The sequence below is a fragment of the Chelonia mydas genome, chromosome 7 (assembly GCF_015237465.2).
Source record: "Chelonia mydas isolate rCheMyd1 chromosome 7, rCheMyd1.pri.v2, whole genome shotgun sequence".
Classification (NCBI taxonomy): Eukaryota; Metazoa; Chordata; order Testudines; family Cheloniidae; genus Chelonia; species Chelonia mydas.
This window is the reverse complement of record NC_057853.1, coordinates 82771850-82829434: the sequence shown is the minus strand read 5'-3', so window position 1 is coordinate 82829434 and position 57585 is coordinate 82771850. Positions and strand designations below refer to the sequence as shown.

Below are 57585 nucleotides of genomic sequence, written 5' to 3'. Positions count from 1 at the left end.
GTACTGGTTTTTGTTTTTGAATTATCCTAAACTTGACTTTGACCAACATTTGTTTCTAATTGTAGCCTGGACGATTTGATGCTTGACTGATGTAACTCCAATTGCTTTGTTGTGAGACCTAATGTTTCCCTCAGTAATTACTATTTATTATATATCACAGTAATGGCCAGAGGTGCTAGCTAAAATTATGGCCCCATCATGATAGACACTATATAAACACAGAATAAGAGACAACCTTTGCCCCAAAGAGTTATACAATCTATAGAGATGAGACATCTAAAGGGATGGAGAATCAGACACAGAGAAATAAAGTGACTGGCCCAAGGTCAGTGGCAGAGCCAGGAATAGAACTGGGGCTCCTGATTCCCAGTCTAGTACCCTTTCCACTATACACTGTTGTGGTTTTTTTTAAAATCCATCCTTATAGATTGAACAACTACACATCTTACTGCTTGCCACTTCTCCTTCCCTTTTTTCTCCTATCTTGCCAGATTTATTTTCTCGTTAGAGTGAGCAGGTTACCTCTGATATGGGTTCTTGATGTCACCTTCATGATATTCTTCAGCAATCTCAAGCCCTACATACAATCTCAAAAGAATTGTAGAAGGATCAAGTGTTACTGAAATTTCCAGTTTCAAAATCTTTCTTCTAAACCTTTCTTCTTATAAAAGCATTCTAAAAAGGGAGAGGAGTATTGTGATCCAGGAACCTGTTGGTGCCAGCTGGCAGAGGGAGTGCAGGATTTTAGAGGGATCCCCTGGGTCAGATATACGCATCATAGTTCACCAAAGGGTGACATGTGAGGTCTCTGACAGCCAAGAGCCCACTGGTTGTCATAATCAGAGTGAAATGTATGTTTGGGTAATATTTAAGGAATTATATATCTAAACTAAAAATTACATTAAGGCCTGAGGATTGGCAGCCCCATCTCAACTCTCTATCTTCCTGTTAACTCTTCAGGGATGTGGAAACAGACAGGAAAGGGCTAAAAGGTGTGGCGCACATGCATATTCTACCAGGCTCAAGAGCTGGGCACAAAAGAAGGAAGTAAGCTGTGGAAGCCTGGCTCGGGACTGACTAGGTAATATAAAGAAAGAGAGAAGGCTGGTCTCCTGCTTGAATCCTAAAAGCAAACCACTTTTATTTGAAAGAGGGTGGATAAAGTCTGAAGAGGGTACTATAGCTATCCACATCATAAAACCCTGGTGAAGGTAAGGGTATTTCTTTGTCAGACTATTCTATCGCACACAACTGAAGGCTAATTTGTTTTCATTTGGGTGTAGACCGCTCACACCTCTGGCGTGTCTGGTGTCCGCCCAGATACTTGCTCTGTTACAACACTCTTCACCTGCCACTAATGTATTTTGTTTTAATCCACCCACTCCAGAACATTCCTAACCTCCGAATTCTGAACAGAGGATGGGGTTTTTGTGCTGCAAGATCATCCCTAACAAACCATTCCATGGTGCCATACAGAGTGGGGTCAGGATGGAGGAACTTTTTTTATTTGATTTAAAAAAAAATGATTTAATGAGTATTTATAAAGGTTTCTGAAGTTCATTCCTTCTAGAATTAAATGTGGCTGGTTCACAGCTGTGCCATTACTAACGCAGTACACTCTTATGTCACTATCTACATGCCAAGCTTCAGGCTGGTGTAATCCTGTGGCGGCTGCTGCTGCCATGAAATGATCAGCTGAAAGAGGTAATGAAGACGATTGAGTGAAAAACCCACTCTAGGCACTGGCTGCAATGGACTACTGACATAGCCTTACACAAGATTGAGTTCTGAGAATGACTTCAGGATTCCGAATTCTAGTGCTGGTTCTTTTTTTCCTGAGAGAGAAGCAGTAAGGAGAGAGGCTTGAGGAGTTTAGGGAATAAGGAGGATGTGAAAAGAGATGTACATAGAGCGATGTTGTAGCATGTTCAGAGTAAGGCTGCAGAGGATAAGAATGGAAGCCATTGAAGGGATTCAGACTGCCCAGAGTTAGCTCAAATGATGATATGATTGTTAGCAGCACTATTATAGTGACATACTAAGGGAACAAGAGGTGAGAGGCAGGGAGCTTGGAGAAGAGGAGGTCACATTAATCGAGCTGTGGGAAAGAATCTAGACCTAGAACAAGAGCTTTAGCAATGACGCTAATAGGGAAAGGGTGGATTTAGCTTAAAATAAAGTATTGACAGGATTGTGCAAGAGGCTGGATAAAGAGAAGAGTCGATACTGACACTAACATGAATGTGGGAGATAGAAAGGAGGTGTTGAGAAGGGTGGGGAGGAGGGACATTATGGGCCCCCTCCTGAGCTGGGCAGAGAAGCATGGTACAGGTCAGGCATGGTGTATGCACAGTGGCCTTAAGCAACCCTTGTGCTCCCTGTGTATCTATACCAGGCCAGTGCCCTTTCTGATGTCGCTTTAGTGCATTAGTCTAAGTGGGCTGTTGTAAACTGGGCCAGCTGCCTGTAGCCCCCAGAAGCTGTGCCGGCCGCTGGGGCTTGCTGGAGCAGAGCACCCCTGAGGAAAGGTCACTCAGTTGTCACCTAAAAACTTGAACATTTTCAACCAGCTGCAACCCCTGGTAACCTCCAGTCCCCGGCACATCTTCTCCGCACTGGCTGCAGGAAGAAAGGGTAGCCCCCGGGCTGCTGTGCTCGGCGAGGAGCCCTTGTGCAGCGAGAACCCTTGGGCGCTGCATAAAGCAGCACTGGGGCTGGTTGCAGGGGAAAAGTGACGCCAACCCACCATCCCCTCAAAGGAAAGCCAGGCTGAGGAGCTGTGGGCTCTGCCCTGTCTTGGGGCGAAGGGCTAAGGGGGGAGCCCCGCAGGGCTGCCTGGGTGTCGTCGGATCAACTCTGCCCCAGCAGGGGGCGCTGCGGCCGCCTCCCTGGTGGCGGGCGGGGCCCTGTTCTCTGAGCGATAAGGCAGCGGAGGCCGGGCGAATGGGGCCATTTTCGGGCCGGCAGCGCAGGCGCAGCGAGCGGCGCTGCTCCCAATCTCAGCCCGGCCTGCGCGCCAGGGCCAGCCGCCGCCGCCGCCGCCGCCGAGCCGCAGCGCAGCGCAGCGCCCGGGTGGGCTGAGCGTGGGGCGGGCCCGGGGAGGAGGCGAATCCCGTCGCGTTCCGAGGGGTCCCTGCGCGGAGCAGCGGCGAAGATGGTGAGCGCCGGCCCTTTCCCCCTGGTAGCTGGCGGCGAGGATCGGCGTGAGCCGGCCCGGGGCCGCGGCCGCTCGGGCTGTCACCTGGTCCGGGTCCAGCTGGGCTTTAGAGGGGGTTTCGGGGGCAGCCCCGGCCCGGTGGGTCGTAAGTGTCCGTGTGTCTCTTGCGGCGGTGTGAGCAGCGCCCCCGGGAGAGGGGGCTCTCGGGGGGAGCTGGTGGCGACCGTGGGTTAGCCTGGCTTCTGAAAGGTGGTAGCGTCTTTCGTTGCTCGGGCACACTAGGAGGTTATGCCGTGAGGTTGTACCAGCCGAGATCTTGTCCAGACATAGAGGTTGTACTGGTTTAGTGGAAATCCGGCTTTCGTGAAATCGGTGCGAGTTTCTGTGTCTATGCACGCTCTTAACGTTGTTTTAAAACCGGATGTATTGGTGTAGCTTACACCTGAAATAAACTGGGCTGAAGCCAATATAAGTGTCTGCCCATGAAAGCTGAATGAGTAGAAATTCACAACTCTTGTTAAACCAGTGCAACTTTGTGTGTAGTTGTGGCCTTAGAAGAGTAATACAGACTCCTCCTTATTTATATTGGACAAAGGCAGTCCTGTCCGGCTGCTACAGAGTGATTTCACCTTCTGATGAGGGGTGATTACAATCGACCATTCTTGTACATTTCACACAAGGCACAGATAATCTGTGGAACTCTTTCGCAGAGAATATTGTGAAGGCCAAGACGATAACAGGGTTCAAAAAAAGAACTAGATAAATACATGGACAATAGGTCCATACATGGCTATTAGCCAGGATGGGCAGGGATGGTGTCCGTAGCCCAGAAGTGGGGAATGGGCCATGGGATGGATCACTTGACAATTACCTGTTCTGTTCATTCCTTCTGGGGAACCGGTCATTGGTCGCTGTCACACAGGAAACTGGGCTACATGGACCTTTGGTCTGACCCAGTATGACCATTCTTATGTTCTTAGATCCAGAAATGGGAAGTTAATGAAACTTCTGGGGCTTGTTAAATGTGTGAATAATTAAGTCATACTTTGTGAAACTACTACCTCCAAAGCACTTCTAGTGGTGGGTGAGGTCAGTAAGGCAAGAGCCCCTATCAGAGAGAATACATCCTGTGTTCAAGTTAATTGGGCTGGGACCCCTGCCATCTTCCTCTCTCTCCAAGGGATTTGCTTCCACGGTGTTTTCCCCCTTAAGTGTGTATGCCTGTCTAGACAATTAACACAGAGAAGACTGATCTTTTTCATCCATTGTTCCCCTTCTGTCCCCCACACCAGTACATATCAGTGAAACTGATCTCTTTGAAGATTGGTTCCTCTTTATTTCAGGCACACCTGCACCCTCTTCATATTCTAGTTTTATTTATTAAGTGTTGTGGGATAGTAAGCTGTCATTTGTCTGTCATGTGTTGCTCATTTCTATGGCTTGTTATGTGTGTTGTGAACTTAATTATTTAAAAGGTGTAATTATGTGATGTTCCCTTATTGTAGGCTCTATCAATCTGACTGCTCTCTTGGGGCTGTGCTCTGCTGCTGTAAAAGTGCTTTTCCTATAGCAACAAACAAAAGGAGTTTTGTGTGGTGGCCTAGGGAGGATCAGATAAGATGATATCCAGAGGAGATTACAAGCAGGGCTAGAGTTTGGGGATTGGGGCTGAAGAACAAGCAAGCAGGTTGTTTTATAAACCTGATCGCCAGGAACTGTGTCCTAAAACTCAAAATTCAGTCTTTCCAAAGAAAGCTGTTACTTCTTGATTGTTACTCTGTTGTAGTTCAACTTATTTTCGCATACTCTCTTATGACTCTGATCTCCTTTTCTGTATATAAGGTAACTATAGTGACTGGCAGACTTGTTTAACATTATGAGTGGGATGGCTGGTTTTACTTCCCCTCAGTTGCCGGGCAACATCCTTAAATGCAAGTTTTACAATATTCTAGGAAGAGTTTAGTACAGTGATTCCCTTGGGTAGACTGGGGATGGGGAACTCTATGCAGAAAGCAAAGAGCTCAGATGTATGCGTGCGAAGGCACTTGCTACACAAACTACTTACCTTTCAGAGAAGGTTTAAGGATTGTGGAAAAGGGATGTCTGAGAGACAGTGTGGGATTTTCAAACACTTAAATGATTTAGGAGTACATGTCATTTAGGAGTGTTTGAAAATCCAATCAACTGTCAAAAATGCATTGCACGTAGCTGTTCCCTCAGTGCTAGTGTTCTGATTGTACTACACGTATACCAGAGTATTTTGCAATAGCAGTGTCATGGGTATGCATTTAAATACAAGATGCATGACCAAACGTCATCTTAAACCAGGTTACTGTGCTCTGATTTTTTAGCCATGGGCCCTTTCAAAGTCAAATATAGAGTATTATAGAAAGTGGAACAAAAGATCTTATAGTGGCTGATATGGTCCTACTTATTCTCTTCTCTCTCCCTCGCCTCGTCTTGTGATTTGATGGTCTGAGCTGCCTAGCAGGAGAGCGTGACTTGTGGTTTCTGTTTACTGTTAGAATTTCAGTGAAGTAATGTCTGGTGTTGCCTATATATCCACTTATATGATATGAGCAATACCACATTATATTGAGGAAACTTTGCAATAGCCAGGGCTGACACAGAAGTCTGGCATGTGCAAGAGATCACTTGACAGAAACAGAACCTATTTTTTTCTTTTGCCGAAAGTGATGGAGCAAGTAACTGCACCGGTTAGGCTGCGTTTGAATCAGGATCTCTGGAAAAATTGCTAGGTGTAGCATATTGCTTGCAGATTGGCATACATGTCTGACTCTCTTCCGCAGAACTTGCATTCTAACAGCAGAACAGCATTTAACTGTCATGCTAATTTTTTTTTTTTTTTATTTTTTGAACTACATAAACACTTCGCATCTAGACTGGCCCGGTGTTCTAGAAGCCATACTGCATGATCGAAGTCTGTTTGGTCTACGTCCCTTCCTCTAAGAGTGCATTGAGAGTACGTTATCTTAACTTGCTCTTGAAAAAGCGGGACAGAAAGGACAGTAAGGAGCTCTTTCGTAATGCCTATGAGCAGATAATAAATGTGGAGGAGGAGCAAACAGAGATGTTGAAGTCCATAATCATGCTACAGCAGAGGTGGGCAAACTACAGCCCGCAGGCCACATGCAGCTTGTGGGACCGTCCTGCCCATCCTGTCAGCTCCCCACCGGGGAGGCTAGCCCCCGGCTCCTCCCCTGCTGGCCCCCTTCCCCTGCAGCCATGCCACCGTGAGGGCAGCGCTCTGGGTGCCGGGGCTGCATGCTCCTGCAGGGTAGCACAGCTGTGTGTCTGGCTCCGGCTGGGGCCCGTGGTGGCCAGACATGCCGCTCTGAGCGGCATGGTAAGGGGGCTGGGGTTGGGGGGTTGGATAAGGAGCAGCCGGTCCCAGGGGGCAGTCAGGGGATGGGAAGCAGGGGGTGGTTGGATGGGGCAGAGGTTCTGGGGAGAGCGGTCAGGGGACTGGGGTGGGGGGGGTTGGATAAGTGTGGGAGTCCCAGGGGCCTGTCAGAGGGCAGGGGTGTGGATGGGGGTCAGGGGATGGGGAACGGGGTGGTGGGGGAGGTTAGGTAGGTGTCTAACAGGGTGGGGGGCCTGTCAAGGGACGGGGGTGTGGATAGGGAGCGGGGAGCAGGGGGGTTGGATAGGCATGGGAGTCCTGGGGGGCCTGTTGGGGGCAGGGGTGTGGATAGGGGACAGGGAGTAGGGGGTGGAGTCCTGTGGGGCAGTTAGAGGTGGGGGGTCCCAGGAGGGGGTGGTTAGGGGATAAGGAGCCGGGGGGTTGGATGGGTTAGAGGTTCTGAGGGGGGCAGACGGGGTGGGAAGTGGGAGGGGGTGGATAGGGGGCAGGGGCCAGGCTGTTTAGGGAGGCACAGCCTTTCCTACCTGGCCCTCCATACAGTTTTGCAACCCCAATATGACCCTCGGGCCAAAAAGTTTGCCCACCCCTGCGCTACAGTCAGAACAGATGCATGCTCGCTGCTGCCCCCCTGCATGTGATAGAAAATTGTTTTGTATTCCCTCCCCAAGCTCCTCCCACACATTCCTTGCAACTTTCCAGAACTTCTTGGTATCCCGTTCACTCCACCCCTTCAGGCAGCTTCCAAGATGATAGTTGGACTTATGCACGGCTGTGAGAGCCTCCAGTGCACTGCACTGTTACCTCTCTTCCCACCAAGGTTTTTGTGTGTGTTAATTGGTGTTTAATAAAAACACACTCTCTGAAAGATGACCAGTCTTTATTTGTGTACTACACATAGTGATTGCTGCTGGTAGTAAAACATACATGCAGTTTAATCATTTTCTGATTCCAAATCCCACTCAGGAATCATCACAAGTTTTAGGCAAAATAAGATAAGTGAAATTAATGCAGCATGGAAGATTTGTCACATTACTGGTGCTCATTATCGAAATGTTGCCTCAAAGCCTCCCTGATTCGAAGTGGGCCCCCCCCATTGCGCCTCTCTAATAGCCATGGTACAGGCTGCTCAAAATCAGCAGTCAGGGGATCTGTCTCAGCGCTCCACTCCTGGGGAAATTTTTCACCCTTAGCCTCAAAAGATTATGGAGCGAGCAGCAGGCTACTATGACCATGGGAATGTCTTCCTCATTTAGATCTAACCTGCCATAAAGGCAGTGCCAGTGCGCTTTTAATCTGCCAAACGCACATTCCATGGTCATTCTGCACCCACTCAGCCTATTGTTGAAACGCTCCTTGCTGCTGTCCAGGTTTTCTGTGTAAGGCTTCATGAGCCATAGGAGTAAAGGGTATGCTGGGTCTCCCAGGATCACTATGGGCATTTCAACATCCCTCACTATAATGCGATCCCACCACCCTATGCTTGTTTCCTGAGCCCAAAAGCGATGGTCCACCATGTGCAGGTGCTCCACGAATGCCAAAAGTAGTAAGTAATCTGGTGTTTCTTTCCATGGCACTCAGTAGTCCAGCAACTCTGATTCCTGTTCATATTGGGAGCTCATGATGTACTGCATGACGATGCTCAATGTGTTAACACTTACCACAACATTAGAGAACATTGCGGGATCCATCCTTTCACACAGAGATGGCAGGTGCACAGCAAACAGGCCGCTGGAAAATGCTGCGAAAAGCCGTTGGAAATCTATGGAATGCTGGGACAGAAAATAATGCTTCATGAGTTATTGAGCCCGCACCCTGACGTGCTGCGGTTCACTCCTCCTTCCCACAAGTCCTAGCTGTAGAAGATGGCGAGTAGAACTGTGGGATAGTTACCCACAGAGTGTTGCTCTCACTGCCCATGCGAGAGCACCAACTGTGGATGGGCTCTGCCCACAGACGGGGCATAGTGTGAACATGCATTAACGATGTAATTATGGCACTTTTTGATTGACATAAATTTTGTTGACAACTCTGTGTAGACAAGGCCTTGGTTATTTCAGCCATTACAGGGTGAAAGCAGTGATTCTCACAGGATTATTTTGTTCCTTAGAAAAATCTTTTTTAAATTGTTGAAGTGCTGCAGAACCTAATGAAACCAGAATAGACATCTCCCTTTTCCTCTTACTTCCAAAACAGGATCTGCAGTAAGACTAATTTAGGAAACTTAATTTAGAAACTTATACAACATAATCTCTCTGAATTCGTATCTGTGTTTCTCCATCTCTTTGTAAATAATAGCATACTCGAACTATTTTAATTCTTTCCCCTTCTCTTAAGAGAGTAAAGAAACACTTTTTTTTTTTTAAAGTTGCCGGTTCTTTGTTCTAGGGTATTTAATTCCCTGGCTGTTCTTTCTATAGACTAAATGCTCTCTTGGTCTTTCTATCAAATGGGCTCTTTCAAAGAACTATAAGCAACACGTTTATACTTTCTTCAGTTTTCTAATGAAATCTGTGGAGTGGGGAAACTGAAATTGAGGCTTCTCAAAATTGGGTGGTTTTTTGAGAACAGCATATGGCCTGGCCTGTTGGCAGCTGGCATGAGTTTTTTGTAGTGGCTTGGTTTTTTGTTTTTTGTAAAAGAGCAATGAAATTCTTATTTCATAAAATGTGCATGCAGATATAACTTGGAAGTTTTGAATTTTGAGACTGTGTCCCTTCAAGCTGACCAAGAATGATCCATGTATGCAAAATGTCAGTAAGGGCATATGACCTGCAATGAGGTATATTTCAAAACCTCTTGTTGTTCTGACAATATCAGTATTTAGAAGGGAAGGTGTTTTGATTGTCACAGAGAAGGTGGATCCTTAATGTGTAATAGTTTCATTCATTTAGCGATTATACTAATGGTTTTCCGTAACTGTACAGTATTACCTCAGAGTTATGAATACCAGAGTTACAAACTGACCAGTCAACCATACACCTCGTTTGGAACCGGAAGTACACAATCCGGCAGCAGCCCCCCCCCTCCCCCCCCCCCGCAAATACAGTTCTTTGTTAAAGGCAAACTACTGAAAAAATAAAGGGGAAGCAGCATTTTTCTGCATAGTACAGTTTCAAAGTTGTATTACATCAACATTCAACTGTAAATTTTTTGAAAGAACAACCATAATGTCTTGTTCAGAGTTACAAACAACCTCCATTCCCGAGGTGTTCGTAACTTTGAGGTTCTACTGTATTGGTTAACTGTGCCAGGCCTTGTGCTAGAATTCATCAAGAAAGCACAATTACCATGCTCTAGTCTGCTTTACAATTGTCTACTACTAGATTTCAGTATCTAATGCTGCTGATACCTTTGCATGGTGCTGCATAAATGGTAAAGAGTTTATGCTCTAGAGAGCCATGAGAAAGTACATTATGATCCACAACACACACCGTGCAAACCAAATCAGTCAATGGATTTCTGCAGATAAGTCATAGAAAACAAAACTGAACACACTGGTGTTCTGTATCCGGAGAGTTTTCAGTTCTCTGCTCTTCTGTGGACTGGGAGAATGGGTTCACTTTGGGAATCTCGAGGTAGCCCTTAAATCAATCAAGAGAGTTGGCAGCTCTTACCAATATGAGGCTACCTAGAAACCCATCAATTTCTTCTTAAGAGACTTGGGGTAAAATTTTCAGAACTGCCTAAGTGACTTTGGCTCCTATGTCACTTTTTCAAAAGTGAATTAGGAGCTTTAAAAAATGTTACCGAGTCTGTTGAGAGAGGATGTGCCACCTACAAAATCATTGCCTATCGACATGAAGCTGGGGCTTGTCTACACTACCGTGGTAAGTCGACCTACACTATACAACTCCAGCTATGTGAATAACGTAGCCGGAGTTGACGTACCTTAGGTCGAGTTACCACGAGGTCTACATGAGAAACTCTCCTGTCGACTTATCTCACTCTTCTCGTCGGAGGTAGAGTAAAGGGGTCGACTGGAGAGTGATCTGCTATCAATTTGGCAGGTCTTCACTAGACCCGCTAAATTGACCGCCAGTGGATCGATCTCTGAGTGTGGATCCTGGTTGCAGTGTAGACCTGCCCTGAGTCCCATTTTCAGAAGTAACTTGGGCTCTGTCCCTTATGTGCTCTTGAAAACTTTACCTCTGAGAAATGTGTGTCTTTTGTAAATACAGTTTATTGTAACAAATTAGCATATACACAGCAATTTGCCTACAATTCAGAGTAAATGCTGTCGCTTTGCAATTGGAGTGTAATTCTTGTTTATCTAAGGCAGTCAATATCTAGTCTCTTGTCAGCTTTCTAGTGGGGACAACTGTAAGGTTTCTGGGGTTTGACTTTTTGATAAAAATCTTTGGTTTGCTTGTGATATCTTAGTCTTTACTTATCTTTGTCTTGCTCTTGGATTCCCTTGGGCACTTCATATAATTACACATTCTTTAGGACTTGCTTAAAGTGGGCCCCTGTCTTGCTTTTAATGGTTTTGTTTTTCCTTTGTAAGGTGGAACTTAGAATTCTTCTGTTTTATTCTTAGTTACTGCTCTGTTTATTCTGCCTCAATATATTTTTGTGCTTGACCTATACTAGGCCTTTGCATAGCCAGTCATCCTGATTTGCTGGGGCGGTTGGTACGTATGGGTGTTCTTTCAGTTTCTGTACCTTTAGTCTAGCATAGAATTTATCTGCCAGAGATGTTTTCTTTCTAAATGATAGCTTTTTATATTCATTTCAGTGTAGTAGTTTTTGGAATAAATTTAATGTTCATGTAACTGAATAAGTGTCGGTTATAAAATCTAAGGCCAGAAGAGACCAACAAATGACATAGGCTGACCTCCTGTATATCACAGGCCACCAATACGACCCAGCACCCACACGCTAAACCAGGGGTGGGCAAACTTTTTGGCACGAGGGCCACATCTGGGTATAGAAATTGTATGGTGGGCCATGAATGCTCTCAAAATTAGGGGTTGGGGTGCGGGGGGAAGATGAGAGCTCTGGCTGGGTGAGCAGGCTCTAAGGTGGGGCTGGGGATGAGGGATTTGGGGTGCAGGAGGGTGCTCCAGCTGGGACCTAGGGGATCAGGGCTGGGGTAGGGGGTTGGCATGGGGGCTCAGGGGTGCAGGATCCGGATGGCACTTATCTCAAGCAGCTCCCGGAAGCAGCAGTATGTTCCCCCTACAGCTCCTACGTGGAGGCATGGCGCCGGCCAGACGGCTGTGCACCCTGCCCCATCTGCAGGTGCCGCCCCTGCAGCTCCCATTGGCCATGGTTCCCAGCCAATGGGAGCTGCAGGGGGCAGCATGCAGCACCCCCTGGCTGCCCCTACACATAGGAGCTGGAGCGGGGACATGCCACTGCTTCTGGGAGCCGTGCAGAAAGCTCCCAACCTTGCTGCCCGGCAGGAGCTCGAGGGCCAGATTAAAAGTTCTGACGGGCTGGACACCCCTGTGCTTAACCCAACAATCAAGACCAAGGTATTACAGCCCACAGGACTGTTCGACTATAGACTATTACGTACCACAGGCAGAGAACAGGAGTGACTGAAGAGCACTCGTTTCCACTTGTTTCCGTGCCATTGTGGGATATACCCAGATAATTCTGGCAAGTGACCAGCACCAGCATGCTGCAGAGGAAGGTGAAATATTTTTCAAGGCCACTGTCAGTTTGACCTGGGGGAAAATTCCCTCTAATTTCCAGACTGAATATATTCATGGCCAGTTTATGTCCATTTGTTCTTGTGCCAGCATTCTCCATTAATGTAAATAGCTCTTCATCCTCCCTGGTATTTACCCCCGATGTATTTATAAAGAGCAATCCTATCCCCCCTCAGCCTTCTTACTGCAAGACTAAACAAGCCAAGCTCTTCCATTCTCCTGATCATCCTAGCAGTTGTTCTCTGCATCTGTTTGTTTAAATTCATGTTTCTTGTACACAGCATTCCAGCTGAGATCTTACCAGTGCCTTGTATAATGGCATTAATACATCTCTATCTTTATTGGAAATGCCATGCCTGACACATCCAAGGATCGCATTTTCCTTTTTCCCAGCTGCATCATGTTAGTGGCTCATAGTAATCCTGATCGACCCCCACAACCAGGTCTCTCTCCTTCTCTGTTGCTTCCAATTGATTAGCCCCAAGGTGGTAGCAAAGATTCTTATTAGATCCAAAGTGCATGTTCTTGCAGTTTGTACTATTGAATTTCATCCCATGTCTGTCACCCTAGTCTTCAAGGTCATCCACCTCTTCCTGTATGATGTTCCAATCTCTTTGTATTGATGATGCCTCCCAGCTTAGTATAATCAGCAAACTTTATTAGCGCACACCTACTTTTTGTACCAAAGTCACTAATAAAAATATTGAATAAGATTGGTCCCAAGACACATCTTTGAGGAACTCCACTGGTAACCTCCCTCCAGACTGCTAATTCTCCTTTCAGCACAACCTGTTGTCTTCTCCCCTTACACATCTTGTACTGATCCCCATCTTCTCTAATTTAACTGTTAACTTCCCATATGGCACCATGTCAAATGCTTTACTAAAGTTCAAGGATATTAATCTAGTGCATTTTCGTTATCTTTAAAAAATCAGTTATTTTCTCAAAGAAAGAAATCAGGTTAGTCTGGCCTGATCTACCTTTGGCAACCCATGTTGCATTGCATCCCCCTTTACCATTTACTTCTATGAATTTGATTATTCTTTCCTTCATAATGTGTTCTAAATATCTTAAATATAGGCACAATGTTAGCCATTCTCCAGTCATATGGCACACTGTTCAGAGTTAGGTGGCACACAAGCATGAAGTGTGCATGCGTTTCCTATCAGAGTTGCTTCATTCCTGGGGAGCTGGGGCCTGACACACCAGTTTTACCTATAGCATGTAGCCCCAGAATTAGAATAATATTACTTCCCTGGTATACTGTATTGGCAAAGCATTCCTACTATGGATGCTGCTTCTATCTTTTGCCAGCATAGCTTATTCCAGGCCTCCCCAGGGCAAAATCAACCATATTGGCAAAACTGCAGTTTTGCTGGTATAAGCTGTGGTTAAACTCTAGGGGCCTTTGCTGGCACAGCTGGTCAGTTGCAAATATCACCCCTGACCAACACGGGTGTGCTGACAAAAACTTGTAATGCAGACATGGGCTTATTTTTTAGCTCTAAATAGAGGTGACCTAGCTAATAGGGTTAATATCTAGGCAGTATATCTTTTAAATTCTTACTCTGAGTAGTCACATCAGATGCAATGTCTGTCCAAATATCAAGGTTTGTTAAAGTGAGAAAATAAGAGGAACACGATCAACTTAAATCTTAATACTTAAACATAAGAAATGTCTGATCAGATAATATCTAAGCTTTAAAAATTAAGTGAATATCATTTAGCCACAGTTTGTGATATAACTACACTGTCTTCAACATTGATCCAGCTCTGTTTGCTGCTACACCCGTTAGCAGCAGCAGATGTGTAAACAAGGCTTTCCTACTTGAAAACTATACTCAGAGCATTTAAATTGGAGTTTACAAGTTGACAGGTGAGTAGCATTTTCATGCCTGTCAAGTGTGAAGAATACATCATAGTTCAAAACAGGCTAGTTTGTAAACACAGTTTAAACTTTTTAAACTGTCATAACCAAAACTATTTATTTCTACACTTGCTGTCTTTAATTTAACCCTGAGGAGCCCAGTGACATTGAACTGAAAGATAATATCACACCAATCAAATAAAGTATACACAAAGTCCTAGGTATTACACATGGTGTAATCAAGTTAGGGCGCAATGTTCAACAAACACTGCTTCATGCAACATTCATTAGATAAAAATGAATGCAAGCTAAGTAATGTTTGTGTTAGCCATAATGTCTATTGAAACATCAGAAAATAGTATTCGGTTCCTGTTTTTCAATGTTTTGAAGAAATATTATTCAATATTTTGAGGAGATTGTAGGAATTATAAATGGGTGTTAAAATGAGATGATTTAAATATTCTGTGTATGCCAAGCCAGAAAATGTTCTTCCTGAATGCTGAAATTGTCATTCTAATTGTATCTCCTTTTGCTGTCACGTTCTTTGGGATGCGGGTATCTGTAAAATATGCAATTTGGACTCTAGAAATGGTTCTAAACATACCCTTAATGATGTAATGAGCACAGGATTTCTCTTGGTACTTAAAATAACCCTATACTTCCTTAAAAAGCTAGTCTTAGTCCTCAAACAATTTTATGTGATCCTACTGGGGGAATCCTGTTTCCTTAAGAGACCTTATTTTTAGCTCTTCCTATAAGTGAATTTAATGTTAGTAAATGCTGTCATTTGGATACCCATGGAGACCTACATTCTAGTTGTTCACTGTGGCAGTGCAGAGCAAGGTTCTCCACATTATCACTTGTGCAGTCTGTTAATCTGGTGCGCAGGGACCTACTGAAGTTTTAAACTTAATTGCCAGGAAAATACTTTTCTGGCACAACTAAGATGTCCAGTCTGGTTAGCTTTGGCTCAGATGTATGATTTTCTTTTGATGGATTTTTACTGTGCTGTCTGAATGTAATTCCTTTTGAGGTGGAAGATGGTAACAGTTGTTGACATTAATATGTTTGTGATGGCATGACTGCTACATCTGGAACCAACCCAGCCAACTAATGGACTTAAAAGTGGGATCATCAGGATGTCTTCCCAATCTTTATTGATAAAAGCGCTTCAATGGCGCAGGCTTCTGAATGTATTTACATTGAAAAAAATGTGAATATTGCAAGTACTAATGATGTAAACAATTGAATGTTTTATCAAATATTTGGAGCCTTCTTTCTGGAAGGCAGGTAATAAATGATCTCATGGTGAATTTCTCCTTTAGGGGACTGTTTCAGTCAATTAGAAACATAAGAACTTATCCGTGTGCTCATGAGTTTTGTGTGACTTGGAGTTTTTAAGGCATAAAATCATCACAGAAGTTGACTGACTCACACCCTCAAATATAAGGCCTCTTGTGTTGCTCCCACAACGCGCACATCCGGTTAGAACAGGTTTTTGTTTTTTTCCACAAGGTTCTGTAGTTATATAAAGATTGATTTAAATTCTGTCCAGGCCACTGAGCTTACCCAGCCTGGAGAGTGGGTGATGGAGGAGAAGAGAAGAGGGTCGGTTGACTTCTGTAAAGCTAGAAATATATTCCCTTTAAGCACAGATGGTCAGTAGCTCCAGTGTTGCTGGAGGAAGAAGCAGCAAGAAACTAAATGCAACCTGTCTGTGAACAAGATTACAAGGGAGGGGATTGTTATCTCTTGTATTCAGGCAGAGGACTGTGGTTTGCAGGATTTAATCAGTGCATCTCTGTGCCAATGTCCTGAAAATAGCAAATGGTACAGTTGTATCTGAACTTTGACCCTCAGTAAAAGTAGAACTTGACTTATTGCTAAGGATACAATTTAGTCATGGAGGTCATGGCAGTCATGGATTCTGTGACTTTACCAGACCTTTGTGACTTCTTTGGCTGTCAGCAACTGGACTTGGGGCTGGAGCTGTGCACCTCCTTTCCCCTCTGGTGCTGGGGTCGGGGCCATGTGCTCCTGCCCCGTGGGTGCCTGTGCATGCTCTCCCTCTCCCCCTGTGGCTGAGGCTGCTGAGCGAGGGTTGTGTCCCCACCCCACGGCTCCAGATGTCATTCCTCCTCCTCCCCCTCCCCGGTTATTTTTAGTAAAGTCACAGGCAGGTATGGGGGTCCTGTGAATTTTTGTCTATTGCCTGCGACCTGTCTGTGACTTTTACTAAAAATAACCATGACGCAATCTTAACCTTAGTTACTGCATAAAAGACAGAATGGAAGACACCCAGAATCATTGTCCAGGACTTGTGCAAACCTGCCTCCTTGCATGCTCTGCTCAGAGGAAAGTGAGAAATGAGTGGGACTCACCGAGTGTTGCAGAGTGCAAAGAGTTAAATGGGCTGTGTGGATCAAGCTATTTAGCTAGCTTTGCTGTTAAGAAAATGGTGTAGAACTATGTTAAAGTTGAAAACAGCATTGCTACACCGACTTACAAACAATCTTGTGCCAATTGGAATGAATTAGTGTGGACTCCTTTCTTTTTTTTTATACCGGGTTTTGGTCTTATCCTATTAAACTCTAAAATTAGTGATGCTTTCTAATTTGCTGATTACTTTTGGGCAGGGAAGCCCAATATATTATCAGTTGACATGTTAAAAATGCTCAACACTTTACCATCCAAGAAGCTCAGAATTAATGAATAATGCTTGAATTACTTACTCCATATCCAGTCCCTCCCCATCCTGATCTCTACCTGCCTCGTTGAGGTGGAGTAGAGGCATCAATTTTAAAAGCCCTGTAGGGTCATCAGGAAGGGCAGTGTAGTTTAGACAAGCACGTTATAAATTTGATCCAATATGGGGAATGTCGATCTAACGACGTAGTGTAGACCAGCCCTCACATTGGCAGTACAAAGCTGCAGGGCTAGAAACTTACTACTTTAAGAATGAAGGCTGAAATCATCATGTAACCCCTTGATTCCAGGAGCTGGGGCTTTAAGGAAGACAATTATCAAGAGACTCATGATGAAATTCTGACGGTTGACAACACTGTAAATACTGAATACCTTCCTTTTTAGTAGGAGCTCTACCTACCTGGGACGCAGTTCAATGTCTATTTTAGGAATAACTCTTCTTCAGTGCCCTTATTCATAGTGATTTGAAAAGGTGTGGGGCAGGTTTACCTTCTGTAATATGTGTTGTTTTTGTTTTTTCCCAGGACACCTTTGTTCCCTATAAGGAAATCATCCTCATGTATTTAGAAAAAGCAAGGAGCTTTGTGAATGCACAGTGTGCTGGGATTGAACCCTGGCAACTGATTGGCTCGACATTTGCTTCTACTCTGGTGGTGGTGTGGCTGCACAGTATCCTCTTCCAACCAGAGAGTGAGTACCTTGGCATGTCTCTCTGGAGTTGAGTTTCCTAATGTGCTTGTGGGGGCAGGGTTATTTCTCATGTAAATATTTTTCTGTTTATACATTTGTGACTGGGATCTCAGTGGGGGCCAGCTGAGGTCACTCAATTAGGACGTACTGCAAAGAATGGGGCAGACAATCCCAAAGCTGGTGGATATTTCAATACTTAGATTTACCAAGCCAGCACAAAACAGCTTCTTTACTACCTCACTGGTTGCCCAGAAACTAACAACACACTTTCCTTAAAGTGACTCGGCATCAGGCCTCCATCTAGGTACCCAAGTAAAATCTAATGATTTTCAGAAAATCTTATTTCATCATATAAAAGAGAAGGTTCTACCAATCCCAAAGGATCAGACACATTACCTCCCAGGTTAATGAATATTCCAGATCTTACCCAAATACATGCTTACAGCCAATTATTATTAACTAAACTAAAATTTATTAAAAAGGGAAGGAGAGCGAGTATGGTTAAAAGATCAAGATACTTACAGACATGAGTTCAATTCTTGAGGTTCAGATACATAGCAGAGATGGTGAGCTTTGTAGTTGCAAAGAGTTTTTAGAATTCAGTCCATAGGTTATACAGGCAGTCCTCGGACTTACGACACAAATGGTTCCTCAAAATTGCGTTGTAAGTCAAAATGTCATAACTCGGAACCACAACGCACTCCACTGCGGGACCGACCATCGTAAAGTCAAAACCAATTGTCCGAAGTCGAATTAGGGTGTCAATTCAGAAACATCGTAAGTGCTGTTTATCGTAAGTTGAATGTCAAGTCGAGGACTGACTGCCTGCTGCCCAATATTATATTCAGGGTGTTTCCAGCTGAACTGGGACCTCAATCTTGAAAACCAAACTTCCTCTGATGAAGCTTAAGCAGATCTGAGATAAAAAGGATTGGGACCCAAGGATCTTTTGTACAATTTCAGGCTTTCTTTGACAGAGTTGGAGTCCCTTGGGGAACAATAGGGCCTCATTTCCTAAGCATAGTTGTTAATTATTCACAGAGATTAGCATACGACAATGGCTGGTTTCTCCACCATTCACAGATGATTTGCTATACATTACAAAGAGATGAATACAGTGATATCCCATGTTTACAATTAATTTAAATGCTAGGATGTTCTTTTGATCTCTGAATTATCAGAATACAGCATAGACAGGGACTGTTGATCTACATTGTTGACCACTACCCATATTTATGTAAATACACTAAAACACAAACATTATCTCCCCATATGTCTTTAAGGGTTGAATTTAAGTCCTTCATCCTGCAGGATGTTTAACCCTTTCTGGCCATGCATCACAACATTATAAACAGGCTTCTGCCGTAACCCGGAATGTACCAGTAAAATCTCTGGTTATCATATTAAGGACAAGACGTGGCGACGTTTCAGTAGCTAAACCATTCAATATTGGGGAGTGGTGGAAGACAGTCTAGAGTGTGCCTGTGTGATGCAGAAAAGTTGCTCTGCTCTTCCCCTCCCATTGGACTTTTGGTTAAACACTCATTTGCTGGTCATTCCTGTGGATCAAAAGTCAGAAACAGTCACCTTTTGAGTTCTGTGCTCTGATGAGGTTCATTATGGGGAATCATGACACAATAGCAAAACACCAGGAATGGAGGATTGTCCGGAACACCTCTTGGGCTGAAGAAGGGGGCTTCCTTTTCTTTCCGTTAATCATACACATTTACTGTCTGAGAGTCAGTTATTTAAGGTACATACCCACATGTTTTCATCTGTTCTGAGCCTTTTTCCTTGTTTTGAAGTGTAAAAAATTAAATTGGATCTCTTGGTCTATTGCCATGCATTCTTCTTTATTGTGGCAAGGTGGTACTAAAGATCACTGGACCTGTCCGAGAGAGGAGGCTGTAGTTCCTTGTGAGTCCCATAGGAGTATGTAGTAATTTCTAGTGGCTGTTGTTAGGAGTAACAGCGTATTAATTTGATGTTTAATTTTGTGCTTTCCCACAGTTTCCCAGCGGAGGGAAAAGTACATTTGAATTGCTAAAAGCACTCTTTTTAGCAAGAATAAACAGAAGATTTCTTGGCTCTGAGTTTTAAGCTCACACAGTACTAGTACCTGAGTTTATTTTTAATTGTTTTTTAAATACTAGCATAGTATTGGGAAATCTTAGATTAAACATCGTGAATTTTATGTAAGTATATAGTAAAAATTTGAAGAAACTTGCACACCTAGGAAAAAACAACAAACAAAAAGCAGATTATCAACAAAGTGTGTAATACAAATTCTTTCCAAAATCTAAGCTATTAAGTATTTACTGCAGAACATTAGTGCTAAAGTTAGCTGAGTTTGTGTTCTCCTGTTGGTGTCTCAAGATGAAAAAAGAAGCAAAGCAAAGAAGTCATATTAGTATCAAAGATAAAGATAGTTTCAGATGTTTCTTCATGAAAGTGTTATCTGTAGCTGCCAATGTTTACCTAAAAGTGTGTATAAAGTACAATGTCTTTAATTCCTCTGATCTGATCTAACCTTAAATCACTTTTCTGTGGCTAAAGAATCCATGGGATCCCTCTACTGGATTAAATCCCAATAGCTGTCAAGAGATTGTCTTCCAAAGATGGTATTGAGCATAGCTAACCCTATCATTGCTTCTCCAGCAAAGGTCAGAAACAGAATCTGGATTTCAGTGAGATTTCTACATAACCCGGATGGAAAATTGGATATGTGTGGCACAAATCAGGTGACTGCCCACACCAAAAAGGAGACAGTAGTTTAGCCAGAACACGTGTCTAGTATTCTCCTGGTACCTGGCCACTTGCTCTGACCATTGACAACACAATCTCTGCTTTTTGTTGCAGAGTGCAATCACTGGCCAGTAATATTCTGCATATGAGATGGAAAAATGCTCTCAATAAGCATCTACTTCTTTCTCTACTGAATTGTGGTCCTCTTATAGAAGTGAGGTCCCCCACAGTATTTAGAACTCTACAGACAGGTGATGCAGGCTGGTGCTATTCATGTTTGTTCTCCTCCTGTCTCACCTAAAACATGCTGGACACCTGAGGTGAAATTATGACTCCACTGAAGTCAAGAGAGAAACTGCCATTGATTTTAATAGAGCCAGAATTTCACCTCTGGTATTCCTTACAGCTTTCCTGTCCAGAATGCCAAATAATGCGAGAATATATGTATATAGTGAGTAAGACAAATGCCTACTAATGACTAAACAAGGCTCTTAAATCACCTTTGCATGTAATCTGAGTCAGATTTGAATTTCCTTCTCCAGTGTATTACATCTCTGCACCTCAATCCCTTCTTTCATTTAGCCAAGAATTCCTGCCATATATCAGCAATACTAAACTCGAGGAGTTTTTTTTGGTTTATTAGCTCAGAGCAGGTTGCTCAATTTTGATTTTTGTTTCTTGTTTATCTCAGGTTTAACATCACGAAGTAAAAAATGGTTCTTTAAAACTCTAAGAAAACTGCCTTTTCTTGGCGCCATAGTAAGTATCTGACGAGCTTTCCTCAACATTCAGCCAGCTCTGTCTTTCTGTCCTATTTGTATTGCAATGACGCCCAGGAGACCTTTGTGCGAGGCGCTGGACAAACATGAAGTCCCTGCCCCAAAGAGCTTACAGTCCAGGTAATCTTTCTGTAGCAGTATTGGCTTCAGAAAAGGGAGACGACATTTTCATTACCAGTAATACCAAGTGGCTGAGTTTCCCCAACCCCTTTCTGTATATTATCAGACTTTCTGAAAATAGCCTCAGCTGGTGGGTGAAGGCCACAGAGTTTACTCTGGGTTATTTCTGTACCTAATTTATCATTCTGTTTGTGTCATCAGTATGTAGTTAACTAAACGAATGTGGTAACTGAACCTTGTGTTATGCAAGAGGAAGAGGTTATTTTCCTTGTCTTTGATTGGTTTAGAACTCCTATCTGTGTTAGGAATGGCTTGGACTCTACTCTTAAGAGAGCAGATGCTATGTAATCATTGCAAGAAGAAATACAATGGAGTTTCTTTTATTGAAACCTATTTACTACAAGATTCAGCAATTGTCTTGAATTCTTAGCATCAAGAAAGGTATAACTTCTTTTAAAATGCATTTAGTAAATGACAATACTGTATTTGGTGGCATACAAGGTACAGTCCCTGCCCTGAGGACATTGGTCACAATAGAAAGACTAAATAAAACAAAGGATTCAGGGGCCAGGTTTGTCTTAAGTTTGTCTTTTTTGATGTAACAGATTTATGGTTTAGCACTGTGGTTTTCAACCTTTTTTCATTTGCAGACCCCTACAAATTTTTTTTGAATGGAGGTGCAGACCCCTTTGGAAATCTTAAACATAGTCTGCGAACCCCCAGGGGACTGGGGACCACAGGTTGAAAACCACGGGCTTAGCATGATAAAGAATGCTTTCTCTTCCAGATCTTCTCTTGGCATTATTACTGATGCACGGAACTAGTTTTAAAAGCTTTTATCCAGCTCTTATAAGCTACAAGTATCTCCCTTTTTAAAGGGGTTGATGTGCTTATGCTGAAGTCCTGACCAACACATTCTGCCATCATTTGACCTGGTTGTCGTAGCCAATGAGCTGGGTCAGATGAATTCATAACTCCATATTATATTCCATTTATGACTGTCCCTTGCTTACTGGCAAAGGAGACACAAAGTAGTTCTGGGCTCCCTACAACTGTTCCTTATTTGTATATGACCCAAACTTTCAGGATAGTGCTAGTGGGATGTTGGCCCATTGCAAAGAAATGTGTTAGTGTCTCATTTGCCAAGCACGTCCACTGATCAGTAGAGTCTGACACATAAACCTATCATGTTGCTTACAAGAGACCTTGATGTCCAGGCATTCCAATGTTCAAAAGTCTCTATTACTGTTGATATCGCAACAGCTATATTAGATAATGCTTCTGGGAGAGAGATCTGTGCTGCTGTGAGGGCAAGTCTGGGCCTTCAAACTGTAGACCGGGGGAGAAGTTAGTGTCTCAGTCTTATCTGTATGTTCTTTCATTGTGTTACGTTGTTGTGCAATATAGATATCTTTTATAGAGTTTCTACATGTATATCTGATTTCTGAAGTGAGATGGTCCTAAAGTAATCCATCTTGAAACTGTAACTGGTATAAAATCAGCTTTTATATTGTCATGGGCTTCAACACCATAAAAAGGCTGAGGTAGAGGGAAGCCCAATATCTTGCTTTGCTACATTTGACAAACAAAATTATTTTCAAGACCCTAAATAGGCATTAAAGGATGAAATTAACATGCACAATATTTGAGAGTATCCGTTTAAGAGGTTAACACAGTTCAGTGTTGAGCTTATTGTTCCAGTCAGGAGCACTGAATGTTCTGTGTACAATAAAATGTATGCACCCTGTTGCTAAAGGTATTTCATTTTCTTTTTAGATACAGAAGCAGTTTAACAAGGCCTTGGATGATGTAGCCTCTGGTTTGCACTTCCTGAATGATGGAAAGGGTTATATCAAAGCATTGCCAGCGCAAGGCATGAGCCAACCTGTACTACTAGAGAAGATGAAGGAGTACAGCTCTATGGGTATGACAGTGAGCATATACTGGTGTATATATGCAGGCAGAGGCGCTGCCTTTCTGAATTCCTGGGGAGTGCTCGAGCCCCCGGCCATGCCCCTACTCCAGCCCTTCCCACAAGCACCCCCCCGCCTCTTCCCGATCCCTTCCCTGAGTGTGTCCCACCCTTGCTGCTCCTCTTTCCCTCCCCTCCTCCCCAGCACCTCCTGCCTGCTGTTGAACAGCTGATCCGTGGGAGGCACTGGGAGGGAGAGGGGGGGAGGAGCTGATCTTGGGGCCTGAGCACCCACTGTTCTGTCCAGGAGTGCTCCAGCCCCTGAGCATCCACCGAGTTGGCGCCTATGTATGCAGGTCTACTTCATAGGCCTAATATTAGAATTATGCTATATGTTTACACACCTATAAAGGTAAAATGGACCCTGGTGACTGCTTCAAATAGTTTCAGCTTAAATATTTTTCTTGGTGTTCATCAAATGTTAGTTGATGCTGTCCTGTAAATGACTAATACCAATCTTCATGTTTCTAATTAACTACAATTATTAACTAATACTCAGGCATCCCATAAAAAAACTCAGGTGCCTGGTGTTCTAATGCTGAAGGTAATGGAAAAGTAATTCTGTTCCCATCATGGTAGTGAAATATAATGCAGACAATCTGGGTTTGAGGGTAATGGTTACAGAGGAAATCGGAAAGTTTTTATTCTGTTTCACTGACCAGTCTGTCACAGTAAGGAGGAAAGGATAGTCTCCTGGTTGTCTGAGGTGGGGATGGGCCAATTTGACCACCTCTCTTCTTGGGATCTTTTTTCCAAAACAGATACATCAATGCACTTTCCTCCCTTCTCCTTCACCTCCAATCCTAAGGGAAATAAATCGGCGGCAGCAGTTCAGCTCTAATGGGCAACCCTACGGAAACAAATCAGTGATGGGGGGCGGGGGGACACTTTAACTGCCCTTATTGAAAGAGTGAGGTCTCTCTTTAAACTGGTGCAGTGTCCTGACACTAAGTCTTTGGCCCAGAAAAGCAGGACAATTTCTTCTTGACTGACACTCGTAACTTGGAAAATATTTTGGAGTCAGGTTTGAACATGCTTCAGAGCAACCCAGTGCTAGGCTCTTGCCAGAAGCATGGTTTGTTTGTTTTGTAAAGCAAAGTACAAAACATTCCTTACATGGAATTTTTCACTTATCTCCGTGATCGTGACTTGTAGTTTGTTTTATGCGATAGTGTTTCCTTGGCTTGGTTCCACGTAGACAGCATCTGAAACTTCACTGTTGAGTTGCTTCTGTCGTATGAAATCTCTACTCCAGTTAATGTACCTGCCACGTTCTAATCAGAAAACTTAGGGGAATTTACAACTTCCTAAAGAGTCTGATTGGGAGGGCTGGCTAATATTGTACCTTTCCTGACTTCGGGACTTTCTTCATGAAACAGTTTAACACCGCTCAACCTGAAATAAACAATATTGCATGTAGGAAAATTTCAGTAAAACCAATCTTACAATTTTCCTATTCTCCACACTTCTTCTAGAGCTTGCTGTATCCTCTTTTTCCATGTCTGTTTTCTATGCCCTCAATTTTCTATATATTTTCAAAATGCTTTTTTCCTCTGACTCCCTCAAAGGTGCCCCACCCTCCTCCCAGTCTGTTTTTACCCTTATTGTTCACTTCTACGTTCTCCAACAGCTGTTTGGGAGGGAGGCTCGGACCTGAGTCCTATGTATGCAGGTGAAGTTGACACTCCCTGAGTTATGAAAGTTTCCCCTTCCAAGTGGAAGAGGAACTTTTTTTTTTTTTTTTAGGGTTTTGAAAGGAGGAAGATGGTATTGGGTAAAGCGGTGAACTGAATCCTATTGAAAACGTTCCCTGAAATGGTGCATTTATGTTACAGCTTTATTTTAGTGCTAGAAGGTTACCCAGTTAAAACACTTGGATAGCGGACAACGTGTGGAGGTGCTTATTGGTAAGGGCGCAGCCCTTGCTCTGCCAGACATACCTGCTATGTTCTGAAGTTGCAGTAATTTGCATGTACTTCTAGGTGAAAACAGGAACTGGAGTTTGCCTTGCATATTTTACCAGTACAGATTGGTTTGAATTGTTTTTCAAATATCTTGTAACATGGTTGAATGTTCTGTTTTTGTATAGTTATCACCTTCAGCAAATAGAATCCAGCAGTGTGGACAGGTTTTTGGAACTTGAATGGGAATTATTGCAAACTTGTTTACATATATTCTCTTGTAGTTACACATTGCTCAACTATTGCATCTTTTATAGCAATTGCATTCAGTAAAAAGTGATGGAACACTTATGGCTTCTAATTTATTACTATGAAATTTGTTTTGTGCTAATCTAATAGTGCTAAATGTTTCGTGCTAATACTAGGGAAATAGGAAATATGCTATAGGAAGGGTTTAGCATTTTACATTCTGAATACTTCCATCCAAGTATAGTCTGGAAGTAACATACTAACCACAGCTCTTTTTTTTTTTTTTTTTTTTTTTTTTCAAAGCTCTTTTATATTATGAGCCAGTTGTAGACAATCAACAGGAGGAAAAAAAAAACTTGACTTAAACATCTGCAAAATTTAGACAAACCTACATAGGACTTGCCAGTTCTTAGAAGCTGCTAGTCAGTCAGGCACTCCAGTTAAGTTACTTTCTTTGCCATGATTTTAAAAAGTAGAGTTTCCTCATGTTGTTCTGAGCTATTTTAATGGTAGCATGGAGGGAATTGTTAGTGCTAATCAGTAACTGAGAGGATCACACTTGTGGTATGCATTGCTACTAGGATAGATGCTATTTTTGGCACTTTTGGGTAGCTGTCATATTAGGATGGCTGCTTATGCAAACGTATGCTGTTCATGCTTTTTATTTTTCAGGTAAAGTGCATTGGGAGGATGGGAAAGTCTCTGGGACAGTGTACAGCGGGGAAGAGAAACTCACTCACTTGCTAGTGAAGGTAAATAAGTGTTCAAGAGGTATAATTTATGTGTGAGTCACACAAATACCTTTTTGTTGGATGAATATCCATAAACACCTTAATTCCCTATTTATAATTCCTATTTATCTTGTCTTGGAAGATGGTAGAACAAAAAACATTGGTCTGAAGCCAAGGGAAAAAATTGAGATAGATATGGCTGAAGGAGGGAGAGTCCTAGCAAAACATTTGTGCCATAGAATAGATGACCAAAGGCTATGGCTGTCAAAGCACCGCCACTGTAGATATTCAAGAACAGAATGGGTAAAACATTTGGAATGATAAAGCAAGTAACAAGTTACGAGGGAATGGATAAACTGACATTGGCTGACTACACCTTGAATCTTGCCTGCAGCTACCTATTCCAGGATTAGGCTTCTGTGGAAGTTCTGACTGGGACAGCCTGTTAAGCTGGGCCCTGCAGCCAAGGCAAATGAAAACTTGTAACAAACTGTATAGTGCAGCCAATATTCAGACGGTGGTAGAATCAGAAGGCTGGCTTGCTTCAGCCAAGTCCCTGTTGTGTCATAGCCAGAAACTTCTCTCCTTGGGAAGGTTGAAAGAGTTCTAAACAGCCCAAAGACCTGTTTAGTTGCCTAGATCAGAAATTCTTCTCCCAGGAAGAAAGAACGGCTCTCCCTTAGTCAGCCCTGTCTTCTGGGGGTATCTTTTATAGTAATTGTAATGAGCTCCATTTGGGTACTTAACTCAGTGTTTGATTCCTATTGCCTGTTAATTTTCCCTGCTTTCAGGTGCTTGAGTGTATAAACCCCATCACAGCTTTTCTTCAGGAAATCTTGCTAAATTCTTTGGTTCTAGTTATGTGGACACTTGTTCTGTATTTTGGCTGATTACGCTGTCACTGACTTCAGTAGAATTGCTTCTGGTTCTGGCGAGTGGAGAACTGAATCAGGCCCACACTAGCTTTTGCTTGTCGTGTAAAGCCATGGTTGCAAAATACTTTGGTATGAAATGGTAGCTTTTGAGAACAGTTTTGATGCATATCAGGTGGACAGTCTTACTGCTTCAAAGAGTTTGTTTTCCCAGCTGAACTATCTGCCTGTAGTTATTCCAGAATTCTCCTCTGGCCACAAACTTGTCTGTTACTGTTGTAGATCTTGTTCTAAAGTTAATTATTCAAAGAAACGTATCAACTGCTTCTTGTACTAACGAGAGTTTTAGTCACTTTTTTTTTTTTTAAGAATAAAAGCTGGTACTTGTAAAAGTTGATCTTGTAAAGCAGCCATTTGTTTTCTTTTTAATAGAGGTAAGCTGAGAACAGGTGTGTTTGCACCTTATAACTTATTTAAACAACATTTGTTACTAAAATAGGCCATTCCTCCTGTCTTGGTTGTTGTTGCATAATTGTACCACAGGCCAGATGTGCCCTAGGGTAATTCTGGAGTTAGCCACAGTGGGTAGACCACGTGAGTGTCTCCATCACATCTATAGCTTCAGTTACTACTACATCTAAAGGCTGCAAAACACTGCTTTGGGCTGCCTGAGACCTGCTGCTGCTGCTCCTTGCTACTGTGGCTAAAAATAGCTCATTGAATTATCTCACTTCTAAGGTGCCACCTTTTGATTCCCATTGCAGAACTTGTTAAACAGTAACCTAGATCTTGTTCTGCAATATATCATTTATAGGTTTATGAGGAGTTTGCATGGAGTAATCCCCTTCATCCAGATGTGTTTCCAGGCCTGAGGAAGATGGAAGCGGAGGTGGTGAGGATGGCCTGCACACTCTTCAATGGGGGACCTAATTCCTGTGGAGTAGTAAGTAATCTAGAAGCTAAATCAGAGCCCCCCTTAAACATATGAACTTTCCTAATTGGACGCTGCACACTTCCTTTTCTACTAGCTGTGCTAAGATTATTCCTGTATGTCGCGTTAGGCTTTTTCTACACTAGAAAGAATTTGCTGGCATAGCTACACTGGTAAAGCCTCCTAATGGAGACTCAGTTTATACCAGTAGAATTGTTTTATCAATATAGTTTTATACCAGTTCCCTGAAAGAAAGAAATTTACTCTGGCATAACCACATAGCTATGTCTTAGTAGGCATGTGTCTTCTGACAAGGCTATACTGGCAAAATATTGTAAGCGTAGACCAGGCCTTAGATGGGGGAAGGACACAACCAACTCTAAAATGTAACTGGCTTGGGGTGGGGTGTTTGAGGGCGGGTAGCCTTTTTTCTTTAATTTTGCTCTAATCTAGAAATCCATCAGCATGCCAAAACTAGGACTGCAAACAATTCCGGCTGGTTGGCTTGGAGACCACGAAGAAGCAGTTGAGGGTATTAAATGGCTTGGATAAACAAGGTGTGGTACATATTGTCCTTGTCCAACTTGTAAGCTGTCTGGACAAGTTAGCTTGCATGGTTTTAAAGCTCACAGGCACTGAAATTAACAATTTGAAAGCATTGGCTGAATTAGTTACTTGCAAAACAAGTTTTAGTCCATTTCCCTCATTTCATACTTTTTAAACAGTCACACTTTTTGTTGTACTAACAAATGGATCCTTCCCATAAAAAGACAGCACTTATTTTCTTGTCTCAAAGTTAGATTGTAAATTTCTCAGGGCAGGGACTATTTTTTTTTTTTAATTTTGTTTTGTAGTTGGGTTTGTGCAGTGCCAAGCACAGTGGCATCCAGTCAGTAATTGATGTCTCTTGGCGCTACTGCAGTACAAGAAAGAAGTAGGCTGTGTTTGTAAGTTGTAGAGAACTAAATATATTGTGGGCAAGGTATTGGTGGCAAATTATGAATCAAGTTGTCAGCACCTGCCGTGCAATTGCTGCTGGTGACTCTGCAACCCATGTGCTGGTGTACTGTATGGCCAGTTGAAGGTTTTTAAAAAAAAAAAATTCTGTGACTGAAAGACACTTACTTAACCCCACCTCTTATCCATACTGACTTGCAGTTGCATAGAACATTGACTAAATTATCTGAGGAAGGTAGCTGGGATCACAGAGATCTCTCTCTACAATTGTGGTGTTAATTGGTCTCTAATAGTTGTCATGTACTTAGCAGAATTTTGCAGCACTTCTCTCACGTTTGGAGAACTTCACTCACAAACTTTCAACACTTAAAATGGTTGGTTTTTTAAATTTTTTTTTATTGTTCATGATAGCTTTAAAAAGTGTCTAGCTTTTGGTCTAAGTGCTATTACCTAAATGAAAATACAAGCCACATGTAAGGTAAATAAACGATTCGCCAGCTGCTTCTCTTCATAACTAGAAAATTATAAAAATGACATTAAACCCTCCAAATGCCCCCTAACAAAAATACCAGCACTCGTCCTTCCCCCTTCCCTAAAGCCTGAGTAGTTAAACGGGCCTTGCAGCATGCCCTGAAGCTCTGCAAATTGTGGTATAAGGCATTAGTCCCTGACTGCTTGACTTAGGCTTCTGCTTGAATCTCAGCAGGAAGTGTAAAAATTTGGTGTGGAAGTTGCATACTACCTTGTTGAACAGTTACCCAATACGCAAGGCCAGTGGGAGAGTTAAAGTGGCTAGCCAGAAACTACTAAAATTGACCTAACCCTGTAATTAACTTCCTGAAACTAGTCTTGCAGGTATTGAATTCTCACAGTGTACAAGATAGATGCTTTGAAACAGCAGATTTCAAAAATGGAACTAGCAGTTTGTGACCAAGGGACTTCTTGGATCCTCACGGTCCTGGGGAAGTGTCACAGAGCTAAAGGAAGGCCCTGGAGAAGTGATGTGGAGGCCAGATGTTGTTTTGAGCAGTGAGTGTGACAGACTGTCTCAAAGGGTCAGAAGTGGGCCATGATTTCAAAACAGTAACGTCTAGGTAAGGTTTTGTACCTAAAATATTTCATCAAAGTTTCTGATGGCTCAGTCATTCCAGAGAGTTGTGCCAAACAGTTAACGGAATATTTCTTCTGAGACTTTTCAGACTTGCATGTTTCCCCCCAACCTTCTGTGGTTCAAATTAACACCTACGATCATGGTCTCTGAAGGGCCAGAGAAAAGGCATTTTTATCTGTGCTTTCACTTTGTTTCTTCATGTATTTGACACTGTTGAGCTTGTATGGGGCAGTCAGCTTTCCCTCTGTGTGTCTCTTTCAAACTTTAAAAGACACACATTTGAGGCGGGGAGTGAGGCAACAAAATGAGGCAGACCATGGACAGCTGTAGTGCTTGAATCTACTTCTGTTATTTTTTTTTTAAACAAACTTGAGTAGTCTGAAAGTTGTTGTCCTTTTTTAATGTATAAAGTCTGATTTACTTTTATTCCACCTACAGTCTTGTAGTTTAAAATATACATTTGCTCCTGAAATTGTTGGCCATAACTGCTGTTTCTGAGACATATAGTCTAGCCATGTCTGGAGACATTACTGTCTGGTTTCTTCCATTCTGGAGGAGGTGACCACAGTTGTTACTAATCTGAAGTAGGGACTTGGGACTGCTAATACAATTTCAGTGAGGCCCCTTCAGTGGTCTATTAAAGCAGGTGGAGGATGTTGGATAAACATAGTAAAAATTCAGTGGCCAGGGTGCCTTTGAAAACATAGGAAACTGTTTCTGTAACTGCTTTCCATTGAGGTCAAATCTGTTTCCTTGTTACTCTAAGAAATAAGAACTCCTGAGAGAAATCCAGTTCTGATCATGTATGACTGCTTGCATTACTTTGAATGATACTGATGCCTTGGATGACTGTAAAAACAAAATAGAATAAATTATCAGTGTAGTGAATGTTAAATTAGACGCACAACTTTCATTATTTATGGGAGTTTTCTTCATTCTGGACACGTTCCTAAAACTGTTCCCCTTATGTTTTAAATACTACTATTGCTAATCCCTTGTAGGAGTTTTCAACTCACCTTTTTTCCCCTGAATTACTTTTTAAGATGATGATCATCTTTCTGGAAATATTTCAAGCTAGTCTTTTCGAACAGGAAAATGTGTTTCCAGTTTTTTCTTAATCAGTTCTCTTTTTTGCAGCACTTACTGCACCCTAAAATTAACAAGAAGACTCCAGATGGAGGCTTACAATCAGTTCTGAATCATTTAATGTTCACTTCATAGTCTGGGGATTTCTTTCTCCTATGATGCGGGGGTTGGATTCTCAACAGCAAGCTTTCTCTTTTTGTAGAGGTTCTTTTGAGAATGTTTATGGATTTCCCCTGTAATTCCAGTGAAAAGGGTTTTTTCCATGTAACCTCTGTTAACGAATTTCCTTTTTTTTTTTTTTTTTTCCCCCTCCTGTTAGTCTTTAAAATGTCATGGATTTTGCTAACACTTGGTTTGAGTGCCGTGTCATTGAGGAGAATGGACCACTTTAAAAAACAAAAACAAAACAAAACTGTCTCCGTTCCTGTCTCCCTCATGCCCAGCCTGTCCTCAGCTGGAGACAACTTAGAGCTCTTTTGCTGACTTCTGTGTGCACATGTTTTTGCTACCATAAAGTCCTGGTGTTGTTTTTCTCTTTTTAAAGCTTTGCCTGTGTCTTAAGTTATTTGCTTAAAGTGTGTACATGAGGCAGAAAGAGGAAGGAAAATGAGTCACCCCTGTATCTTCTTGGCATGTTTGTTCCTTCTGCCATTCTCTCCAGATTCCAGTGCTTTGAACTTTTTGTCAGGTATCAGAGTAACAGCCGTGTTAGTCTGTATTCGCAAAAAGAAAAGGAGTACTTGTGGCACCTTAGAGACTAACCAATTTATTTGAGCATAAGCTTTCATGAGCTACAGCTCACTTCATCAGATGCATACTGTGGAAAGTATAGAAGATCTTTTTATACACACAAAGCATGAAAAAATGGCCCAACTTGATTATCATACACATTGTAAGGAGAGTGATTACTTTAGATAAGCTATTACCAGCAGGAGAGTGGGGTGGGGGGAGAGAAAACCTTTTGTAGTGGTAAACACCCATTTTTTCATGCTTTGTGTGTATAAAAAGATCTTCTATACTTTCCACAGTATGCATCCGATGAAGTGAGCTGTAGCTTATACTCAAATAAATTGGTTAGTCTCTAAGGTGCCACAAGTATTCCTTTTCTTTTTGTCAGGTAGTTAGCTTCCTGTTGGAAATTGGCTTTTAAAAGTGTAAAGTGAGCACTGTTCTTGTGGACTTATCTAAGGCTTGCCCGTCTGCAAATCTGTGAGGTTTGATCTACCAACGATGAGGCTGGATCACCTTGTGAGGTGTAAGTAGTGGAATTGACAGGAGGTTGGCTTTTAGCAGCCTTGTGTGATGCTGCCCACATGGAATAGCTGCACTGGACCTTGGTGTACATGCTTCCCCAGCAACAAACTACAATTTGTTGATATCGTTCATAGGGCTAGTACAACCTGGAAAATCTTGAGGATTTTTTGCCAGCTTTGTCTCCCATCTCCAAAGGTTTTATTTCCTAATCAACAATTAAACTCTGGAACCCACAATTCTGTGAAAGGCCTTAAAATAGGGGTCAGATGGGGGGTTTCTTTTTAATGCAGAGGTAAATGAAGAGGGATATGTTTAGGGTGGTGGTTCATGGTAACTTGTAAGGACCCATAAGCTTTCCTTCCCTTGAAAATGGGACAAGGATGGAGTCTAACTCTGGTTAAACATCACAGTTTCACTTTTAAACGCTAACTTCACATGTATAAAGAGGTACTTGCTTTTGAAGTTCTGAGGCAATGGGTAAGGGAACAAATAACACATTTTTAGAAAGGGTGGTGGGATTCTGTTCTTTCTTATCCTCCATTTCCCAAAAGACACTCCTGTTCTTGATTTTTTGCATGTGCTTTCTGCACTAACTTCCGAAACTAGAGTACTCGGGTAGGAAAAACACAAAAGCAGTGTCTGATCTTAATCCTTTCATACTGGACAACTTCTGTTACTGTAGAAGATTTTCCTTTGAAGGGAGCAGAGAGAAATATCTAAGAAGGCTGTGAGCTGGTGCTGAATCACCTTGTATTGGCCAATTGTCTAGCTCACCACAGACACGAGAGGAAGAGAGATCCTATGACGTGATTCAGGTCTTGTGTACATGAGAAACAGTCTGCCAGTATAGCTATATACTGGCAAATCCTCCTAATCAAGCCACAGCTTAGACCAGCGCAAAAGTGCTTTTGCTGATGTAGTTTATAAGCTTTAATGGCAAACAAAATAAGCTTTAATGGCAAACGGACATTCTCACTGGTATATCTGCATCTACCCTAGGGCTTTTGCTGGTCCGTTAGAATCATAGGAAACCTTTAACACCCATATCTGACTATAGCTATGCTGACAGAAATCTTAGGGACTCTGCGGCCTGGCATATACTTTGGTATGTGGCACAAACTGTACATGCAGGCAACTGTCCAGTGCAACAAGCTAAACTTCACAGCAAATAAGTATCTACTCAATTTGTCTATGGGGGTGTCCTCCCGAAGGTGAAGGAGAGACGGAAGCAAGATTGGGAGTTCCTCAGCGAAGTCTGAGAGGACAGATATGGAAGACTAGGGTTGTAAGCTCAGTTTGAAGGGTAAGGGGATTGTTTGTTTAAGTGGGCAGAAGCCCCCCCTAAGGACCTGATAGGGTAAACCACCTTGCATCTAATAGTATAAATGGAAGATAGTGGTAAATAAGTAGCAGAATGTAGTTGTTTCAATAAATAAGTCATGTTCATTTAAATACCACCAATTAATAATAAAGAGGAACAATTTTGTTAGTATTATACTACATTTAAGCAGGGAGGTCTCCAAATGTGTCAGCAGTCCCCCCCCCCCCCCCCCCCCCCCCAAAAAAAAAAAAAAAAAAAAATTAGGGAGCTTGCAGAAGAATTTGGGAGTGACTGATGTGGCTTATAAAACAGCATGTTTATAATATTCCTGCCACCACCTGCTTGGTTAACAATAAACACAGTGGTTTCCCCCTCCCAGTTTGTAGCTTTGTTACCTCAAGCCTTTCAGTTGCTGCTTTTGCAAACTACGAAGAGCACAGTTTGTTTTCAGACCCCTGGTGTGGATACTGCCTGAAGCAGCTGTTGCTGGTTGGCACGGAGAGCAGCAGGAATAAATACAGGGGGATTTTTTGTTTCTGTGACCTTTTTGTTCCTGATATCTGTATGTGTTTACCCACTGTCGCATTTCCATTTAGTTTTGCAGATGTTACCTTTAGGATTTTGTAGAAGACCAGCAATACATCTTAAGGCATGAAAACATTGACTGTTACCTTTTTTCTGATTTACCTTCCATTAGTGTTGCTTGGATCGGCAAGCAGGGCTGGTGATCAAAAAGTAAAGATTTCCAAAGGCAAATTGGATGCCCCCTTCACCTTAATTATGAACATCTAGCCCAGTTAATTGGAACCTTTAGGCCACCCCGACCCAGGGTAGCAGTAACTTTTATATGCAGCAGGTGGTCAGCAAATAACAGCTTACAGTCTGAGATGACTAATATGAAAATTAAATGATCTGTTTTTCCCACAAGAGCACCCTGGAATGTTCTCTTTAAAGCTTTGTCTATGCTTTTTCTCCCTTATACCTATTCCTCTGTGCTCCAAAGTTAATGGAGGCAGAATCAACTGTATAGGTAGCTGTAGTTACACAACGATTACTGGTCTGTATTAAACAGTTTTCCCATATGATTAGCTCTTTCTCCTTTTTAGAGTGCTTCAGTTAAAGCTTTTTGTGGCACTGGTGTGCGGTGATATGAAGATCAGAAGTCTGTAGATTTTTCTTTCTTTTTTTTTTTTTTTTTTCTGTATTGTGATCGAAAAAGCACCATTCAGGTGCTCTATTGCCCTTTGTAGTTTCATTTGTGGTAAAACCATCTCTAACAATTTGTGAATGAGCAACTATTCTGCCGCCTGTCTTCCGAATGAAGACCACTTGTGTTTTTAGATACACATTTTGTGTTATGTTGGTCCCCAAGCTACTGTAATCTTTTCTTTGGTTTCTAGTTCACTTGTAGAACTGAGCCTTTCTTATGATGCTCTGGCCTGAAACTCACTCAGAGCATCGGCATGTTCATAACTTCTCAACTCCTCCCTTCCCCTCCCACCCCCATTTCTGCAAATGCACTTAGTGTTTCATTTGTTTCTTCTATTCACAATAGACGACCTCTGGTGGGACTGAGAGCATTTTGATGGCCTGTAAAGCCTACAGGGATCTAGCCTATGAGAGAGGAATCAAGCACCCAGAAATGTATGTAGTACCTCCATGGCTTGTTTTTTCTTTCAAAGATTGGTCTGATTTTATTGTTCCTGAAAAATGATTGCCTCACAGCCCTGGCTTGGGGCAGGTGGTATGCTGCACTTTTCTCTCATTTCTCTTAATCTCTTACTCCACCCCCACTCCCCCCATTCATCTGTCAACTTTGAGGGCCAAACCTAGGACAAAAACCCAAACTGAAAGAAATAATGCAAAATAGAACAGCAAGCTTTCAACAGTATGAGATGATGTTGACGTTAACACGAACAGCATTGCTCATGATTCATCACTCCTAATTTGAATTTGAGTGTATATGTTCAGAGCATAGGTACACTTGAATCTAAAATTAGAGATAGGTGAGAAGCATCTCCACTTCCAACCCCCAAAAGCTTTGCCAATACCTAAATGCTCATGTAACCCACACACCTTCTGGGTGTGGTGTTCTGTCTAGTGGCACCAAGACCACTTAGAGAGAGAGGTAAATGAGTCTGCTCTACAGCCTTAACTAAGAGCCAGTTGACTTTTAGCTCATGCAGTAGAGGCTCATGCACTAAGCTCCAGAGGTCCCCGGTTTGATCCCGCCCACGGACGACCAGGGTCTGTCGGCATTACACTCGCCTACAAAACCCAGACCGTTTCAGCTTTGGACCTCCCTGGAGCAGAGTTTGTCACCACTTTAAAGTGTGTTGGAGTTTTGATTTGCTCAAATAGAGGGGCTAGACTAAGACTACCAAAATACTTCTTGCATATGATTTTGAGCTTGAATTTTAAAGGCTATTGTATTGAGCACTACATCATCAAGCCCCAGTGATTTCTTCTTCATACAGTGCATAATCTTTTAAAGCTTGTGAAGCAACAGTAAGCGTTCCTTTGGTAAATTGCTTATGGAGGAAATATTATAATAGAGATAAGAACAGTGTTCTTTTGTCTTCTTCCAAATTTGTAATCCTGAAGGAAGGAGCTCTCTTCCTGACATTGTTGCAGACTGCTAAACAACTGCGAAGTATCATGAATCCAGGTTAATCCATTTTTGGTTAACCTTTTTGAGCCTTCAGTCACTGCCATCTGTTGGACTTACTATAGATTGCAGGGTCAGCAATCTGGGTGCTCTCCCCCTCCCGGAAGGCCTGGGCCACCCGCCGCCACAGGAAGGCGCCCAGGTCCCAGCCCCGTACCAGCGGTTTCTGAAGCTCTGTGAGGAGTGGCTGGTGGAGGAGACGAAGTGGGGCCGGGACCTGGGCGCCTTCCTGCGGCAGCGGGTGGCCCAGGCCTTCCGGGAGGGGGAGAGCACCCAGATTGCTGACCCTGCAAACTGTGACCAAATGTATGAGAGTTTAGTCAGAATACACACCAATTTCTATAGATTGCATGTTACTTTCCTTTGGTGTACTTGCATCCCCACATTTGTATTTTGATGTGCTCCTGCAGAGCACACCTCAGTGACATTGCACAATTTTCAACACTTCTTATAAGCAGGACTTCATTTTGGAAGAGATGTGAGAACTTTATTTTAAAGAACTGGAGAATTATGAGTTTTGTATTTACTTCATATAAGTCCATAAAGAGAGAGAGAGTCCTTTTTGAAGCAGTTTCCTCTAACTATCCCTTTAAAGTTTGAAGTGAACGGTGGAACATTGTATATTTTAGTTCAGAAAAGCACAGGGCCTGTGTGCCCAAAATAATCTTTGGCCCACATTTCCTGTTGTTTTTTTTTTTTAAATCATGCCAATAGGCTGACTATCCTGCCTGCAAGGGGTCAGGTATAAAAATGCCTGCTGTATGAATTTTGGCTTATACCTGGACAGGTATTCAAATTCAACCTAAACATACCTTGGTTGAAGTATTGCCTTTCCTTCTTTTCAGACTGGTTCCAGTAAGTGTTCATGCAGCATTCGATAAAGCAGCTCATTATTTTGGACTGAAGATTGTGCACATACCGTTGACCAAGACCATGCAAGTGGATGTTCAGGTATTGCTCTTAGACAGCACTAGACACCTCTTCTGTGGAAAACTTTCAATAATGTTCCTGAAATAGCAGTCTTCTGCCTATGAGGGATGGGTTGATAGGTAGAGATGGTGGTGATGAACAGTGCTTATCAGAAACAACAAATAAAACTGCAGCAAAAATAATTGTTGTTGCATTCTACACTGGGCCATGCTGTAAACCAGTGTTTCCCAAACTTGGGACGCCGCTTGTGCAGGGAAAGCCCCTGGCGGGCCCAGCCGGTTTGTTTACCTGCCCGCGTCCACAGGTTCAGCTGATCGCGGCTCCCACTGGCCGCGGTTTGCTGTTCCAGGCCAATGGGGGCTGTGGGAAGCGGCGCGGGCTGAGGGACGTACCGGCTGCCGCTTCCCGCAGCCCCCATTGGCCTGCAGCGGCGAACCGCGGTCAGTGGGAGCTGCGTTCTGCCAAACCTGCAGATGTGGGAGATAAACAAACGGGCCCAGCCTGCCAGGGGCTTTCCCTGAACAAGCGGTGTCCCAAGTTTGGGAAACACTGCTGTAAACAATTTAGATTTAAACTATTCCTTTGACCTAGCACACTAATTTAGAATTGAATATATCTTTGTGTCTAGGCATTGCAAAAGCACTTTCAATTGGGTTTCAGACAAAATATTAGAAAACCTGGGATATAATCTTGAACTTGCAGGGGCTGGGTTAATTGACCTCATTGGTCTCTTATGTCTGTAATGGAAGTGCTGAGTGTGCTACTTCATTACAACTGCTATGAAATTGAAGTGACAGGATACAGACTACTGTAGGTAGTTACAGTAATTTAAAGTTTTTACAGAAAGCAGAAATGAACACCCATCTACAGCCTGTGCACAAAGGTCCTCCTCTATACACTGTTCATAGGCTCTTGTGTTTTGGTTTATCGTAAATCTGGTAGCTTCATTTTTTGGCAGGGTGGACAATGACATGTGATTATCTTCTCTCTCTTTAAATCTTCAGGCAATGAGAAGGGCTATTTCGAAGAACACTGCAATGCTGGTCTGTTCCGCTCCCCAGTTCCCCCATGGAGTTATGGACCCAATTGAGGAGGTGGCAAAGGTAGAGTGCCCCTTGAAATATGAGGCTGGAAGGGAAGAGGGGTTAAACAAGACTTGACTATCCTGGGCAAGTGTTTTTCTTTGTAGAAAAGAATGTAAATACAGAATTGTGACACTGCTGAATGAATTTGGTAGAAGGAGGAACAAGCTGGTGGGAAATATAGCAACTGTTTTCAAGCAGATCAGCTGCTAATGAACAGTGATGAGGCTGGGAAGGGGTGGGGAGTATAGGATTGTTAGGTTTTGGTATAATTTATTACATAGGCATTTAAAACTTGCCCAAGAGTGCAGGATTTAAGGATTTGAAATGACAACTGGACATTGTTGTAAAACTGGCTATTCGGTGTTCTTTAAAACTTGAGCTGTTTCATACAGTGATATGTCATGCTGATGAGGATTCTTGCAAAATGGCAAATTTTAAATGCATGCTTCTGCCTTCAAAAGTGTATTCCTTCTTCTGTTGCTGAAGATGCTTTGTCATAGGCTATTTCACAATTGTTTGACTTCTTCACTGTAGGACCAAGTCTGGGGAGAGCAGCAGGAGGATGAGCTGGGGTGGGGAGGTGGAGGAGAAACAGTTTCATTTAAACAAATATGGTTAGAAAGCTACTTGGGGAAAATCAAAGGGTTTAGAAATACCTTTAAGTGGGCTCATAGCTGGAGTGGTGGGAGGAGAGAATGAGATATATTTTTTATTTATATTTCACTTCATTTTTTATGTTACAAATCAGGGGGACTCTACCTTTTTTTCTTAATGTGGAAGACGCCTTAATAGTGTATCATGGACACTTCCTCCCATTTCAAGTCACGTTACATTCTGTGTCAATAAAAGGACACGTAATACCTTTTTTAGCAGTCTCTCATAATGGGTTTTTTAAATCTAGAAGCAAGAAGGAACAACATCATATGATCAGCCAGATCTTCTGCACCCTCTTCCTCCTCTCCCACCCCCCTTCCCCCCCCCGCCCCACCAAGTGCTCCACTGCTTGAGAGTTGATGTGGTAATGCTTTCTGGAGATTCCAAACACTGTTTCAAATGTGAAATGCAAAATTAACTCCGCTGTCCCAAGAACTCTATTAAATTCACCTCTTTGGTTTTGCTTGAGTAACTAACTAGAACCTCTTGTCTGTGTTTAGCTGGCACTGAAGTATAGAATCCCCTTCCATGTGGATGCCTGTCTGGGTGGCTTCCTCATTGCTTTCATGGAGAAGGCAGGGTTTCCACTACAGCGTCCATTTGACTTCCGTGTGGAAGGCGTGACTAGCATTTCTGCAGATACCCACAAGGTGAGAAGGGGAAATGGTTGGGGGTATCTGTCTAATTAAATGGTACTGCTTGCACCAGATCCACTTTCTCTAGGCAGTTATAAGAGACGGTTACTGTTTAAAAGTGGAGTAGCCAGGCCTGCCATAATGGACATTCAAGGAAGAGTTCTAATGTCAACCCTGTCTGTAGCATTCCTAAAGCACTTTGTGTTAATTCTAGTGGAATGCAATAGAAGTGAGCTAAGAGGAGGATGTGGCAGAAGTACAACAGGAATAAAATTGCATGTGGCTGTGGGAACTGCTAGGGAACCAATGCACATGAATGAGCACCTTAGTGCTCTATATTCTTGCTGGCATTAGGGGTTGATCTTAGGAGTCTGGAGTGACATTTTTCTGCCTGGGTGTGGTCCAGTCGTGCTGTATTGCAACAGTACGTATTTAAATGTCCCCTTTTTCTTATGGACCCAAGTTCCAAAGCAGGTAAGAACATCTCAGATTCACTGCTGCAGTTCAGAAAAGATGTGCTTTATGATGGGTACAGTAAGTATTGTTTAGCCCCCTTTTCAGCCCTGTTCTTTAACACAAAAAGAAACCATCAGTGAAAATAAAGGGCAGTCCATTTAGGACATAAGAACGGCCATACTGGGTCAGACCAAAGGTCCGTCAAGCCAAGTATCCTGTCTACCAACAGTGGCCAATGGCAGGTGCCCTAAAGGGAATGAAGAGACAGGTTATCATCAAGTGATTCATGCCCCGTCACCCAATTCCAGCCTCTGGCCAACAGAGGCTAGGAACACCATACTGCTTGATGCAGTATTTCATCATTCAGTGTACTTTGTGTTGAAGTTGGATTCGAACTCTTCTTTGTCTGAAAAACATATATCTAGTACTTATAATTAGTATATTTTTATATATTTTTCATATCTTGTAAGTTCAACAGGTAGAATGAGAATGGACAATTTTATGACCACGTAATACTATAGCTGTGTACTAAATAAGGGCAATGTACAACATCGTGGTTCAGAGAATAAGTTGATTCCTTCCTGCTATGCTTTGGCATTACTCCCCAGGCAGACCAAGTGATTGGATCTCTGCCAGAGTTTGTCAGATTTTTTCTGGTGCCACCACTGTACCATAAAGTAGCACTGATATCCAGGAAAGGCAGGGGAAGGGGAGGTGTTAAAATGAACTATTTCTATACTTCAAAACATGAGAGAGGGTGGGAATGTGGATGCCAGCAGTGCTTATCTAATGTGAGCTCGAATTTATCTGTAGTCTTTTACCTGTGTACGTGCTCAAACATACCCATTACCTGTCGTTGTGTGTCTCTTGCAGTATGGCTATGCCCCGAAAGGCTCTTCAGTGGTATTGTACAGTGACAAGAAATACAGGCACTATCAGTTCTTTGTTGCACCTGACTGGCAAGGGGGCATTTATGCCTCCCCAACCATTGCTGGCTCCAGGCCTGGTGGCATCATTGCAGCTTGCTGGGCAACCATGATGTACATGGGAGAAGACGGTTATGTTGAGGCTACTAAGAAGGTCATTAGTACTGCACGGTTCATTGAATCAGGGTATGTTTTTTTGGCTTCATTTTTGTCATCCCTCTTGACCCTTTCTGGAGCTTGAACATAGAACCCCTCCCAAAATCCCTTAGCTCCTACCCTTCAGACTAAGGAAGCTAGAGCCCAAAGTCCAGTATTACTCAATATGCTGTGGGCTTATCCAAACGCAGAATAGCCATAAGTTCGTGCAAAGGGTGAGGAGGGGACTGGATCTCTGACAGCAAAGTTAGCAATAATGCCGTGGTTCAAACCCAACCCTTCCCTGCAACTTACAGTCTGGTAGAAATTCCTACACCTTTTCCCCTCTCCCCATCCCAAACTGTTGTCCCTGAACCTTGCTTTGGGAGGTGTCGTCTTTTATATCAGCCACTAGCTAATGGGTTATGAAATGTGAAACTTGCCACTCCACTGGCTGAAAGAAGGAGCAACTGTTCTCTCCAAGACCAACCTTGGTACTTTGTGGCCTCAAAGGGCTAGTGGCCTTTGCTTCCCCACTCTCTTCACAGCCTCTATTTGTTTGAGTGCTCTTGATCGTTGGTCTCATAGCTTTCCTGAGTGGTTAGCAGCTGCAGCAGTGTGATTCTAGACAGTGTTGCTGCTCCCATAGGATTTGTGCTGATGATTTTGGCAGAGTGATGAACAACGAGAACAGGCATTAAAGCTGTCTGTAGACTTACAACAGGAAAGTAACATGGCACCTTTGTTCATCAGGTTGCTATTAAGCATTTGAGCTAAACTTTTTTTAAATGAAAGGTTTAAATTTTCCAGAAATTAATGTCTTGTACCAATAAAGCATCCCCTGGGCCTCTAGTGAGTGACCAGGTTGTTCCTGACTCACCCTAACATGTAACTTCCATAGTGAATTGGCTCCCCTGATAAGAAAGTTTGAGGGGGGGAAATGCCTGCCCTTCAGTAAACATCGTAAATACACAAGTTCATTTCCCCCACAAGAAGTGGCAGGGAGATAGTGAGTCGTCATCCTTATGTACTTGAGACTCTTGGGAGATGTGATTGTTTTGAATAAGGTGGGGTTTGGATAATCTTGGTTCTATTCTAATGGATTTATTAGCAGCACATGATAATGTGAATCACTAAATCAATCCATGCCCACACAAGGTAAAGTTTAGGCTAACCGGCTGTGTCCTAGGTACATACTGACTCCCTGAACTGTTACTCATCGCCGAGGGATTTTGATGCCATGGATGCAGTCTGTCTTTCACTCTCTGGCTCCAGCACTATGGAATTCCCTCCCTCTGGGCCTGAGAAGGCCCACAAAATAGCTATCTTCTATTACTATTGAGAAAATAAATCATTTTTAACTGTTTCAAGGTTGCGGAAAATTGACAACATCCAAATCTTTGGGAAACCTGAGGTGTCTGTCATCTCTGTCGGATCAGATGTTTTTGACATCTATCGGCTGTCAAATTTGTTAAGCACTAAAGGATGGAACTTAAATGTCCTGCAGTTCCCGTCAAGGTGAGTTGACTGCCAAAATGGGAACTGTTAATTTCGGCCAATTGTAGCCTAGAAGATGGGACAAATACAACTGTGGTCAAGAAATGCCTTTAGATCCAGGAAGAGCAACTTTACAGCACTTCTTACAGCCAGTTCTCCCAACATCCCTGTGCAGGAGGTAGTTAAGTAGCACCCTCACATGGAGAGGAATCAAGTCAGAGAGGTTGTGGCTACCCAAGGCCACACAGTTAGTCAATGGCAGTCTGGATTAGAATTTCAGAGTTCCTGAAACCCAGTCACATGTATGTGTCTCTGCACCATGTTGACTATCTGTCGAGATAGATCTCTGGTTTTCAGGAGTTTGTAGTTGTCTGCAGTCCTTAGCCAAGTGTCTCTGAAAGCAGACTTCTAAAATGTGTTCATAAAAAAACAAGCACAACCAAACAAACTGCACAACACAGAGAAAAAAACCCACTGAGGTGCAAAGTTGTAGAGGAATCTAAATTATGCTAGGTCCTAGAGTTTTCTGGAAGCCTAGAAAGTTGTAAAATTTTGTGGGTTTCTACAATATGTAAATGTTCCCGTTTGCGCTGTCTGCATAGCCCAACAAAAAGCAACCATTTCGTTTAATGTTCTTTGTATGAAGTGGCCCCCCTTGCTTTGTCAAGAGTTGGTTATGCACATCTGCTAACAACTTACATTTAGGCCTTGTCCTCACTGCTCATCAAAGCATGGACATTAAAATCCTAAGAAGACAAGGCAGTTCATAGCTTGAACATGAGTTAGGTCAAGGCAAATGCTGGGCTTCCCACTCATAGTCTCTACCTCAACCTGCTAATGTGTGGAAAACTACAGACCGCCTTGTCCTTACTAGTATTGTATCTCATGTTAGTTAACGTGTTGGCTAACACAAGGTAAGTACACACTTCCTAGTGAAAATGCCCACTAATTACAGAGCCTTTGAGGGAGCTTGTGTTAAAAGTTGACCACGTACAACAATCTGCTAGAACTTGGTGAGTATTTCCCAAAGGGTGGGACCCATGCCCCTTGAGGATGTGAAGCAGTAACTGAGGGGGAGGCAAGGACAGAGCTTCCTTGTTCTCCAGATTCTCCGTTTGCAATTAAAAAAAAAAAATTCACTGATTGCAAAGAAACCCTTCAAAACATGAAGCTACGGTAGAGGTGAGTATGTAAAGAAGCTGAAACAGTAGTTCTGAGGTGCGAGCGGCCCCATTAATTTCAATGGGTGCTAGCTCAGATACTAATAATAGTTGACATTTTAAAATATTTCAAAGCATGTAACAAAGTGGAGGGAAGGATATTATGAAGATCCACACAAGCATTTCCTAAAGTGTGTATGTTGAGGGAAAAGATGAAAGATTAGCTGGAGAAAGGTGGGATGGAGTAGTTACATCTGTTAAGATGCGTGGTCTTCAACATGTGGTGAGGTTGCAGAGGGAGGTGTGACTGCCATTTCTGTAACGAAGGGCTCAGCTTTCAAAAGTTCGGGAAACCCTGTTTAATGTGTGTTCTCCCTGGATTTATTGTATTTGAAGGGGGCAATAGCAGTGAGTGACCTGCTTTTCCTTTCTGAAAAATCAATAAACCTGATTTTGTTCTTTAGAATACCTAAGTGCGGGTGCTGGCAGGCCTAACAGGTTATACCTTAAGTTTTCAAAGGGGCCTCATCAGTCAAGGGGAGCAGCATGACTTAAACCCCCGTAGTTACTCTGAAAATGTAGGGAATAGTTTTCTGCCCTTTCCATTGTGAAATGGCTTATCTTTCCTCTCCCCTTTGCCTGTAGCATCCATCTCTGCATTACGCTGTTGCACACAAAACCTGGCATTGCAGAACAATTCTTGGAGGATGTCCAAGACTGTGTCTTAGAGATCATGAAGGAGCCTAAAGCCAAGACCACTGGCATGGTAAGGAGACAGTGTACAACAAGGGTGAAGTTGGATTGAAATGATTAAATCTCTAAATTCACACATCCCTGTTGGGATAGAGTTTTCCTGTGTAGTAATTATTATTATTTTTTAAACCATAGGGTGCCATCTATGGAATGGCGCAGTCCATCCCAGACAGGAAGATGGTATCAGAGATTTCTCATGCATACTTGGACTGCCTCTATAGCACAGACGTCCCTTCTAGTGACAAACACATGAATGGTTCTCCTGGACACTCCTGAATGTAGTAACTGGTATTTTGCCAGCCAGCTCTGAGGTGGTATTCTGAATTCCTGGAGGAAGATGATCATACTAAGCTACTGTCTTTGATCAGATCAGGCAGCAGCTTTATCTACAGAACTTTCCTCCCCTTTCTCTTTGTCTCATCCCTCTACTTTCTGAAATCAACTTTTGAGTAATTTCCACTGTCTTTGTCACTTCTCAATAGTTGGTTTAGTTTTAATTTTTCTGTTATATCACCTTGGTTAGCTACCAAGACTAGTCCCAAAAGTCTTGGATGGAATGGCATTGTTATGGCAATTGAATGTCCATTCCACAACCCCCTAACACCTCAGGTATTCTGTCTTTGTTTATTCTGTACCGTTTCTTTTCCTGGAAGAAAAGCTGTGGATCTTTTACTTAGTGAATGCCCCACTAGGATTTGGGTTTTCTGTAATTGTCTGAAACATAGAGACACTGAAGCAACCTCCCCAGAAGTTGGAGGTAGAAAGTGAATTGAACACAAGTATTCAGTGACTCTTCCAACTGTACTGCTACCTACTGTAGGAAACCGTGTTTAACAAATTGCATGACGGGGGATTATATCTTGCTAACTCTGAACATGATCGTCTTTCCTTTATTGATTCCCCAGTCCAGTCTTTGAATTCTTTACATATGGAGATCCAGTTAGACACAGTTGTCAATTTATAGATAGTAATTTCTTTGGATGACTTTCTTAATGTAAGCAACTCTTCCTGAGTCTTGTATAAATTGCAGTAGAAGTAGAAACTTAATTTTAAACCAAATGGGTAGGATAGGGGAAAGAGTCTGAAGGTACTTCTCAAGAACCACTCTTAATACAGTATCATTGCTTTCCTGCCTCTTGTTCTAGAACTTTTACATTACCACCCATAATGCTGTTGTATCTTGCACAACTCCAGAGGAGAGCAAAATGATTATTTTATTATATGTAACTTGAAGGTTTTGCACTATCCTAAAATGCTGCAGTGAAGTCAGTTGAGCCTTGCTCTGTGTAATGGCTGGGGATTTATGTGCAAACATGGCACCAAAGTTAACTTTTTTTACACCATCTTTTAATATGAAGTGGTGAGTTTTGTAAAAGAAAGTAGTGGTTTCTGTCTGCTCTTTGCACTGACTCTTTTAAGGCACATTTTCAAAGGGCATTCACAGTGTGCCTTAACACTGCTCCAGCTTTTCCTGAGACTTCAGGAAGAGTATGTTGGATCAGCTGCTGACTGTGATGTTGCCATGGTCATCTCCTTATGGTACTATATTGAAAATAATCTGTAGCAAATTGGACTCAGGTACCGTACACTCCACCCTCAATGTAATAGTCTTATTGGGCCAACTGTTTTCAGTGTTACAAAGGTGTTGATATAGTGCTGAGCGTGAAGTGTTAAGGTGGGATCTAATTAATATTGAAAGTATAAAGGCCTTGGGTTCTAAGGAGGGGGTCTCTATCAAGAATTATCCCCACCTTCCTTACTTTTTTGCATCACTTTGTCCTTTATGCAGACTGCATTGAGTAGCCTTGTAAAATGGTTGCAGCCCCCTAAACAAACTAGAAAAGCTTTTGATGCTAATCATTGGTGTGGTTAGCCCGGTAGAGCTTTATAATTAGGGTGGAGTGCATTTTCCAATACTCGTTCTTTTGATCCATTTCTGCATACTACTAGACACTTCAAATGCAAACAGCTCTCACAGGAGGTGGTTGCATTATGCAGTGCTTTCTGGGGGGGGGAGTGCTGTAAATCTTAAAGGTGGGCTCCCCCTCAGCCACAGTACTGTATTTGCTTGCATCCAAACTGCTTCTGAGTGACTCAACATGTCTGAAACGCACATTTGCACAGTAGCTATGCAAAGTGAGAGTGAATTATGAGCCATTGCTAAAGCAACCTTAGTGCTGGGTTCAAAGTCTGTGGACAAGGATATTCTTTTTAAAATATATCTAGTATTCCGTACTCTGAGTCAATACAGCTTAGCCATCTTATAGACTTCAGTAAGGTAAGGTGGGCACATGTCTACTTACTCTGAGAATTCTTTTCAGCCCTCTTCTTGAAACATTGAATTCAAATTGCCAGATACTAAATTTGTGTCTTGCTGACTTAGTCAACATGTATTGGACCTAATAATTAGCATCCTGCCATCTGAGGATCACTACATCTCTCACAGTATACTGTGCTTTGGAAAGGGATCTTCTGTATAAATACCCAGCTATTTTGATAGTTGACTTCCAACCCAGACCTAAAAAAAGGGAAAAACCGTTCTAAAAAACCCTCCCCAATCCTCCTCATCTTCTTCCCCAGGAATTACATGGGGCTAACAAATCAGTGTTTCAATTCACATGTTTGGTTTTTTTGATGTACTTGAAGAGGTATTTGTCTCTGTGTGCTCCATTCTGGGCTTCATGTACTGTTAATGGTTGTGACTCTTTGATTATGTTTTATGTACATTTGATCTATACTGTAAATGTAATCTGTTCTGTACACTGTATTTTACTATTATGCAGTTTTTATTTGCCTTTGTCATTTAATATAGAATCTGTATCTGCTTTATCATGCATACTGTTTTTAGAAAAATGGCAACATTAATACATTATTTACTGGCTTTTAAACTCTACAGTGTGGATTGTAATCTGAAACTTGATGGTACTTTCTAGGGGCAGGAGGTTCCCAAAATATCAAATTCTATCTTCCTGTAAGAGAGTTTTTCAAACAAGGTATATAAACACTGGCAATGTTTCAGGGTGGAGAGGAGTTACTGTGCCTGTGAGGGGCTCATAAGGAAGGTAGCTGCTTGCAGATGTTTGAACTTTATTTGCCAAATGGAACACTATCCTATGTAAAGTGTCAGGGTGCAGTCGATACTGCTGAGCCATTGATTCCATTTGTGCTTTCTTGATGCTTTCAAAAAGATTAAAATACATACAATGAGAATATGACTATATTAAATATGCACCCATTGTTTTTAAGGGGCCTCCAGGGCAGGATTTGCTCTGATGGTGATATTCTGTAACATTCACTCTCGCTTATTACTGGTTAAAACTCTGTAGGCTGAAATTATTGAAGAGATGGTAAAATGCTGTAGTGGAGAGCCCTTTTTGTATTAAAATGGTTCACTTAATTATCCAAGCCGCCTGTATCCGTTCTTATTGAAGAAGGGTTTTCTAAACCACTAGCCTGAATCCTTGGTGATCCCGCCATGATTTTGCAGGGAGGTGGTGTCTTTTTTTTTTTTTTTTTTCAGTGCTGATACATAGCCTAGGCCACTGCTCCCTGGCTTGTGTGTTTGGTGTGGTTTCCTGTTCATTAATGGTGAATTACAGCTTTGCAACTGCTTTTCTTCCTGCTGCCCAGATAAGGGCATTGACTCTGACTGCTCTTCACGTATGGTGTTTAAGGATATTAAAGGAAGGCTATATTAAGGAGTGGTGGATTTTCTATAGTGAATTCTGGTGTTAGACAAATATAAGGGTTAGACCTGAGTCAGCCACTTGTAGAGCTCCTCTTAGAATTTTGGTCTTGTGGTTTGGCAACATCAAATACCCATATTATTGCATCCATGAGAGGTGACAGTACTACAGTGCCAAAATAGCTTTTAGGGCAGAGGTGGGCAAACTTTTTGGCCCAAGGGTCACCAGCGGGGTTGCAAAACGGTATGGAGGGCCAGATAGGGCAGGCTGCGCCTCCACAAACAGCCTGGTGTCCGCCCCATCCCACTGCCCACCCCGTGACTGCCCACCTCAGAACTCCCGACCCATCCAACCAGCCCCACTCCTTGTCCCCTGACCACGCTCTCCCCAGACACCTGTTCCTAGCTGCCCTCCCCCGGAACCTGACCCCCCCCCCCCACCCCAGGATCCAACCCCTCCACTCCCTGTCTCCTGACCGCCTCTGTCCCCTTATCCAGCCCTCCCCTCTCCCCGCCCCCTTACCATGCCACTCAGAGCGGCAGGACAGGCTTACTGGAAAGCGTGAGAGGTGTAAGCGTAAGCCGCGCTGCCCGTGTGGTGGCATGACTGCGGGGAAGGGAGGGACAGTGGGGCGGGGGCCGCGGCTAGCTCCCTGGCCAGGAGCTCAGGGGCCAGGCAGGACAGTCCCGTGGGCTGTAGTTTGCCCTTCTCTGTTTTAGGGGAAGTCTATGCTGGAATAAAAGACTCTCCCCCACTCACAGGGTCCCAGAGCTCGGGCAGCAGCACCTGAACGCAAATGTCTACACAGCAGTTTTGCAGCCCTGCAGCCTGAGCCCCACCAGCCTGAGTCAGCTGAGCTGGGTCAGCCATGGGATTTAATTGCTGTGTAGACATACCCTTAGAGTCCAACTGCTTTCATCCCACTTTGGCTTAAAGGCAGAGTGCCTTTATACTTAACACTGCACTATGCTCTTTTACATGTTCTCCTGTTTTTCAAAGTCCTACGCCACCTACAGTACAATCTTGAATATTGACTCTTCAAACCCTGTGAGCCAAAGCTATCTTTCCTTACTTAGAATTGTTAGATATTTATTACTACTAGCTTTACCAGCTCCATTTCATGGATGTCCCCCTCTGGAGCCTGTTTTTTGTAGTTTTTTGACCACTTCACTTTGAGGCACATGCAACTGCTCCAGAAGTTATTTATGCCTCAGGAAGGCTTCCCCATGCAATGACCTGGAGACGTGTGGAGTGAATTATATGGGGAACGGGAGGAGAGAGTAAATATGAATAACTTGCTTAGTTTTTTCAATTTAGTTTCTTCAGTCAAAACTATGCAGTGAATGGTCCCTTCAAACTGACAACTGGTATGTTATAAGAACTTTTATTGCAAACACTTAGATATTTTCAGCTGACATTCCTGGCTCCCATCTCTGTAATATGGCCAGTTGCAACACAGGTAACCCCACATACCTGCTATAATACTATTTGAACAAAGCTTACAAATGTAACCAAACTGCACATCCCAGATACTGGTCTGCTAACAGAAGAGACCAGGGGACATAGGCTTAACTGTAGACAAAACAGTATAATTGTAAAGTAAGAAGCAAGCACACAACTGTCTGGGTAACAATAAACTCAAACTGCTTGCACTGTATAATATTACTTTCTTCCGCTAAAGGCCAGATATGCCAAAAGTGCCAGAGGTCAAGCAATTTTACACTGGTACTCACTGGACTAAAAAAGAAGACAACTTTCCTCCTGGTAACTGAGAAGTAGGAGGTATTTTTACGCTAGGGCAGCTTATTCCCTCTGAAACTTTGAGCTGTGGTGGAAGAGGAGCTGTGCTGAGCATAGCATTGTCTTCTGCTAGGATCAGGAACTGCGTGGAACCGGCAAATGGTTCTAACTACAGTTTTAAGAATGAGAGAGGAGACGGTGGCTGCTCAGCCAATTCAGGCTTATGTACGCCCAGCCTCGTTCAAGACAGAGAAGCTGCAACTTGCTCTATGAAACTGGCCAAATTGATATCCCGCTCGGATAAGCCTGCACACTCGTGTGTGCTCAGGATAATGTGAACCTAAAACAAAACAAAAATACTTGCAGTTGGTGGAAAGAGCAGCCATATTCTAAACTTGTTACAACATTGTAAATGGTGGTCTGTCTGAAGTAGTGTTAAGTACTTCATTACTTTTTCCCCAGCAGTACCCATAAAATCTCTAATAGTGGGACAGCAGAAACAAGAGATGGGTGCAAATTTCATGGCACTCCAACTTTTGTGAGTTGGATGAACTACTAGAGCTTCATTGTGACGCTACAATACTATTACTGAGGCTAGGCATGATTTATACAGTGGTCTGACATAGTGAGGCAAGACATTTTTGCACTACATGTAAACAACCTCCTCCCTCTTAACAGAAAGAACTGCTAAGTGTTACTTATTTGTATTATCATAGCACCTAGGGGCCTGAGTCATGGCCCAGCATCCCATTGTCCTAAGCGCCCTACAAACAGAAAACGTTATACTGCTTATCCATTGTTAAACCTGAAACACCTTCCATGTTAAGAGATCTAATCGCTCACTGCTATCCTTTACCTTGCTGTAAACGTTGAACCATTCAGGGTGGTGGTCCAGTTTTTCTGCTTGCAAAGCTACTCTGGTCATGAACCCAAAGGCCTGCCCATAAGGAACAAAAGATAAGTTAGTTGTAAGCCAACTCTAGTGGTGGCTCACACTTATTTATGGTTGGCATGTCCTTGATGGAATTAACTTCCTTTCCTTTTTGGGAATCCAGGTAAACACAAAACTTGCTTAACGCTACATTGCCTTTGCCTAAGATTTCCACAGATATCCACCTGTTTGTGTGGGAAAAGTTCTGCAAAAAACACTGGCTGACTGGTTGAGTAGTTGGATGTCTTCAATAATCGATGCTGTAGCTCAGCCAGAAGCTTATGAACTGGATGCAGGAATTACTGGGTTAGATTCTATGGCCTGTGTTATGCAAGTGTTCAGAACAGATGAGAGTGGTCCTTTCTGGTTTAAACATCTATGAACAGAGGGAAACAGTTTAAATAAAATTAAGCATTAACTTTCTGGGTGGGATCCCTAAACTGAAATGCAGACCACTTGCAGTATGGACGAAGATGTCAGTTTCTGTACCTGACTGAAGTCCTTGAAATGGAACTCTTTGAAGATGGCATCTCTCCCTTCCACCTCATTCCACCCTACAGCTTTCAGGTTTGGCAACAGTTGCTCCCTCTCATCAGTGCTCAACCTGTGGGCTTTTCCTGCCTAGGAGAGAAATAAAAAGTAGAAGAATGGACCAAGAAGACACCGGCTATTGACATTTGCTTGAGCAGAGGTAAGACTTCCTTTCCCAGAGTAAATAGAAAGTAGGCGCTCAAATCAGCGAGGCACAGATAAAGTATACATGCAGTGAGGCTTTCCTTACTTCTGTCATGAGCTGCAGCACCCACCTAGAAACTGTAAAATAGCCTAAGGGGCTTAAGTTATCAATGCATATTGGTCACGACCTGCAGCACTCCTGTCGTTTCAGGGCTGAGCCTGCCTTCACCATGTACTACAACAGGGGTTCCCAAACTTGTTCCGCCACTTGTGCGGGGAAAGCCCTGGCGGGCTGGGCCGGTTTGTTTATGGCCGCCGCTTCCAGCAGCTCCCGCTGGCCTGGAGCTGCGAACTGCGGCCACTGGGAGCCACGATCGGCTGAACCTGCGCACGCGGCAGGTAAACAAACCGGCCCGGCCCGGCCCGCCAGGGGCTTTCCCTGCACAAGCGGCGGAACAAGTTTGGGAACCCCTGTACTACAAACTGGGCTAAAATGCGTGATGGCTGTATGATGTGAACCATCTCTGTTATGCACTACTGAGAGGCTCCCAAACAAGTATACTTTAAACCTCAACTAATGCTAGAACTAAATTATCCAGAGGGATAGATATTTACGAGTTCTGTGTAACTGAACAGTTTTCAGAAGGGAAGAAAAGGCAGTCCAGCACTCTTCACAAAAGGATCTATCCAGACTGCAGCTTTGGTATGGAATGCCCCTTTCAAAGTTAGGGGAGGGAATCCTCAAATTAACCAAGATTTATTTACTTTGAAAGCTGGATGCAATATGCCATCCTACCCAAACTGCAGTGTTTTCCTTCCAGGAGGGTATAGGGAAAGTTGCATGAATGGAAAAACCATTTCATCGTAACAGATTTATTGCTCTGTTAATGTTTAAGCAATTGCTTTCCCCACTCTGCTCTCCCTGGATGTCTTTGGATCCTGGGAGGAATATTTTGTGATTGGTCAGATTAAACCAGTGCTTAAACTTTTCCATATTATGCTCGTACATTACAGCAGAAATTTCAGAATGCCTCTTCCATCTAACCACTAAATAAAGGGAGGCTATTTGTGACCAACAATTGGAAGGGAAGCGTGGTTATTTTGCATTGTCTTTCATTATTGTTGGCTAGAGCTGTTGCTGTTATAGTGGTTTTTTTTTTTTTTTTTTTTTTGAATAATACGCGCTTGGGTGGAGTAATTCAGCCCAGATAAATTGGGGCATGCTCCAGTTTAATGTGAGCATAAATGGGGGTTGGCCAATAGCACTGGGCTTATTGAAGAAGGCAGGAGCAATAGGTGAGCTGGTGTCAGAGCCAACAGTCATAGGTAGAGGATTATGCCTTATTTCAGCAACCCAAATCCTTGCAGATTAGATGATGCTCTGTTTTATAATGGGCCTTTTAAAAATCCTAGCTTCACTGGGGCTGAAGTTTGATGTATTTTTTGGAATTGCATACACGTATTTACGTAAGATGTGGAATCTTAAATGGTGAATAGCCAGGATGCCTTGGGAGAATCTCAAACGTTTGATAGCTGCTTAAAATGGAGCATGTTGTGTGCGCTACTTTGAGCATATTATTCAAACTAAACTCCCCTCTGTCATCTTAGTCTTTGGTCAGTTACACTTGTATTTATTTTATGAATCATCTGTACAAAGAAATAGAACCCTGGTTTTCTCTGATTCAGGTAGTCTGAGGATGCAGAGCCCGAAAGGCTGGTCACTGAGCAGATACTATTTCTCTAGTGTTGTGGGTTTCTCTTTTTGTGTGTGTGTTTGGGGTTTTTTTGTGCTCCACAAGCCATTCAGTATCGATACTCTTTGAATGCCCATGTTTAAGCACACTGGACTATAATTACACATGTAGGCAAAGGCACACTATACTCCTCTGCTAGATCGGATTTATGATAAATCTACCTACTAACCAGTAATGATGAGGTACAGGTATGTGCCCTATAGTGACACCCAAACTTAAGTTGAAACCAGTGGCTGGGCTGCGGATAAACTGTATCAGAGAAAATGCAAGATGAAACACTACGTTAAATGTGATGCTACTGAATTTATTTTGTAACTTCTCTTGAGATACAGATCAATGTCAGGTATCCTTTAAGGTGTGCGATTCATTCAAAATGTATTTTGTGAAAGCATTCCTTGTACTTGCCTACCAACAAGCTAATTATAAGCACCCTCCCTGCTCACAGAAGCATTACTTTTTAATGGTATCCCTGTTGCCGACTTCAGCCCTATACCCCATCTGGCTGCTTTGTTGCGTGATCTGAGTCAGAGATTTTTTTTATTTTTATTGAAGATGCAGTGTAAACACTGATCAGCACGGTAAAACCTCAGTCAATGCCCTTTGTGTGATCCTAGATACGCTTATTCTAGGTATCTTAGCAACCAGGATAAAGCAGGGTGGAAGCTGACTTACCAGAACGCCATCAGAACCAGACACTTTCTCCTGTGCTGCACAGACACTAGCTAGAAGGGAAAAGCTGTTAACGTACCCCATATGCTGTATGTTTGTGCGTGAGGCAGGGGGAGAATCACTTCGCTTATTTCAACACTTCTTGAAATGTTTTCTGGCTGCCCGGTAATCTGCATGACAGCCTGGAGTGCTAACCTCTAGGAGTTCAAGTACGATTCCTCCAGTCTGACCTGCAACAGCTGAGGAAGAACAGTCTGGCCAGAGTGTGGCTCTGATTGGGTTATTGCTTTCCTCTTTGTTTGCTATAAACTAGCTAGACCCACCTGAATGCCTGAACAGCTGCGAACAGGTTAATAATAGTCGAGCCACTCTGTCACTATGGAGGTGTGTCAGGCTTCTAGGCAAGAATTACAGTGGGGAGGGACTGTGATGAAAGCAAGATAAGCTAAGGCTGACTAAGCAGGGTACAGTTGTACTTTCCCCTTTATTATGGGAACATGACCCTTATGGTCTCCTCACCCATGCTTCCCCTCCCCTCCCCCCGCCCATTTGCAATGGTCTCTTACAAAACAGCAGCTGTTGTAACAGACACTGGATCACCGTAAACGGCACTGTAGTGGCTATAGGATGACAGGTCCTCAGTCCTGCAGTATGCCCACTATACTGAAATCAACCATGTTCCTATTCCAGTTCTTAATGAGTATTCCCTCCCCCCTTCACCTGTGACTCTGGATCCAGCTGCTTCTGCACTGAGCTTTACTTTCCTATTGAATTAAGGGTGTAATGAAGCTATGGGATTTTCTAAATCCTAGCTTCACCATTAGGAGTACCCCAGACACAATTGCATGTCCGAGTAACTCAAAGCCAGGGTGAGGGGCCATGGCAAGTTTGGGCAAAGAGGCAAAACAGTAAAGCCAGTCTCCCTCATCAAGGCTTGAACTTGCTATAGGATAAGGCATAGCCTTGTATTGGTCCCAAAATCTTTAGCTTCTGAATCTTCTTGCTGCCTCCCCTCATGACAAATACACAAACTTGCCCTCCTCCTAGTTACCAAAGCTGCCTGAGTTCTCTAAACCCAAATGCTCCTATACAGCCTCCTCTCCCCCTTGGACAGTATTAGAAGTGTCCTAGTTTTCTGTCCTGAAGTCTGGCCCTACAAGGCTGCTTCTTTGTCAGTACTGCCAGCTAATGCCTTCCACATGCTCTCACTGGTTAAAACATGTTTCCCATTACAACTAATTTAATAAATCTTAAAATGTTTTGCTGGATTTTTCCAGCAGCCATGTTGTTGTTTGTTCTTGTCCGAAACAGCAGACTTGCCACACAATAGTGCACAGAAATCAACTGGACTTGTCTTTGCAATTTCACGCACCAAAATCGCTGTACACAAATCCAGCAATTTCCTTTTAGAGTTTGCTTGTTGCTTATGAAAGTGAGAAGCCACTATTACTGATTAGAGAAAGATATATTGCAAGCAGGGCTGCAAATGACCAACGTGACCAAAGCAGTGCATCTCAAACCTGACATGTAGCATCCTCTGCTCTTGTAGTGCTCCTCCCGTTCCCCTTAGCCCTGGTCTGCAATTTCTGTTATTCTAAGGCTGGGATCCCATGGAGCTCTGTTAATAAGATACAAGTCCAACCTGCAGCATCCCTGCTTTAGCTGTACCAGAGCCCTGGCCCTATGCAGCTGGAAAAAAAATACAAAGGTTTTCTATGCAAGAGTCAGTGGGACTGTATATAAGTTCAGTAAGCCGTGTTATAAATCTGTACTAATGTGGTTCACAAGAGAAAGTGATTGCAGTGGATGTTGCATCTTTGATGGAGTGTTAATGGGGACTAGTCATATCTGTAACTCCCTTTGCAGAAAGGGAAGCCCAACAACACCCCCCAGAGAGATTCCCATTGGTGAAAACCCACTTAGTACTGGAGTAGCTGCCTATAGGTTTGCCAGGGTTAGTCATTACTGAAGAATAAAGCTTTGTTCTTTTCTCCCTCCTCTTGTACAATAGAGCAGCCGGCTTAAACCTTTCTGCCTTTCCAAATAGCATAGCTGTTACTTGCAAAGCAAAGTCTGGCCTTCAAAGCCGTGACTTACCATGGCTGTAGATTGCCTGTGGACTCAGTAACTGGTATTCAGATGCAGCAAATGCATGTGTGTGTGTGTGTGTATATACGAAAGACCAGATGAGCAACAGGCAGAGGCACAGCTCGTCTGAGCTCTTCTTGCAGATGGGGAGGGGGGAGAGGAGGCGTGGCAAGTGTTTTAAATCCACCCACTACAAACAGCTGCAACTGCTGCCCAGGTCCTAATGAGTTATCAATAGCAGAATCAAAGGGCAGAGATTGCCTGTTTTCTGCTGCACTCTATCATGGACACAGCAGGACCTATTGGCTGTCTATTGAGGTATGCTAAAATTGCCCTGTGTTTTCATCCGTTTTATGTAGAAGCATCAATGGTCTGTGTCCACCTTTCCTTTCTCAGACAGAGACTAACTATTTCTGCTGTCACAGGCGCCTTGCTGAAGCAAGAACAGGATAATGATTAAAACAGAAAGCTTACATGTACAGTTGCTGGCGGGGATACATTTGATTACATAAAAAGGTGGTATGACTAATCACGAGATGGTGTGATAACATCTTATTTACCCTTCCCTCCTGGGATTGCATAATACAGTTTCTGAAAATTACCACAAATGAAAACTTCAGGGGGGCCAGGTCAGATGGCAATAGGGGCCAGCCTATCCAACCTCTTTAAAAACACGTAAATAAGGGAAGAGTCTGCAGAGTCAATGGCACACATCCATAAGGCATTCACTTTCATCACCAACAGAGACTGAAATTATATGCACTCAGCTTCATCCAACTAGTGATCTGACCAGATCCTTCATGGCAACCTCAAATGCTCTTGTTTCAGCAGATCCACACACAAGAGTCTCATGGGCTGTTCATTTGGAAAGTTATTCTAACTCAAATGTTGCTGAAGCCACTGAGGCTCTAATGAAATACAAATAAAAATAACAGTCTTGGAGTATTACATACAGCTCTGTGTACACTTACTGCGCAGTTTCTCTAAAACAACATGCTTGGACAACTTAAAACACTTCCCTTCCCCGCAAGTAAACTGTGTGTGTGTTGGAAAAAGTAGAGCTTGAGTTAATCATTACATCGCCCACTCCTGAATGCAGGCATTTCTGGTGTCAAACACTTGCAGCATTATACTGGACAAAGTAATGTTATATGATGATGTAGGCAGGAAGTAAAGAATACAATATCCTATTATATGGTAGATAGAATTTATTGAAACAAAATGGAATTGTTCACACTTAGATTTGAACAAGGCTAAAATCTGACTCTTGTGAAAAATGCAAAGGAACTTCTGACAAAGATCAGTTGGGGCATCTGTGGGTATGTCAGGGTTAGTGAGACTCTCAAGTCTGCAGACTCTGAGTTTGTAAGCCCAGGGCTGGAGCATCTACATTCATTGGTGACCAAAGGTTTACAGTTTCTGGACTTGGCCCCCCCAAACCTGGGCTCCAGCATCCCCATGCAGATCCAAGTCAAATTACCATATCCCAGGCTTCCTAGCATCCTCTCCAGCTCTGGCCGCAGTAGTCTTTGGCTCGTGGTTCAGTGTAGGAAAACTTGACTCTCCATCCCGCATGTTACAGGAAATTGTTGCAAGCTGCCAAGACATCCTGCTGAACCCTCTTGAGTCTGCACGTTCATGGCTACCAGAGC

At 42.9% G+C, this 57585-nt stretch overlaps 2 protein-coding genes across 3 annotated transcripts; one reads left to right on the top strand and one right to left on the bottom strand.

The window, feature by feature from the left end:
- Positions 1 to 2895: 2895 nt before the first annotated feature.
- Positions 2896 to 47790, top strand: SGPL1 (sphingosine-1-phosphate lyase 1). Of its 2 annotated transcripts, none has more exons than XM_027834933.3 (14): positions 2896 to 3157; positions 17297 to 17462; positions 20899 to 20966; positions 22883 to 23030; positions 25901 to 25980; positions 27646 to 27774; positions 35047 to 35135; positions 37005 to 37110; positions 38094 to 38192; positions 39329 to 39478; positions 40793 to 41031; positions 42352 to 42498; positions 44283 to 44403; positions 44526 to 47790. In XM_027834933.3, exons 1-14 carry the CDS (start codon positions 3155 to 3157, stop codon positions 44664 to 44666), a joined length of 1686 nt encoding a protein of 561 aa, XP_027690734.1. In that variant the 5' UTR covers positions 2896 to 3154; the 3' UTR covers positions 44667 to 47790. The 2 variants fall into 2 exon arrangements, with proteins under 2 accessions (XP_027690734.1, XP_043406521.1); XM_043550586.1 differs by lacking the exon at positions 2896 to 3157 and adding an exon at positions 3178 to 3302.
- On the bottom strand, positions 46164 to 56084 carry PCBD1 (pterin-4 alpha-carbinolamine dehydratase 1). The gene is made up of 4 exons (XM_027834887.3): positions 55943 to 56084; positions 51237 to 51368; positions 50673 to 50753; positions 46164 to 50156 (listed from the first exon to the last, which is right to left on the bottom strand). The coding sequence occupies exons 1-4, from the start codon at positions 55943 to 55945 to the stop codon at positions 50058 to 50060; spliced, it is 315 nt and encodes a 104-aa protein (XP_027690688.1). The 5' UTR covers positions 55946 to 56084; the 3' UTR covers positions 46164 to 50057.
- Between the last annotated feature and the right edge of the window lie 1501 nt (positions 56085 to 57585).

Excerpts from the sequence above, each read along its gene's own strand:
- SGPL1 (XM_027834933.3), top strand. Across the intron at positions 20,967-22,882 it reads TGCCTTTTCTTGGCGCCATA|ATACAGAAGCAGTTTAACAA; the intron begins GTAAGTATCTGA and ends TTTTCTTTTTAG. Across the intron at positions 39,479-40,792 it reads TTTCTGCAGATACCCACAAG|TATGGCTATGCCCCGAAAGG; the intron begins GTGAGAAGGGGA and ends TGTCTCTTGCAG.
- PCBD1 (XM_027834887.3), bottom strand. Across the intron at positions 50,754-51,236 it reads ATTTCAAGGACTTCAGTCAG|GCCTTTGGGTTCATGACCAG; the intron begins GTACAGAAACTG and ends CCTTATGGGCAG. Across the intron at positions 50,157-50,672 it reads GGTTCAACGTTTACAGCAAG|GTTCACATTATCCTGAGCAC; the intron begins GTAAAGGATAGC and ends GTTTTGTTTTAG.